The sequence below is a fragment of the Scyliorhinus torazame genome, chromosome 1 (genome assembly GCF_047496885.1).
Source record: "Scyliorhinus torazame isolate Kashiwa2021f chromosome 1, sScyTor2.1, whole genome shotgun sequence".
In the NCBI taxonomy this organism is placed as follows: domain Eukaryota; kingdom Metazoa; phylum Chordata; class Chondrichthyes; order Carcharhiniformes; family Scyliorhinidae; genus Scyliorhinus; species Scyliorhinus torazame.
The window spans coordinates 176728667-176800755 of NC_092707.1; the positions used below are offsets into that span (position 1 = coordinate 176728667).

Below are 72089 nucleotides of genomic sequence, written 5' to 3' on the forward strand. Positions count from 1 at the left end.
ACTAACATGGATTGACGATTGGCTGTCAGGCAGAAGGCAGAGAGTTGGGATAAAAGGTTCTTTTTCGGAATGGCAACCGGTGACGAGTGGTGTCCCGCAGGGTTCAGTGTTGGGGCCACAGCTGTTCTCTTTATATATTAACGATCTAGATGACGGGACTGAGGGCATTCTGGCTAAGTTTGCCGATGATACAAAGATAGGTGGAGGGGCAGGTAGTATGGAGGAGGTGGGGAGGCTGCAGAAAGATTTAGACAGTTTAGGAGAGTGGTCCAAGAAATGGCTGATGAAATTCAACGTGGGCAAGTGCGAGGTCTTGCACTTTGGAAAAAAGAATAGAGGCATGGACTATTTTCTAAACGGTGACAAAATTCATAATGCTGAAGTGCAAAGGGACTTGGGAGTCCTAGTCCAGGATTCTCTAAAGGTAAACTTGCAGGTTGAGTCCGTAATTAAGAAAGCAAATGCAATGTTGTCATTTATCTCAAGAGGCTTGGAATATAAAAGCAGGGATGTACTTCTGAAGCTTTATAAAGCATTAGTTAGGCCCCATTTAGAATACTGTGAGCAATTTTGGGCCCCACACCTCAGGAAGGACATACTGGCACTGGAGCGGGTCCAGCGGAGATTCACACAGATGATCCCAGGAATGGTAGGCCTAACATACGATGAACGTCTGAGGATCCTGGGATTATATTCATTGGAGTTTAGGAGGTTGAGGGGAGATCTCTTACAAGCTAATGAATGGCTTAGATAGGGTGGATGTAGGGAAGTTGTTTCCATTAGCAGGGGAGACTAGGACCTGGGGGGCACAGCCTTAGAATAAAAGGGAGTCACTTTAGAACAGAGATGAGGAGAAATTTCTTCAGCCAGAGAGTGGTGGGTCTGTGGAATTCATTGCCACAGAGGGCGGTGGAGGCCGGGACGTTGAGTGTCTTTAAGACAGAAGTTGATAAATTCTTGATTTCTCGAGGAATTAAGGGCTATGGAGAGAGAGCGGGTAAATGGAGTTGAAATCAGCCATGATTGAATGGTGGAGTGGACTCGATGGGCCGAATGGCCTTACTTCCGCTCCTATGTCTTATGGTCTTATGACAAGTTGGCAGTGGTACACAGACATTCCCTACAACTGAACAGTTATGTGACAGCCTCAGAGGGTGCCCACTCTGTATGCAGCTGCCATCACCTCCTACAGGTATTGGAACCAGCACCAACAGATACCACAGCACCGCAGTTGTCTGGCCTACCTCACAGGCCCCCTACATCAGTGGACATGCAGACTCCTCCAGAGGCCAACACAGCGAGCCCTGCACCCACCGATCACACTGACAGAATGCTCCAGGTCGTCCACACTGAGGACATAAGTCTATTAAAGACTATAACAGCTCCAACCGGCATAAGCACATGCTCAGCGTACATGAGCAAACTGAACACAAGGTTCCAGGATAATATTACCACCTAATCTAGAACTGATCTTTGAATCTGGAGCTCTGGCATCCCACTGCTGTCTTCCACCGTGAAGACTGAGTAAAGTAACTATTTAGTTCCTCTGCCATTTCTTTGTTTCCTATTATTACTTCTCTAGCCACAGTTTCCAGTGGTCCAATGTCTATTTTTGCCTCTCTCTTACCTTTTATATATTGCAAAAAACTCTTCCTATCTTCCTTTATATTACTAGCTAGCTTGCACTCATATTTCATCTTCTCCCCCCTTATTGCTTTTTTAGTTGGCCTCGGCTCGCTTTTAAAGGCTTTCCAAAACTCTGCCTTCCCACTAATTCACGCCACTTTGTATGCTTTTTCTTTTGCTTTAATGCTGTCCTTGACTTCTCTCATCAGCCATGGATGCCTTGTCCTCCCCTTAACATGTTTCCTCCTTCTTGGGATGAATTTCTGTTGTGCCTCCCCAATAACCCCCCAAGACTCCTGCCATTGCTGTTCCATTGTCTTCCCTGCTAGGCTCCTTTTCCAATCAACTCTGGCCAGTTCCTCCCTCATGTCTTTGTAGTTACCCTTATTTAATTGTAAGACCGTTACATCTGATTGCAGCTTCTCCCTCTCAAACTGCAGGGTAAATTCTATCATATTGTGGTCACTGCTCCCTAAGGGTTCCTTCACCTTAAGTTCCCTAATCAAGTCTGCCTCATTACACATCACCAAATCCAGAATTGCCTGTTCCCGAGTAGACTTTGTCAGATGTTGCTCCAAAACGCCATCTCTTAGACATTCCACAAATTTTTTTTTTTGGATCCACTACCAACCTGATTTTCCCAGTCCACCTGCATATTGAAGCCCCCCATGATTACTGTAATATTGCCTTTTTTACATGCCTTTCCTATCTCCTGATTTATTTTCTGCCCCACACACTGACTACTGCTAGGGGGCCTGTACATAACTCCCATCAGGGTCTTTTTACCTTTACGATTCATCAACTCTACCCACAGAGATTCTATGCCTTCTGATCCTATATTGCTCTTTGCTATCGATTTAACTTCATTCCTTACTAACGATGCAACCCCGCCCTCTTTGCCCATCTGCCTGTCCTTTCGATAGGACATATATGCTTGTATATTTAAATCCCAGCCCTGATCCCCTTGCAGCCACGTCTCTTGTGATGCCCATAACATCGTACCAGCCAATTTCAATGTGCGCAACAAGCTCATTTACCTTGTTCTGTATACGGCGCGCATTTAGATACAACACCCTCAATCCCGCATTGATCACTTCCCTTCTCACACTTTTCACCTTTTTTGCTCTGCCTGAGGGTGATGTTGTTCTCTTATTTTTGTTCTCTATTTCCCCTTCAGTTATTACACCTTCTAAGCTAACACTCTGGTTCCCATCCCCCTGCCATACTAGTTTAAATCCTCCCAAGTGACTCTAGCAAACCTCCCAGCCAGGATATCAGTGCCCCTCCAGTTTAGATGCAACCCATCCTTCTTGTACAGGTCCCACCTGCCCCGGAAGAGATCCCAATGATCCCAAAACCTGAAACCCTCCCTCCTACAGCACCATTTTAGCCACATGTTTAGCTGCACTACCTCCTATTTCTAACCTCACTGGCACGTGGCACAGGGAGTAATCCTGAAATTACAACCCTAAAGGTCCTGCTTTTTAGCTTACTGCCTAACTCCCTGAACTCATTCTGCAGGACCTCATCACTCTTCCTGACTATGTCATTAGTACCTATGTGTACTACGATCTCTGGCTGTTCACCTTCCCCCTTCAGGATGTCCTGTGTTCGTTCAAAGACTTTGTTGGTAAAGTTACACTTCTTTGTCATTGTGCATTGAGGAGTTAATGTGCAACAGAATATGGGATCAGGAATAGGTCAATCAGTCCCCTGATCCTGCTCCACCTAACAATTAGTTGATGATTCATAGGAGAACTGCAATCATCTACATTGCTCTAAATCTCAATGTCATAAAGAAAAATCTGCATCATAACCATCATTCCTGAAACAGAAGGTTCCTTCACTGCTGAAGTCCAACGCTGATTTTCTGTTTCTGTGAACGTATTTTTTTACATAATGGCATCAGTAGAAATCACAAATCGAAAGCCCTCGGTGCTGGGACTGAAATGCAAGAATGATCGGTAGTAAGGGGGGAAATATCTCCGGAGCAGGGTTAAGTTTCTGATAAAATGGGGGGGGGGGGGGGGGGGGATGAAGCACACAACATAATTATTTACATCACGCTGAAATCAGCAGGGTGTAACTTAACAGTGATATCATTTATGTTGAGAATATGAGATTCCCCCTCGCCGAGGAAGGCATTACCACTTTAAGGCTAATTTACGTCTGACGATCATAATTCGTTACAAACATTCAACGACGATAACAATCGCCGCCAGAATACTTGCGAGTATGGGGATGGGTGTTACACTCGGAGTTTGCAAATAAACAACGGAAATTCTACTCATTAAAACCGCAACATTTTCTGGAACAAGGGTAGCCTTTAGAGGGTAATAACCCGGCAGACGTTTCCGCATAAGCTCTCACAAGTTGCCGATCATGGGGTGGAGGAGTTTTGTCAGCTGTATTTGTGTAACTGGGATTTTATGGCCCGGGGTTGCTCCGGATCGCCGTTACCAGCCGGACTGGAAGAGTCTGGACAGCAGACCCCTGCCCTCCTGGTACGACGAGGGTAAATTTGGAATTTTCATCCACTGGGGTGTCTTTTCCGTGCCCAGCTTCGGCAACGAGTGGTTCTGGTGGAACTGGAGAGCCTTGCATCAACTCCAATATGTGGACTTTATGAAAAAGAACTACCCAGCGGGGTTCACCTACAGCGAGTTCGCCCCACAATTTACCGCAGAGTTCTTCGATCCGGATCAGTGGGCAGAGGTGCTCCGGAGATCCGGAGCCAGGTACAAATGCACAACTTCCCAAACCCGGGAAATGTTATAAATCTGGGCCAAAGTTAAGATTTACTGAGCGGTGTTGTAAATAGAGCCGATAGACATCAAAATTAGTCACAAATTTAAATCAAAAAGAGTGTCACTTTATTGACGGTGATGCTCGACATACTGTCAGTGTTTTAATTGTTCTGGATGAGGCTAATAGCCGCATAGACATTTTAATGCCGCTTTCAACACGGCTGCCAAACTGGTTGGTGGGGTATGTTCAGGTTTGATCACGTGATGCTCGGATCACATGACACTTCACAATGTATCCACATGATCACTTGACACAGACCAGGAGATATTACCCCTGCGGTTGATTATCTTTGCTCCTTTCCTGTCAGCTTCCCCTCACTGGTAATCCTCAGTGTGAATACTGAAGCACATTCCATGAATTATTTCTTCAGACTTGGATCACAGTGGTGACAGAAGTAAAAACTGGACATTTGAATTGTAAGCAGAAAATGTTTGATGCGACCATCAATTCACATGAGACGGAGAGTTGAAGCGAACAGTGGCTTTAATCAACTAGAACTGTGCCTGCCTGCGACTGCTCTGTACTGAGAGCCGCCTGCAGGGCAGCAGCTCTATATACCTCCCCCAAGGTGGCGGAGCCAGGGGCAGAGCCCACAAGGGCACCAACATGATACAATGCGGTGTAATACAATACAATGGTCCATAGGTGGAGCCCACAAGGGCAACAACATAATACAATGCAATACAGTGGTGAATGGCTGCCATAATACATTCGCCACATTCACCCCCTGTTAAAAAATTGAAGTCCAGCAGGGGTGAAGTGGCTCACAGGTTGAGTCTGTCTGGCGCCCTGATCGTGCGCTGCGATCGCCTGAGCTCTGGTTTCGCTGCGGGCACTGGTGTTGAACTCGACGGTGCGGGCACGGGTGTTGAACTCATCGATGCGGGCACGGGTGTGGACTCCGGGAGCGTGTCTTCTGGAGCTTCATCCCTGTCGGTCGGCGATGGGGAGAGGGGGTGTAGGGGGAGGGGCGGGGGTGCTGTTCGGTGTAGATTGGGGGGGTAGGTGATGGTCATAGGACATCCTGCGGGTGCCAGGTCCCGGACAGAGACTGTACCTTGTCGGCCGTCGTGGGGCGCTACGTAGGCATACTGGGGGTTGGCGTGAAAAAGCTGGACCCTCTCGACCAGGGGGTCGGACCTATGGCTCCTCACGTGTTTTCGGAGGAGTAAGGCCCGGTGTCATCAGCCAGGATGGAAGCGAGACCCCGGAGGTGGATTTCCTAAGGAAAACAAATAGGCGGTCATGGGGGGTCTCATTCGTGGCTGTGCAAAGAAGTGACCTAATGGAGTGGAGCGCGTCGGGGAGGACCTCCTGCCAGTGGGAAACTGGGAGACTCCTAGACCGTAGGGCCAGGAGTTCGGCCTTCCATACCGTCCAGTTCTCCCTCTCCACCTGTCCGTTTCCCCGGGGGCTGTAACTGGTAATCCTGCTTGAGTTGATGCCCTTATCGAGCAGGTACTGACGCAGTTCGTCGCTCATAAACGAGGAGCCCCGGTCACAGTGGATGTAAGTGGGGGAACCGAACAAGGTGAAGATACTATGTAGGGCCTTAATGACGATGGCCGCGGTCATATCGGGGCAAGGGATTGCAAAGGGGAAGCGAGAGTACTCATCAACAACGTTGAGAAAATAGGCGTTACGGTTGGTAGAGGGGAGGGGCCCTTTGAAGTCAATACTGAGGCGCTCGAAGGGCCGGGATGCCTTCATCAGGTGGGCCTTATCTGGTCGATAGAAATGCAGCTTACACTCCATGCAGATTTGGCAGTCCCTGGTCATGGCCCTGACTTCCTCTGTGAAGTAGGGCAGGTTGCGGGCCTTGATGTAGTGGAGAAGCCGGTTGACCCCCGGGTGGCAGAGGTCGTTGTGGATGGCCCGGAGTCGGTCATCTTGCGTGCTGGTGCATGTGCCGTGGGACAGGGCATCTGGGGGCTCATTGAGCTTCCCAGGACGATACACGATATCGTAATTATAGGTGGAGAGTTCGAGCCTCCACCTCAGATTTTATCATTCTTGATCTTGCCCCGCTGTGTGTTGTCGAACATGAAGGCTACAGACCGTTGGTCGGTGACGAGGGTGAACCTCCTACCAGCGAGGTAATGCCTCCAATGCCGTACAGCTTCCACAATGGCTTGAGCTTCTTTTTTGACAGGAGTGTCGAATCTCGGAGGCGTTGAGGGTATGGGAGAAAAAGGCTTCGGGCCTGCCTGCCTGGGAAAGGGTAGCGGTGAGACGACCTCTGACGCGTCGCTCTCTACCTGGAAGGGGGTGGACTTGTTCACCGCGCGCATCGTGGCTTTGGCAATATCTGCCTTGATGCGGCTGAAGGCCTGGCGGGCCTCAGCCGCCAGTGGGAAGATGGTAGCTTTGATCAGTGGGCGGGCTTTGTCCGCATAGTTGGGGACCTACTGGGCGTAATAGGAAAAGAACCCGAGGCATTTTTTCAGGGCCTTGGGGCAGTGGGGGAGGGGGAGTTGCAGGAGGGGGCGCATACGGTCGGGGTCAGGCCCTAGGACTCCGTTTTCCACACAACCGAGGATGGCTAGTCGGGTTGTGCGGAAAACGCATTTCTACTTGTTATAAGTGAGGTTGAGGGCTTGGGCGGTTTGGAGAAACTTCTGAAGGTTGGTGTCGTGGTCCTGCTGGTCGTGGCCACAGATGGTGACGTTGTCCAAGTACGGAAATATGGCCCACAGCCTGTACTAGTCCACCATTCGGTCCATCGTTCTTTGGAAGACCGAGACCCCGTTGGTGACACCGAAGGGGACCCGGAGGAAGTGGAAGAGGCAGCCGTCTGCCTCAGAGGCCGTGTAGTGGCGGTCCTCCGGGCGGATTGGAAGCTGGTGGTATGCGGACTTCAGATCTACCGTGGAGAACACCCGGTAGTTGCAATCTGATTAACCATGTCCGCTATGCGGGGAAGGGGGTACGCATCGACTTGCGTGTAACGATTTATGATCAGGCTGTAGTCTACAACCATCCGGTTCTTTTCCCCGGTCCTGACGACCACCACCTGAGCTCTCCAGGGGCTATTACTGGCCTCGATGATCCCTTCCTTCAAGAGCCGCTGGACCTCTGACTTGATAAAAGTCCTGTCCTGGATACTGTACCGCCTGCTCCTGGTGGCGACGGGTTTACAGTCGGCGGTGAGGTTCGCGAAGAGCGGGGGAGGGTCGACCTTCAGGGTCGCGAGGCTACATACGGTGACAGGGGTGAGGGGGGGTAGGGGCCCGTCGAACTTCAGGGTCAGGCTCCTGAGGTTGCACTGGAAGTCCAGTCCCAACAGGAGAGGGGCGCAGAGATCGGGGAGTACACATAGTTTACAATTTGCGTACTCGCCGCCCTGTATCGCGAGGTTCGCGACACAGTACCCCCGGATCTGCACTAAATGCAATCCGGAAGCGAAGGAGATTGTTTGAGATGCGGGGGAGATTTGGAGAGAACAGCGCCTTACCGTGCCTGGGTGTACAAAGCTATCCGTGCTCCCGAAGTCAAACAGGCAGGGCGTTTCGTGCCCATTGACCCGGACGGTCATCATGGAGTTCATGAGGTGCTTTGGGCGTGACTGGTCGAGGGTAACCTCGCCGAGTTGCGGATAGCCGACGTGGTGGGGTGGTCCCAAGGTGGCGGCCTCCGTCGGTCGCACGTGTCAGGCGGCAATGAAGATGGCGGCCAAGATGGCGGCCCCCATGAGTTGCACATGGCGGGCTGCGTAGGGGACGGCGGGCGGGCTGCGTAGGGGACGGCGGCCAAGATGGCGGCCCCCGTGAGTCGCACATGTGTAGAGTCGAAGATGGCTGCCCCCACGGACAACACGAGGCGGATGACGCGTCCGAAGGGGGCGGAGCCGGCAGGCACGCAGCCACGCTGCGGGGTCTGCGGGCCTGGGAGTCTGCGAGTCGGGCCTGTGATTTGGAGGACCTGGGCCTGGCCAGGCAAACTTTGGCAAAGTGTCCTTTCTTGCTGCAGTCGCTACAGGTCGCGTTCCGAGCCGGGCAACGCTGCCTGGGGTGCTGGTGCTGGCCATAGAAATAGCAGGATAGCCCCCCCCCCCCCCCCCCCCCCCCCCCCCCCCCCGGGTTGGGCAGAAAGCTGCACGGCACAGGCCTGGGGTACTCTCTGGTCGGGTGTCCACGAGCGGGTCGCGTGGTCGGAGGGGAAAGCGTTGAGGCTCTGGAACGCTACTTCTAGGGAGGTGGCTAGTTTTACCGTCTCTTCTAGGTCGAGGGCGTCCTTCCTGAGCAGGCGCTGAGTGACGTAGTTGGACCGGACTCCAGCCACATAGGCGTCCCGGATGGCGGGTTCCATGTGTTGTGAGGCCGTGACGGCCTCGTATTTGCAGCTTCGCGCGAGTACTTTCAGGTCACATAGGTACTCCTCCAGCGCTTCCCCGGGGCGTTGGCGGCGAGTGGTGAGGAGATGCCGCGCAAGCACTTCATTCACCAGCCTCACGTATTGCCGCTTCAGGATCGTGAGCGCGTCTGCGTATGTGGTCGCTTCCTCGATTTGCACGGAGATTCGATGGCTCACCCGGGCGTGAGCTTCTGTTCCTCGGTGACGGAGGGCGAGGGGGAGGCGGCAAGGTAGGCCTCAAAACAGCGGAGCCAGTGCAAAAAAATGCCTTTGGCTTCAGCGGCCTGTTGGTCGAGTTCCAGTCGGTCAGGTTTGAGGGCTGCTTCCATCACGATGTTGTAGCTGATTAAATTGATGCAACCATCATTTCAAACGAGACGGAGAGTTGAAGTAAACTGTGGCTTTAATCAGCTAGAACTGTGCCTGCATGCAACTGCTCTGCACTGAGAGCCGCCTGCAGGGCAGCAGCTCTATATACCTTCCCCAAGGGGGCGGAGCCAGGGGCAGAGCCTACAAGGGCACCAACATGATACAATGTGGTGTAATACAATACAATGGTCCATAGGTGGAGATCACAAGGGCAACAACATAGTACAATGCAATACAGTGGTGAATGGCTGCCATAATACATTCACCACAATGTTGAAAAGAGAAAAGCTGTTCTGGCAGAAATCAGTCAGCACTTCTGATCCCTGGTCCCAAAACAAATTTAATCTGAATTGAAATTCATCCAATCCCTCTGGTCAGTTCTCATTAACATAGAACTCCTAAAGTGCACTCGGAGGCCATTTGGCCGATCGGGTCTGCACTGAAAGAGCACCCTTGCTAGGCCCTCTCCCCTGCCCTATCCCCGCAACCCCACCTAACCTGCACATCGTTGGGCACTAAGGGGCCATTTAGCATGTCCAAACAACCTAACCACATCTTAGGAGTATCATTATTGGATTCAAGAGTATAATTTATCGATGGTGGAAGTGTGCAGTACAGGAAAGTACTTTTATAGAACCAAAGATTATTGCATCGGAATCTTTTGCAGAGTTTTCAAAATATAAATTAGAGTACCCAATTCTTTATTTCCAATAAGGGGCAATTTAGCGTAGGCAGTCCACGGACCAGGCACATTATGTTGGGTTGTGGGGGTGAGACCCATGCAGACATGGGGAGAATGTGCAAACACCACACGGACAGTGACTCGGGGCCGGGATCGAACGCGGGTCCTCGGTGTCGTGAGGGAGCAGTGCTAACCACCACGCCACCATGCTGCCTTGCGGAGTTAAGAGTACTTTTCTTTGTAATCAGTTGTATGTGTCCCATTATTTTTACAAGAACGTAAAATAAATAGGAGCAGGAGTAGGCCATTCAGCCCTTTGAACAATTATTGATCTCACTCTTGAACATACTCAACCACTGAGCCTCCATAGCTGTTAGGGAACATCGCAGCTATCCAGCTACCATGTATTTCATACCCCAAGAGTGACCAGACAACACAGAGTTCTCAGTTAAGATCATTATCCAAGCTATAGTAAGGAAGCCTGTCATCATCATGTGGCTCACAGGTTTCCCGAACAGAGGAATACAAGGGCTAAGATATTGCTAAGCTCAGTTACAGGTAATTTAGATATACAAATCATTCTGAAGTAATCAATACTTAATTACAACAAAGTGAATCCCTGACCTGTTATCAGTTAATTCTGGAGTCATGAGGTTCATTGTTCCTTGTGGAACAGGATACAACTGGGAGTTCCTGACTAACTATCAGCTAATTATGGAGTTTGCTGTTCTATCACCATTCCTCCTTGTCCATTGTTCTGTGTGTTCCTGCTGGCTGGAATTACTTTAACCCCATCAGTCCCCCATTTTGGCCCTTGGTTTTACCCAAACTGGCCAAGTTGGTGTTGAGAATAGTCAGTCTTCCTAAACTATCCTGCTGTAAAAATCAGCTTCCATTTTTTCTCCCTGTTTCCTGTTTGCGAGGCGCCATCAGTATTTATTGGGGCGCAATTAGGGGAGTGAATTTGGCAGCTCTACATTGGTGACAACACATCATGGTTACCCATAAAAGCATTAAGCCTGTGCCTGTGGTCATCCCTATTGTAAAAATCTCCAACCAGTTGGTCAGCCGATTCCCTTCGGATCCTGGCATAAAGATATCCTACCGGTGATGAATCCCAGATTGCCTTAATGGTAGATTAGATGGCTCGGTTCACTTCTATATGTCCTTTGTGGGTGTGCTCTTCAGATATGACATTTTAGAGCGATTTTAGGAGCTTACCTAGCTACCTTTTCTGGGGGTTTCATCGGTAAACAATGAGCCGTCTCACCCAGTGCCAAACAAGTAACCCAAGGTTTTCCCCAGCAGATGGAACTCACCCACAGTTAGACAATCCATTACTTGAAGACAAAAGATATGATTACTAATGCTGATCAGGTCCCCAAAGATGATTTCCCTTTTACACTGAGTAGTTTCTGCCTGTACAGCTTTAAATATCCCGGCAATGGCAGGATATAAATGCTATAATTCTTTCAGGGCTCAATGGTTCCACATACACAATGTAATGTTCTGATTCTGTGCAGCAACCTCCGGTACTGCCAGATGTTAGGCCTCCTTGGTGGGTCAGGTATCGTCGTGACCCTGTTCGGCAGACCCAGCCTCCCAACTCTACACGCAATGATTCAAAGTTTCTTTAAAAATACCAATGGCGTGATTTTCTTGTGGGACTGCCATTATAAAGTTGCTCAGTCTGCATGAACCTCACAGTGTCGGGTGACCACTCGCTTGTGTCAGTCTTGATGTACATTGAGGAAGTTTGGTTGGTATAGGGAAGTGACTGGTTCCTCACCGTCGGTTTTTAATATTGGACTTAACCTTTCCCGAGATTTAATGGGCGGAGTATCACATGCTCTCCCCTTTGCGGCTCAGCTCACATGATTATCCCTTTGACAATTTGGTTAAGCGTCTGCAGAAGCTCCTCACCTCTTGTAAATCTAAAGTGGTTAAAGTATATTCTGTCCCATAAGCCCCATATTGTAGCCCTTTCCAACTTCTGTGGATACCTAAGAGGAATAACTATTCAACTCGGCTAGCTGCACCGAATTGTAATAATTACTTTGTATGACTTGTGCCACCACGGTTGGAGGTGGCTACACTCACGACGACTTGGGGTACCTTTTGATTTTTCAAATTACTGATCTCGCTCCAAATCCGAATTGCCTATTGGTCCCTGACTTCCTTCCTGATCATGTGTCGCTGCTTGCTTAATTCTCTCATATATTCTCAGATCCTACCTCTGAGGAACCTCACATTGATCCCTCCGGAAATTACTCCTTCGGGCACATTAATGAGCTGCAAGAAGCTCATGCCATAATTCAAGTAAAAGTGGGTAAGGGGTCCTGGGATACAATAGATGGATAAAATGGAAAAATGAGGTTGCCCAAACTGTAAATGAAATACAGGCTTGTGTAAACGGTAGCACAGTGGTTAGCACTGTTGATTCACAGCGCCAGGACCCGAGTTTGATTCCCGGCTTAGGTCACTGTCTAAAGTTTCTTTTGAAGAAAAGATGAAATAAACATTAATGGAATCTGTCTTCCCAACAAGACTGTTGTTTAAATTTGGGACAATTCTGAGATGTGAAAAGTGCGCTGTAATTTAGCAAGTTAGATTTTAAAATAATAATGTCATAATGTCATTTAAGATAAAGAACAAGCAATCAAAACATGTTGCTGCCTGGAAGCAAATAGAAATGTTTTATTTCTGTTTGAGAATATTGTATTGGACTGCAAAATGTCTCCAGGACTTGTGACTGGGATAGGATAGGATGGTGACTCGTGGGATCCATCAAATTAGATATAATTAATTAATTAATTGAGGGTAGACGATAGAGACAGGAAATCAAAACCACAAATGGGAATTGGGATAGTGGGTGCTATTCAATAGAATATTTCAATCTGTCATTGGTGTATAATGTAGCAAAAGCAATTCAGGAAACCAGGGAAGGTTGGGCAACGAGCGACACCAAAACAGAGCACCAGATTTACACCCTTTGACACTCCTCCTTGCCCATTGTTCCTTGTGCTTCTGTTGCTCCAGCAGTTCCGTGCAGACTCTGTGCTGCAATGATTTTAACCCCTTCAATAGCCCTCTGGGGCAGTGAATTCCAAGATTCGTCACCCTTTGAGTGAAGAAATTCCTCGTCATCTCTGTGCGAAATGACCTCTTATTCTGACACAAGTGTGTCCTGGTTCTAGAACCCCCAGCTCCGGGAACTATCCTTTCTGCTTCTACCCTGTCGAGCCCTGTAAGAAATTTGTATATTTTGAATGAGTTTGCCTCTCATTCTTCCAAACTCCAGGGAATAAATGCCCAGTCTATTTAACCTTTGCTCATAGGACAATGTCTCAATTCCAGCAATTAATTTGGTGAAAGTTGCACTCCTTCTTTGGCAAGCATATCTTTCCTTTGGTAAGAAGAAGAAAACTGCACAAAATGCTCCAGTATGGCATCACCAAGACTGTATATAATTGCAATAAGACGGGTTTACTCCTATGCTCAAATCCCCTTGTAATAAAATTGTTAAAACCTATTGTAAGAGCTAAAGTCTGTCTGACTTGTATATAGAAGATCATCTCTCTTTATGTCTCCCCATGATAGCTTGAATGTAATGTTAATGTATCTGTAATGTTCTGACAGAAACATTATATTTGTGACACACTCACTGCAGGATTGATTTTTATAAGCAAATAACATTGCAGTCTTTGAGGTCAGAACTTACTGTCGTTATATCCCCGGACAGCATATTCCTTATTATGGTTATTTCTAAATCCGATTCAGTTCCCAAAATAGATCCAAAAATCACATTAAATCTGTTTGTTTGCTAGATGCCTCCTGCTGATTTGTTGCTCTGCATTGAAAATACTCTGAACTCCACCATGGATTCCAATGCATTACTCTAATTTATAATACCAGAACCGCTTTGGAAGTATTCCACTTTGTGTTTCTTGGTGGAGTGCAGCTTTGTGCTGCATTTGAGTGCTTAAATTGGAGTTTGGTGACTAATGGAGTTTGGTGACAATTTAGGGTTAGGATAAAGAAGAGTGGCAGCCTTAGCAAGTAGGGCCTGGTGAGTATTTCTCCTGTCTTTAATATTCTCTAAATAGAGGAAGTAAATGTAAAGGGTGTAATTTAAGGGTAATGCATTGCAGAGCAGCTTGGCCACGTGGAATGCTCCTCCTGTATGCTGTGGGACGTTAGGGACACTTCAAGTGTCCAGGCTGACCATCCACATGTCCTGGAATTGTCTCCAATTGCAGCTAGTTGAAATCTGCATTTTGGAGTTGGAACTGCGGCTGGAGTCACTGTGGAGCATTTGCAAGGATGAAATATTTGTGGGTAGCACATACAGTGAAGTGCTCTCATTGTAGGGAAAATGTGCACAGGCAGCAAGAAAATGGGTGACCACTAGACAGACCAAAATCATTAGTCAGGTCATGCAGGAGTCCCCTGGGTCCATGTCCCTTTCACTGCTGGGGGAGAGGGTTTCTCAGGGGAATGCAGCAAGAGTCAAGTCCGTGACATCACATGTCGCTCAGCTGCATAGGGGTGGGACAAAAAGGAGTGGGAGGGCAATAGTGATCGTAAAGGGCACAGATACGTTTCTGCGGCCGCAGGTGTGACAGCAGGATGCTATGTTGCTTCATTGGTGCCAGGGTCAAGGATGTCACTGAGTGACTACAGGACGTTCCAAAGGAGGAGAGTGAACAGCTAGAGGCTGTTGTCCATATCGGTACCAACATCACAGGTAAAAAGAGGGACCAGGGATGGGAAGCTAGGAAGTAAATTGAAAGCAGGACTTCAAAGGTCGTAACCTCAGGATTATTCCCAGTGCCATGTGCTAGTGAGAACAGGAATAGGAATACTCTGAGATTACGAGTATTCTCAGAGTATTCCTATTCTGAGGGATGGGTAATAAATGCCCAACAAACGACATGACACCCACACCCCATGAATAATGTTTTTAAAAGCAGGAGCACAGCTTAGTTTTACCAGACTGATTTCTGGGATGACTGGATATGATTAGAGATTAGGCCAACTAGGGAGTTTAAAAGAATGAGAGGGGATCTCATTAAAAGGTATCACATTCTGACGGGACCAGACGGATGATGTTTCATCTGGCTAGAACAAGGGGTCACCGTCTCAGGATATGGGGTAGGTCATTTAAGACTGAGTTGAGGAAAAACGTTTTCATTCAGAGATGGTAAACCTGTGGAATTCTCTTACAGAGAAGGCTGTGGAGGCCAATATCTGAATTTGTTTAAGTAGGAAATAGAGAAAAGCGTCAAGGGGTATGAGGAGAGTACGGGCGCATGTCATTTAGATCGAGGATTTGCCATGATCATATTGAATGTTTGACCAGGCTTGACCTGCTCCTGCTTCAAGCTTCTATTTTCATTGTTTGAAAGTCACTTGTGCGCACTGAGAAACTATATACTAATAATCTTTATTGTTGTCACAAGGAGGCTTATTGGTAAGAAGAAAAGCTTTACAATACTTGCCAAAAGCCAATTCAGAAAATCTCGATGGAAGAGCAAATGCAGTAGTTTTTGTTTGAATCTTTTGCTTCTTATAGAGCTGACCTGCAGCACGGTAGCATAGTGATTAGCCCAGTTGCTTCACAGCTCCAGGGTCCCAGGTTCGATTCCCGGCTTGGGTCACTTCCTGTGCTGAGTCGGCACGTTCGCCCGTGTCTGCGTGGGTTTCCTCCGGGTGCTCCGGTTTCCTCCCACAGTCCAAAGATTTGCGGGTTAGGTGGATTGGCCATGCTAAATTGCCCTGAGTGTCTAAAAAGATTAAGTGGAGTTACTGGGTTACGGGGATAGGTTGGAGGTGCGGGCTTCCGTGGGGTGCTCTTTCCAAGGGCCAGTGCAGACTCAATGGGCCGAATGGCCTCCTTCAGCACTGTAAAAATTCTATGATCTATGACCTTGCTTTGAAATGATCTAGAATATCCAGAAGTGTTGGGGCAGTGGTATTGATTCTCAAACGGCTTTCTTGTGGTTTGTGATTTCAGGTATGTGGTTCTGACAGCCAAACACCATGAAGGATTCACAAACTGGGGATCACCTGTGTCATGGAACTGGAACTCTGTTGACACGGGTCCTCATCGAGATTTGGTGGGTGACCTGGGAACCGCTGTTCGAAAACGGTTTGTATTTGATTCTATGTATTTGGGGAAATTGCAATGTATTTACAATCACATGATGCATCTTGACAACTAAACCCATGTTAAGCCCACAGAATACAGGCAGAGTGGTACCAAAATGTACCATTATGAATCAAGTCAGGATTTGTTCAATAATGCTTCACAATAGTTTAATTCCGAACCGGAAACGCATTGAGAATAATTCCAAATTTTCATCGACTTTCCCGTGTAGGGAATCCCTCCAACTATTCCACTGTCCTAAAGCAAGTTTTGTGATGATGTGATTTTGTTTTTATCTCTATATTTACAGAAATATTAAATAAAGTTAAAGCAATGTCTTCTAATCATTATTTTACTTTCTGTGACATTTTCTAAATTCGACAGGAATATCCCATAGTGATGGTGGGAATTAATAATAATAATAATAATCGCTTATTATCACAAGTAGGCTTCAATGAAGTTACTGTGAAAAGCCCCTAGTCACCACATTCCGACGCCTGTTCGGGGAGGCTGGTACGGGAATTGAACCCGCGCTGCTGGAATTGTTCTGCCAGCTGTTTAGCCCATTGTGCTATAAAGTTTGCCAAAAGTTGTAGCATTTCTGTTTTTCAGCTTTTGAAACTTCAGGTGGCAAATGTATGCGAAAATAAATGCTTATCATTTAGTTATGGGAAAAAGGAGAAGGCTGTGTTAGGAGGAACGTTTAGCTGAGGTTTCTATTCTCAACAAATGAGGATTATTTGGTGAGCCATTGAAATGCACTGCTACAGATGAATAGTGGCAAGTCCCAGAAAAAGCCCATTCACCTATCCTTCTCAATGTTTACCTCCTCCCTCAATAAAGTCTCGGCCAGTGCATTTGAGGCATTCATTCCCTCATATTGTTGTTTTGCACCTTTATTAGTTAAAATCTTGTGTATTCTCAAATGCTCTGTGACCTCCAGCTTTTCTTCATGAAGTGCCTTACCTATCTTGTAAAAAGAATAAGAATTTTGCACCTGAGGTTATTGTGTAAATAACTACAATAGTTATTTCACTTTAATCTTGCGCTGTTTGGTGTTTTATTTCTAATATCTGAATGTTGTGAAAGTGAACGGTCCATTTTGAAATTTAACATATCAAACATGTTCTTCTGTTGCAACAGGAATTTAACTTATGGAGTGTATCATTCCCTCTTTGAGTGGTTTCATCCTCTCTACTTGTATGACAAAAAGAACCATTTCAAGACACAGAAATTTGTTGTGGAGAAAACATTACCAGAGCTGTATGATTTGGTCACGAGGTAATGGAATATGCACTTCTACAATATTGTCTGTGAGCTCACCTCATTACTGAATCACAGTGACTGCGATTTTCCACTCCTCGTCAGTCTGGTGGGTTGGGTGACAGGAGTGGACAATTTTGCAAGAAGGCCAAAGTTGCATTTCATGACGACGTCAAACCAGGAAGCAATTGCCCCTTCCCCATCAGCAACGGGCCGCATTTACCTCACTGTAATAAATAAACATATTTATCAGGCCATAATGCCAGAATCGTCCCCTCCCCCCCCATAACAAAAAATCCAACCATTGCAGCATTATGGCAGAACTACGACGGGTCTCAGAAGGCTTGCACCTGGCGAGCTGTACTCCCAGGGGTGTTCGGAGGTGATTTCAGTGCTCGGGGGGAGAGAGTGCCAGGGTCGTGTCAGCTTGATGACTGGTGGGTATAAGGGGGTGCACCCAGGTGAATATTTTGTCCTGATTTGCCAGCCGTACACCTTTAAAATGGCCCCTGGATCATCGAGTGTCTGATTTGATGGCAGGCTGGGTGAATCCGGGGCCACCTGCCAGCGATACGTTGTGAAACCTCATGTGACTTTAAAAAAAAAAATTCTCCCAAGTGCTGCGCTAAATGGTGGAGAAAGCCACCATTTCCGTGGAGGCTTAGCGGCACTTTTCCTGCCAAACATCGGCCTTTGCTGATATTGGAGAAAATGTCGGTCAGTATATATGCACAGAGTGATGGCATTAACTTCAGACTCCACTCATTTCTCTGACTTTACCATTTAGACCGATCAAACCCTACAGTTCATTGGGAATATCGGTTTAAATGGTTTTGAAGGCAGGGATATGTCCGGTATGGGAGGAATTTTCAATCAGAATTAATTCTAAAATTGACAATTATCCACTCTACCATCTCAATTGAAAGGTCACTGTGTTGCCCCCAAGTAAGTAAACCTGCCTGGAAATGATGCAATATGATATTAGTGTGTGGAAGCATCAAATTCCTTTTTTTTCCAAATGGCTGAAGAACGCTGCTAAGATAACAGCAGAATCATTTCAGACTTGTAATGTGGTGTTTGAACAATAATGTTGCACAACATAATTTCCAAGCTCGTAGCTTAGGTAGTATAGTTTTTTTAATGTAATTCCTTCTTGTTAATTTTTAACATCATCCAGGATAGACACTAAAAGATGGCACTAATTTCCCAGTATCAATCATTTTGTTACAAGCCAGTAAACATTGTGTGTGTCTTTAAGGAAAGATATAAAAGTTGCATTTAAAGTTAGTTAAACTGCCTTCACAATGAATGATCAGAGGAGACTGCATTTGTTCTTGATAAATTGGTTCTGTTTATACCTGGTCAAGCTCTGAATAGCTGGGTGTTATAATCCCAGCTGATGTTACTACTGAACAAGTTAGATCCCAGGGTGGAACCGGACTTGAATGATCCTAACTTTTATATTTGTTTAAAAACATTGCGGGTAGATCCTGGACAAGGCCACAGGAGTTTGCTGATGAACTTTCAACAAAAGAATAAACATTTGTTAAACAAGAAAGGATCAACGATATTACACTACTCCTTCACCTGAACTATACCCTTACAGATTCATAAGGACAACATAAGTTACAATGTCTAACTTATACACCAATGTTCACAGAAATACAGTTTATGTAAACCAATAGATGACCTGTGACCGGACAAACCACACTCTGTAACCAAGTGACAGATGCCACCTAAAGTAAATTCTCGGGATTTCTCAATCCACCCCCAAATGCTTGTCACACTTTTTGCCAACTGGTTTCACAGAAACTCCATCTTGGGTTTCCAATCTCCACCTTTTGAAGAACTCACCTAGTAATTGCCTCCCAAACTATGCTTTCAGTTGGACATCTTCAAGGATCAACCTCCATGGTTTCAACCTTTCCTACTGATGTTCTCCTCCCCTGAATCGTCGTGTCCATTCACTCTTCACCTTCAATGCACACTCTAAGATACTCAGCTGTGCCAACAGAATTCAACTGCTTCACTCTCCCATAGTAACGTGTCACCGACCTTTGGTTGTCTCCTCAGATTCTTCTGGCTTCCTGCAAGCCCACTTTTTCTTGATTCTGCTCCCCGCAGTTTTCTCTCTTTAATTTGGAGCCTTTTCCAAGGCTCCTTGCTTCAATTTCACTGAACAGGGACCTTGTTCAGATTCCTGTTTTTGTTCCTTGATTTAAATGTCATCTTGGGCCATTCTCTTTATCCCATTTCTGGAACTTGCTCATATTCTTTTGGGAAATCTACTTCCTGCAGTCAGCTCCTTCTGGCACCTGCTTCCAACTCAACTAAAACTACTTTCTTGTTTCTCCCGTCTCTTTGGAACTTCTGTTTCGAGGCAACAGCACAGTTTTTCTCTACGTTTGTGTGTGTTCTAACTTCTCCAAACATAACATAGCCTGTCACTTCAAAGGCCATAAAATGTCATTAAAATACAGGCATATAAACCAACCCCTGGACTTCTAGGCAGCTCTTCAACTTGGAACCAAAAGTCAGGCTCCTTTTTTTTAACACAATTGCTGAATTAAAAATTAAACTTTGGTATAAGATATAGCTTTAAGTTTAACACCGGCAACACCAATATAACTTGCTTAAAATCATCTCTATTTCCTAACATGTGACTTTAGATTTTTTTTTTTGATCCCCAATAGGTATAAACCAGATATAATCTGGTCAGATGGAGACTGGGAAGCACCAGATACGTACTGGAATTCTACTGGATTTTTGGCCTGGCTTTACAATGATAGTCCTGTCAAAGTACTTCTTAACAATATTCACAAGATCATTGCAGAGGATTATAATTACCTCACTTTTAATTTGTTAACCTATTTGGGATGGGATCTGTTGAACTGTTCTTTTGTACCCTGCATATTCAGCATTACACCTAAAGGTTGTTCCACTTCCCGTGTGAAACAACGGCCCTTCCTCCCACTATCCACATGCTTTATTTGTGCCCTCATGTCATTGAATTTAGCTGGGTTAAAATTATGGGCGGGAGTTAACTAACTGGGAACAAAGTCCTATAGCGAGCACGTTTAGCCTCATGTTTCCTGGCACATGCAGCGCCGATAAACACAATGCTATAAAACTGCACCCGGGTTAGATGGGGGCCTCAGTGGTGAACGCGCGACTTTGGCTGCAAATAGCCCATTTTGTGCACTGAGGAGCTCCACTCGCCGGAACTCCTCAGTGTAGCAACAGATCAAAATGGCGTCCTGATCTCTGGAGCCCCCAAGGCGACCACACACCCCAATGCACTATGGGAGGATCCCCAGACCAACCAACACCCACACAAGGCACCCCGGCTCGATCGCCACTGAGCACAAAAATGCCATCTGGCATCCTAGTGGCACTGCCAGGGTGTCAGGCTGGCACTGCCAGGGTGCCCAGGTGGCACCACTCTGCCCAAAGGGCATGCACCAATCCCCTGGGAGACACACACGAGTGCTGTTCCGTCTAGTCCCCGTTTGGGGAGACCAGTACTGAACGGCACTTGCCCGAGTTCCCCGACGCAATGGGGATAGATCCCAATGCCTAGGGTACCTCGGGAAACTGCATATTAAAATGAGACTAGTTGTCTCGCTGTAATATGCAGAATTGCCAAAATGTGATCCTACCCACAATGGGATGGATTTACATCACAATCTCGAGATTGTATTAGATCTCGTGAGGCGAGGCGAGGCGAGACGGGTAGGTCCTGGGAGCAGGGTCTCCCGGCTTCTTTTGGCCACACTGCATCGCGATGCTTTTTGGGGCGCAACATGGGCATTCGATCACGCTCTACGTATTTGTCTTTTGGCCCTGTGTGTTCCTGACTGCAGCTCATGGCCACTGTCTCCCTCCCCCACACCCAGGGATGGTATAACCTCCACCTTCTATACATTTTGTAGAGTCATTGTGGTAGACAAGTATCCCATTCTGCCTACTGAATTGATGCTGCAATTCTGGATCATTGACAAATACCAGTTGTTGCGATCCCAGTTGATGTTATAACTGAACGGGAAGATCCCAGAATGGAACCCTGGCCCAAAAGACCGTAACATATTTTTTTTGAAAGGAAATGTGGAGGAACAGAGTCACAGTGACTATAACTAGAGTTGTATCCTTCCTTACGCAAAAACACTAAATTAAATCTGTACCTTATTTCTAATATTTAACAATACAAATAGAGATCACTTAACCCACAGCATAAGGTGACTGTCTCTTGTGATTGTCTCAGTGAACCGGGTTATGAACTGCTTGAATTTTCCAGAGTTTGTATTACGACGATAGAAATGTCCAGTTCTAAGTGCCCTTCCTATTTCTTTGGCTTGCCTCCATACTTATGCTCACCTGGTTGTGTATTACAACACCCTTTTTGTTAACTTGGGGTTTTCTCCACATTAGAAATGTTCACTTTGTAGCTTCCTACCATTAGCAGGATCCACTGTTTTTTCTTTCCAAGGTGTCCCTCTTATATTGAGACCACAGCTGTCTGCTTTTTGTCCACATCATCTGTTCTTTGAGTGCTGTGTAACCTCCTCTCTCTCTCTCTTCTCCTCTCAATCTCTCTCCTCTCCTCTCTCTCTCTCTTCTCTCTCTCTTCTCTTCTCTCCTTTCCTCTCTCTCTCTTTCACTCTTCTCCTCTCCTTTTTCTCTCTCTCTTCCCCCCCCTCCAAAGCGATGATGGTGCAAAGTGAAGGAGATGGTAATGGGAGAAGTAAAGAAACAAAGAAATGTGTCTGGAGGAGGTGTAGGTGGGAATGATAGAATCATTACTAACTGCAATGCTCCAATAATAATGGGCAGACATCATGATCAAAATTGTTGAACTCAATCTCGCAACCAACATCACGAAAGTAGAAAACCCCACAGGTTATCTGGTTATTATCACATTTCTGTTTTGGGATCTTGCTGTGCATAAATTCTCTGCCATGCTTCCTACATTTCAACAGTGACTACACTGTGTTGCATATAAAAGGCTTGGTGATGTCTTAAAGTTGTGAAAGACACTATACAAATGTCTGTTCCTTTATATCTCTGTGCTAGGATACTGTGGTAACCAATGATCGTTGGGGAGCTGGTTGTGCCTGTAAACATGGCGGGTTCTTCAACTGTGCAGACAAATACAGCCCGAGCAAGATGCCACACCACAAATGGGAGAAGTGCACCACAGTCGACACACACTCATGGGGATATCGCAGAAACATGCATTTGATTGAAGTGGTGGATGTGCAATCCATTATCCGTGTATGTACTCCTAATTAGTCAATAGTGAACAGCACCAGAATGATAAATTCAAGTGAAGGTGCCTTGGAGCTTGGTGCGTGCTTTGTGTGCTGACAAGTGAATCAGAGTTTATCTAAAGGTTGCTGAACCATTCCGAGCAGGAAGATTCCCAGGTTGATACACAGTCTATGCTGAGATATTACAATTGGCCTGAATCTCGTTGAATTTGGGAATGGTGCTTTTGATGACTAGTAAGCATCCTATGTTGAAAGTGCATGGATGTTGAGTGCAGCAATGATGCCTCTGTGGTAAATAGCCTATTGACATGGCATGGTAGGACAGTGGGTAGCACAGTTACTTCACAGCTCCAGGGTCCCAGGTTTCATTCCCGACCTGGGACACTTTCTGTGCGGCGTCTGCACGTTCACCCCATGTCTGCGTGGGTTTCCTTCGGGTGCTCCAGTTTCCTCTCACAGTCCAAAAGATGTGCAGGTTAAGTGGATTGGCCATGCTAAATTGCCCTTAGTGTCCAAACAGGTTAGGTGGGGGTTACTGGGTTACGAGGATAGGGTGGAGGTGTTGGTTTGGATAGGGTGCTCTTTCCAAGGGCTGGTGCAGACTCGATGGGCCGATTGGCCTCCTTCTGCACTGTAAATACTATGATTCTATGATGCTCCATATTACCACTAGCACATAGCTTTAAGGCTTTTGAAAGTTCCTATCGATCCAACTGATGCAAGGAGCTGAGATCTTAGAGGGGAGAAAATTAATGAGCTGTAATAATTAGCTGCAAAAAGTAATTCTGTATATTTAAATGAGGATTATTTGAATCGGGAAAAATATCGGCAAACCATTTATTTTTTATTTGTGGAGAGAAAGCTGTAAGAAATGAAAGAGCATTTTGGTCACTTGTGTTTTGACGTGATTTATATCAGTGACAACAAAATGTGGCAAATGTTTTTCCAATGTTAATCATAAGAAATTAGGGATATTTATTCAGTCAAAAATGAAAGGGTGTAGATAATGGTAACACAGTAAATTCTCTGTGTTGGATACTGTAAAACTGCCAAAAACATGTATGTTCCATTACTGTGATGAGGCCAAAATTTAAAACCGGACCACAGACAATATGGACCGTAGTTTATCTCATTGACTTTTCTTCCTTTGGTAGAATTTGATGGATGCCGTGTCTTTTGGAGGCAACTTGCTGCTTAATATTGGTCCAACCAAAGAAGGCACGATCCCTGTCATTTTCCAAGAAAGGTTGGAGGCCATGGGACAATGGTTAAATGTTAATGGTGAAGCAATATACGCATCAAAACCATGGCGAGTTCAGAAGGAGAACTCTACGAACATCTGGTAAAGTCTGTCAGGGTTAAATATAGCACAGCTGTTTCTCTTCACTTTATTGCACCATTCTTCATTGTTCCGTTTAGTTGAACGTCCTGCTTGAAAACAAAGCGCGAAACATAGAACAACTTTGATACTGCTGATATTCAGGGATGGTGATGGACAAAGAGTAGATACTAAGCAGAAGGGGGGGAAAGAGAAAAAGAGAGGCTCTGGGAGGGAAAGAAGTGAGGGGTCAGATGGCTGGGAGCTCCAGAGGCCAGGTGCACAGTGATTGAAGGAGCAGACATCAATGATGGAGTGGAGAGTGTGGGGAAACGGGGTGATTTCAGAGTGGCGGAGGGTGTAGCTGCCTCTGATCATTGTGGTAGGTTCATACCAAGAACAAGAACCATGGTCAACAAAAGTATAAAAGCAACAAATATTGGAAAAAGACACTTTCACAGCCCTCCCTTGCCCCCCAGCCCCATCCCCACACCAGCACCGTGGGTGTCGCTACACAACAGGAACTGCAGCAGTCCAAGAAGGCAACTTGCCACCACCTTCTCAAGGGCAAATAGGGATGGGAAATAAATGCTGACCTAGCCAGTGATGGCCACACCTTGTAAGTGGAAAAGAAAACTTACTCTTTAATGTCAATATCAAAATTCAGTTCTAATATTGTGTCTTAGTATAGCAATTGAATATCAATATTAGGATTTTAATGATCTTGTGGTCTTTCACACCAGGCAATGTAGTTACTAAACAGCCAGCAAGAGAGCTCGCATGCAGCTTTTCATACAAATGCTGTATGTGTAGTGTCATGTGAGAGTACCTTTAAGAAATGGGTGTTGTGTTTATAAAGTATCTGTAGTGGATGTACCTTTAAGAAATGGGTGTTTATCAGTGATGTCAGAGTGTGGGTGGAGCTGTGCTGTCTGTCCGCTTTACTTTCGCTTTAGGCTGTTTGCTACAGAGTGTGTTTAGTTTTGGAGAGGCTGCAGTCACAGCAAGATGTGTATGAATCTCTGCAAGCTTATGAATGTCCATTTGGTGATTTCAACGTGGTAACTATTCTCAGTAGTGAAGTTAAACCTGATGTCTTTATGTACAATGAGTTATTTTTGTCTTATGGATAAGGAAAGATTAAGAGTTACTTATTGCGTACTGTACTCTTTGTGGGATTTATTGGTGTTGATAAGATGTTTACTGTGGGTTTATAAAGTGTTAACTGGTTTCATAAATATACATTGTTTTAATTTAAAAGTACTTTAACTCTCTGTTCACTACACCTGTAAGGTAAGCCCGTGTGCTCCCCATACCACAATCTATTAAAAGTTGTGGGTCAGGTGAACTCCATGATACACTTTCGGGTTCTCTAAACCCTGGCCCATAACAGCAGAAGCAGGTTCTGTGATGCTACCTGTTTCCAAATGTTCAGCTCTTTTGAAGGGAATTTTCCAATAGTCATTCTTGCCATGGGCCAACAAAATAATAGCCGTGGCTTATTTTCTGAGTATTCAAAATGCCCTAAGGACAGGATTGAATTCTGTAGTTACTGTAGCTGCGTGCAATTGATAAATATTTTGTGAAGGTAATATTACTTCCTAGGATCCAGTGTCTAACTGTTGCATCAAATGTTGATGCAAATTTTAGAATTTCAACACTCATGTTCTTCATGAGATTAAAAATGTTCTGTGTTCATGTATGATGGGTATCTAAATCCTAAATCCAGTAGAGATTATGCTGAACAATGAATAATTTTCAATCACATTTCCCACAAGCCTTTGCTTTTAATTCAGTGTTTATCTGTGTGCTGTGTTCTTTCCTCCAGGTACACTAGTAAGGGATCCTCAGTTTATGCAGTGTTCATAAAGTGGCCCACTGATAATATCCTAAAGCTGGAATCTCCAAGGAGCTCACCAGACACCAAAGTAAGTGCCTAGAATTTGTTTCCTGCTGTGGCTGTTTCTTCGCCTTTATCTGACCTGTTCACAGTTGTCTCCTCTGGAACCTCGGGAGGAGCTGGACATACAAATTTATCCGACATCGCTGTTAATCCTCTGCAGACTGTGAAACTCCAGTATTGATTTTGTTTCTGGTAGTTATCAAGAAAGTTGCTAACTATGCAACAACGTTACTCTGGTTCTGCAATTATTGTCCTGTGGTTGAATAGAAAAAAAGCTGATATTCCTTCTTCATTTTATCTTTCTTTGTTTCTTTTTGTCTAGTTTAATCCATTTTTTTGGATTTTTTACATGCTCTACTTAACCTCGTCTGTTCCTTTGTCTCACTTTTACATTTTAATCTTTGAATATGTTCCTCTCTTGCCACTCGAAACATCCCTTATTCTCAAATTCTACTTTCCACAAACTAGATATCATCCAAGACTCTTCTCACCTAGTTCGCACCAAGTTTTCTTCACATATCTCCCACTTTGCTCGCTGATCCACATCACAACTTTGAACATTAAGCGACACGACAACTTTTGTTTTCAAATTCATCCATCTCCTCCCACTTCATAGCCCTCTTTAGATATCTGCACTTCTAGCCTTTGGAAAATCCCCAGTGTTAACTGCTCCATCGCTGGGAACTGTGTCTCGAGCGGCAAGGACCTAAACTCTGGTATTCCCTCCCTAATTGACCTCACTTCCTCTCTTTCCTCCTTAAGATGCTACTTAAAAACTTATCTCTTTAACCTAGCTTTTGATTTCTACCCTAATGTTATGTGGCTCAATGAGATTTTGCTTTCTAACGCTTCTGTGAAGCATTTTTGGACCTTTTGTATGACATTAAATGTGCAGCATAAATACCAGTTGCTGCTGTCTCCAGTTGTCTACTGTTCTGTTAATGACTTTTGGAATTTGCACATTTGTTATAACCGGCTTATAATAATTTGTAATTTACTTTAGGAAATTTATATAATAATTTTTTCTTTGCTTACATTATTAAGGGCACTCCACCCTGAAATCATCCCCACACTCGTTTTCCACTCTAATATCGCTTTCTCTTCTGTTCTCCTCCCCTTCCCCCAATATCCCTTCCTTGGATTGAACCAGTAATTGCAAAGTAATCATTTAGTCATTCTGCCACTTCCCTGTCCTTGGTCACTCTCACCCTGCTGCTGATGAGTGATCCGATATCTCTTTCTGAGATGATTGGAGTGATTGAATGGTCATACTGCTCCCAAAAAGCAGCTTGCGCGGCAAGAAGCTGGGAGATCCCACTCCCAGGATCTACCTGGCTCGCAACGCCTCACTTGATCTAACGCGATCTTGCGAGACGTTGCAATGTAAATCCCACCCATTGAGGGTTTTGGGGAAATTCTGCATATTAAAGACAGCTAGTCTCACTTTAACATGCAGTTTCCCGAGGTATCTGAGGAGTTGGGATCTATCCCCTTCGCCTCGGAGACCTCGGGCGAATGCCGATCAGTCCAAGTCTCCTAAAACAGGGACCAGACAGAACAGCACTTGGGGTCTCCTAGGGATTGCAGTCTCCCAGATGCATGTCCTTTGGGAAGGGTGATACCCTGGCGGTGCAACCTGGGCACCCCGGCAGTGCCATGTGTGTGCCAGCCTGGCACTGGCAGGGTGCCCAGGTGGCATTGCAAGCTGGCAGGGGAACTGCCAGGGTGTCAAGATGTCATTGTTTTGTGCTTGGCCTTGCGTGGGTGTTGTGGGGGAGTGAGGGAGTGGGGGACCCAACCATAGTGCATTGGGGCTGGGGGGCTGGTGTTAGGGATCACTTCAGGGCTCCAGAACTCACGGTACACTGAGAAGGGATATGTGTGGTCTCGGCCCACTGAGGCCCCCTATTTAACTCGGGTGTCATTTTATAGCATTGTGCTTCTGGGCGCTGTGAGCGCCGGAAAACATGCGGCTAAATGCGCTCGCTGTGGGACTTGGTTGCCAATTGGTTAAATCCCTCCCTGTATCTAGTTATAAATTCATCAAAACTCAAGTCCAGAAAGCGATGTAAAAAGCTGCATGAAACTTGGATGGCTTCATCAGCCATCGTCATCAACCACCATAATATTGCACTGAGAAATATGGAGCACAGGTTCGAAGGAATATTGCAAATGCTGGATTTCCTTGTGGGAAATATGAAATGAATGAAAATGAAAATCGCTTCTTGTCACAAGTGGGCTTCAAATGAAGTTACTGTGAAAAGCCCCTCGTCGCCACATTCCGGCGCCTGTTCGGGGAGGCTGGTATGGGAATTGAACCGTTCTGCTGGCCTGCCTTGGTCTGTTTTCAAAGTCAGTGATTTAGCCCTGTGCTAAACCTGCCCCTAATAGGGAAGAGACTGACAAAATTTTCCTTAGGAAATTAAATAATTTGTGTCGACTGTGTTAAAGTGGGTTAAATCCAGTCCGGGGAAGAAATGATCTTTATGTGTTGAATGTTCTTGTGTTCCCTCTCTAGGTGACGATGTTGGGAATTTCCGAGCCTCTGAAATGGAGGAATTATCCTGGACAGGGCATCTTCATCGCCTTGTCCTCTATTTCTCCGTTTACTCTCCCATCGGAAAATGCTTGGACAGTGAAGCTCGAAAGAGTTTCATAATCAGGGGAAGCAGCTTGGCCCTTTGAAGCAGCTCTCTGGGTTTAAAGAGGTTTTTCAGGGGCTTTGCTGTTATTTGGCCAAACTATTGGCTTCAAAAGTTTTGATGTAACTCAATATGATTCCATTTGTTCTATTATGATTATAGATGAATGTGATTTTTTTTCATATTTTGTTAACTTGATCATAAGTTTGCTTCAATGCTCCCTTTTGAAATGTCAGGCTTAGGATTTCACAGTGCCAAGAACAAAGTGCCAAGAACAAAGAACAAAGGCCATCGAAGCCCATCCAAGAGGATGGGTAAAGATGGTGGTGATAGGCTATAGTGCAGATTGTAGCTTATGTTGCCCGACAAACCATTGCAGGGCTTGGTAGCGGAATTTGACACTCGGTTTTGGGGCTGTTATTTGGTGTTCAGGGGCCCTTTTTTTTATTCTCACTTACTCATTTATTAAATCATGCAGAAACACAGAAAACCTACCTACTGTATTTGTGTCAATTTTTAGAAAAGGTTTTCCTTTACATGGATAAGGTAGCATAAATACCAAAGACAGTGGGGTGATCTTCCAGCCTTGTTAAACTCGGGCTCAAGCGTAACGAGGCCGGTGAAAAGCGGGAGGCCAAAAATGAGATCCGTACCGGGAGCCAAACAGTTTGCGATGCAACCGGCCTGCTCCCGTAGCATGGCGGGAAACCAATTATCACCACTTAAGCCCCATTTCTATACAATCAACGAGAGCGACCCCATAACCACCAGCCTCCCGTCATTCATCGGCCTCCCCCCGCAAATGCTCACGCTGGCGCCGATTAGTACTCCTTTTTCAAAATGTGGACCTGGCAGAAGGACTTCCGTGGGGAGCTGAGGTGAGTAGAAATCTTTGCTCACAGGCAAAAAGCCCGGGTGTTCTGGGCTTGCCACCCCAGTGCTCGGTGGGGGTGGGGGACCCTCCTCAGGGGTGGGCCGCCATGGATGAATGGGGGGGAATCACTCACAGCACCACCATGCCAATCCCTGGATCCCAACCCCATTCCGTGGGCAACCCTTGTCCCTGCACATCTGCCCCACCGATCACCCTTAACCCCCTGAGGACTCTGGCTGCCCGGCCGAAGGCTATCGCTAATAGGGAATTGGCAATCGTGGTTAAGTGAGCACTTCACACGTGCCAAGTGCATTCCCATGGGTAGGCGGGCCATGTAGCATGTGGGAGTCATTGCCCAACATTCCAATCGCACCTTGATGCCTGGACATTGTGCCTGAACATTGCGGAAGGCAACACCACACCATCCGAACATCCAGGGGATGGGACACAGCTCCGGGACATGACCACGGCCGGAGAGGTGAGTGGGTGCCACAGGAGGGGGGTTGCCTGGAGAGATGGGCAAAGTGTCCGGGAGTCAGCCCGCATTGCGGGAGAAAGTGACAGAGGCATCATAACGGGTGTGCAAACGTTTTTTAATGTGCTGTACAATACCCCATTCCCGATAGTGCCAAGCTCTGCAGGAGAATGGACATGTGGTCAGTGGGAGGGATGTGTCAGCCAGTAAGGTAATCACTACTCGCGTTTGACAGGCCCTCCGGGTGGATGCCGGTGGTTCCTCACCTCTGTGGCGTCCGCCAGCCTCCGCGTTGGTGACCGCCTTGTCCTCGGCCATCCCAATCACTTCCAGGACCCCTTCCTCAAAGGAGGTGAGGATTCTCAAGTCCAGCACCCCTCCGCCAGTCTGGGCCCTCTCCCACCAATTGTGGGATAGCTTTTCCTGAGGAGATACAGAGAGAGCATTGTTAGCCATACGCATGGTTCACTGTGATGGGAGAGGGGTGTGTGAAGGTGGGGTTGAGAGGGAAGGGGGAGGGAGAGTTGTGGGGTGGATGCTCCCTTGGGGGCGGGGGTGGTGGTGGTGTCTTCTCACTCGTGCTGCCCAATGTAGGTCGTTGACCTTCTTCCTGCACTGAAGGCCAGTCCTCTTGGTCATCCTGTTGGAGCTGGCTGCTGCCGCCACATCATCCCAGGCAACACTGGCTGCCTTGTGGTTCACCCACCGGGACCCCCAGGGGACCAGGACATCCCTCCTGGTCTCCACTGCATCCAGAAGCCTCTCCAGGTCAGCGTCCCAGAATCTTGGGGCAGGTCTCCTCGGCGCCACTATTGTGAGCTGGCTGGGGTTGGCTGAGCAAGTGCAGTTTAAGTGCTGCTCGACCTTGTTAGCGGGGGATCTGGAGCGCGATCCCGGCGAATCGGCTGACGAGGTGTTATTCGCGGCGAGAAGCAAACTGTGCAAACTGTTATGTGAAGAGCTGAGAAGAGTGTATTTAAAATTGTCCCAGCTCCCTATATGTTACTATAGATATTTGGAATGGGGATATTTGAGCTCATACAAAAGCACAAATAGGACAATTATTCTACCTCTCCAGTAATCAACATCCGCCATTAAACTTAAAGCCGCACACTGGAAAAGTGTTAATTTCCTAGACATACAGACCGGGATTATCTGTTCCCTGCTGCTAAAATCGGGAATCTCGTTCCGGGGGGGAATCCTCTCGTAGGGCAAAATGGGGATTAGCGCCGGGCGGCAAACCGGTCATGATTCTCTGTGCCCTGCCGGCCATAGCAGGTTTCCGACCTCCCAGCCAGGCTTCCTGCCCCGACTCGGCGGGACCATGTTTCACATGCCATTGCCAGGCGGGACACATCATTCATTGCCAGCTGGGATGTTCTTGTCATGATATCCATATTAACATATCATGGTGCAATCACACACACACACTGATGGACAGGTAGACGGACCGATCAACACACACGCAACATCACAGCCAATCACCAGTGAGAGCACACGCACTATAAAACAGGGAACACCACAGTTCCCACTCATTCCACCAGGAGATAGCTCAGAGCACAGAGCTCACAGCATGCCACTCAGACATACACCATGTGCTGAGTGCCTCTCTAAGATAGTGCTAGGGCTGAGTCGACAGGTTAACTGGTGAAGTACGAACCACAGCCAGAAGTTAACAGTAGTTATTGTACAGAATAATAAAACAGAGTTGTACCATCTACAACCGTGTTGGTTCGTTTGTATATCGGAACACCCAACACAAAAGTTCTGACCCCCCATCCCCACCCCCCAAGCTGCGAGACCCGCTAGCGTGAATTGGGACAAGTGTTGAGGAGCATGGACCTGGCGGCTTACAGTCTGAAGGATGGAGAGTGGTAAGTACTTTCCCAAAAATTGGCAGCAGGGTGCCAAGGGGGTCTTTCTTGGGGAGGTGGGGGCCAGGGGGCTTGTACTGGGCCGATGAGGCTCAGGTTGGGGGGTCTTACTTGGGATGTGGCTCCTTTGACTGTTCTCTGTCTGCATCCTGTAAATGAATTTTCAAAATCCATTAAACAGTCTAAAAGTAAACGTTAAAGTTTTCTCAGAATAAAGTGAAAATATGCTCACCTGTACTCCTTAAACCATTTAGACAGTCACTCATTATCTAATAAATACACATCTCTAATAATAAAGTGAAAGTGTTTTTATCTGCATCCCGAAACCCGGGGAAGGTCTGTCAGTACGCCAAATTTAAAAGTCTGTGAGATTAAGGTAAAATTAATCCCTTTTAATGTGGTGGAAACCTTTGAAGTGGTTTTCACAGTCAATTTCATTGCCTTTTGAAGTATTGAAGTCCAGGTGCATGATTAGGATGCTAAATGCTTTGAACTGGATTGTTTACATTGAATTTCACACTCCATTGCTTGCTAAAAGCATCGTGATTGATAGCTGACTCGGGTAGAATCAGAATATGTTTACAGCTCTGCAGGGATCCATTCAGTCAGGGTAGCAGCTATTTCTCTAGCCGCAATATATTTTATGATTCTTGCTCCTTGTTCTCGAGAGCTTCATAGAAAGTGAAGGGGCTGTTCTTTCCTTCTAATTGAGACTGGAGCGCCCTTTTAAAATGGTGCTCCAATCGCAGAGGTGCGGGACCTGTTCGTGAGATTGGGTCCTGCCCCTCTCCATTGCAGCGCAGACCCTGGTGCGCCTGGAATGGAACGAAGAAGCAGATTTCCAAAACATACTTTTTTCCAAGTGCAATGGCACCTAGCGCCAGTGTGGACCAGTCCCGATTCTCCACTGGTTGGAGCACTTGGACTCTGGAACGGAGAATCCCGGCCACAGTATTTAAATTGGCAGAAGAAACAACTGACATAACTAGCAACAAAAGATTTTTTTTCAAAATAGCTGACACCCCCTTCTGGGCACAAAAAACCCAAGACCCAAAGACATCTTCTGCTGACCGGTGAGGCCACAGCGAATGTGTTATCATCGCGTGCACAAAGCTGGCAGATTTCAGCCAGTAGTTGCTACCCTTTTTACTGCATTAAGGTGAGGAGGAGAGGCAGTAAGGTTCCTCAGACATGAGTCTAATTGTTTTGACAAAGCTGGTCAACCCACCATTGCAAAATAGGTTAACAGCAAGCCCACTGTTAATTGCCACACACCCTACAATGACCCTATGAATAAATATAGTGGTTAAGGATCATTTTGAAAAGTTGAGTGGATGTCAGTTCACTGAGCCAACACAATATAACATCAGCTTTTAAAAGAAGCAAAATGTAAAATCCTCTTCACTCCCACACACCGTATCAGGTCAATTCTTTCATTGATGTTTCTGGGAGCTTGCTGTGTGATTGCATTTTCTACATTACAACAATGATTACACTTCAAAAATAATTAATTGTCGTAGAACTTATGGTGACATTATATAAGTTATATAACTGATAGTCTTTCTTACCTCCTTTCTTGCTATAAATCAGTATGCCTTTCATCAGTGTATCTTTCAGGCAGTCTTTCAGGCAGATCACGTGTATCTTTCAGGCAGTCTTTTCTGTATCTATTCTGAAGATGCTAAGTCATGCTTTGGTGTGCCATCGAATTGGCTATTATGTGTGTAAGATCCAGATGAATGTTTCTCGATAGCAGCAATGCTGGTAAATTCCATCTTGTCCTTACCCAGCGTTCACACCCTAGTAACAGGGGCTACAGGATAGTGACTGACCTTTCAGCTCAAGGACACTGCTCTCAGTTTTTAATGGGAGACACGAACAATGTGTGTGATCCTAATGATGTGTTATGCAGGTCGGTTCGGTGTGGACTGCACTTGATGCAGTGATGCAAGAAACAGACCTCTAACACTGTAGAAGATCCAACACGGTTTTATTGAACGATAGAACTAACATACATCTTTAACTGTGGGTCGACACTATACTGAACTGACTGGAGACCTTGGGCGTCATTCTCCGACCCCCCAGCGGGTCGGAGAATGGCCGTTGGCCGCCGTGAATCCCGCCCCCGCTGGTTGCCGACGTCTCCGGTACCGGATATTCGGCGGGGGCGAGAATCGGGCCGTGCCGGTTGGCGGGCCCCCCCGCTGGATTCTCCGGCCCGGATGGGCCGAAGTCCTGCCGATAAATTGCCTGTCCCGCCGGCGTAAATTAGAGTACCTATTTACCGGCGGGACAAGGCGGAGTGGGCGGGCTCTGGGGTCCTGGGGGGGGGGGGCGCGGGGCGATCTGGCCCCGGGGGGGTGCCCACACGGTGGCCTGGCCCGCGATCGGGGCCCACCGATCCGCGGGCGGGCCTGTGCCGTGGGGGCACTCTTTCCCTTCCGCCTCCGCAACAGTCTCCACCATGGCGGAGGCAGAAGAGACTCTCCCCACTGCGCATGCGCGGGAAACTGTCAGCGGCCGTTGACGCTCCCGCGCATGCGCCGCTCCGACATGTCATTTCCGCGCCAGCTGGCGGGGCAACAATGGCCGTTTCCGCCAGCTGGCGGGGCAGAAATCCCTCCGGCGTCGGCCTAGCCCCTCAATGTTGGGGCTCGGCCCCCAAAGATGCGGAGCATTCCGCACCTTTGGGGCGGCGCGATGCCCGTCTGATTGGCGCCGTTTTGGGCGCCAGTCAGCGGACATCGCGCCGCTTGGGGAGAATTTCGCCCCTTGTACTAGCCTGACCAGACTTACTAGCTACCGCACGGTGTTTGCACTGTGCTAGCTCGTGGACTCTGACTGTCTGTGGCTGGGTCCAGAGAGAGCGGGAAACCTAGTGCCCTCTGGCTTTATAGTGGGTGGTGTCCTGTCTGGTGATTGGCTGCACTGTGCTGTGTGCTTACTGGTCATCCTGTGTGTCAATCACTGCCTGTCTGCACTTCATTATATACATGCGTGGATATTATGACACCTAACAGTGGGTCACAAATTAGCACTGTTCAGGTGGGTAGATGCCCGACCAATTTTAACAGTAGGTCTTCATTTACTGCCTGGTCGGTGGGTGGGAGTGGGAATTTTGTGGCAGGAGGCCACAGCTGAGGGCCTGTGGGAACTGTTTCCAGTAGCCCCTTGGGTTGGGGGGGGAAAAACAGCTTTGTAGATGATCAGATTGTGGTTGAAGCTGGGGAGGCCCAAGGTTCCATGGATAGCCTGGGGGAAGCACCTCCTCCACCTGTCCTAGCAAAAGGTATTAAAGTCAGAAAATTGTTAAAACTTACTGTGGCCTCTTCCAGCCAGTTGGTGCCTCTCATCGCAACTCTGCAGCTGGAGCTGGAATGGGAGACTCGTTTTGACGCAAAGTCAACATTGCGTCATGGGACCAATAATGTCATTGGGCGTGATTATTGAATATTATGTCAGCCCTGCCTTTCTTTAGCACACTGTTCATAGATCATAGAATTTACAGTGCAGAAGGAGGCTAAGCCCATCGAGTCTGCGCCGGCCCTTGAAAAGGGCACCTTACTTAAACCCACACCTCCACTCCATCCCCGTAACCCAGTAACCCCACCTAACCTTTTGGACCCTGAGGGCAATTTATCATGGCCAATCCACCTAACCTGCACATCTTTGGAATGTTTGAGGAAACCGAGCACCCAGTGGAAACCCACGTAGACATGGGGAGAGATTGCAAACTCCACACGGACAGTCACCCGAGGCTGGAATTGAACCTGGGACACTGAGAGGCAGCAGTGCTAACAACTGTGCTACCAGCTGCCCACTTTGTTTCAAACATTTTTGCCCGGGACACATTTTTACCAACCGGCCATTCTTCGTGACCCATGCTGCCCAAACTTCACAACCCACTATTTTCACTTACCTTTAATGTGACAGGTGAGCCTGCTTGGTCCTCACGATCTCACTTGCTTTGTCATTCAATGTTATATTTCTGCGAAGGACTTCTGCTGATGATATAAGTTCTCACTCCATCCGTTGAAAAAAAAATCAAGAGGTTTGTTCTCAAACTCACCCTGCTTAGTGTTTAAATGCCTTTTAAGTTTTGAGGGATTTAATCTTTAATTTGTCAGTTCTTCCCTCCATATAACACACATGGGGTTTTCATCCTGATTTGCAGTGGCACAATTAATAAACCCATATCTCAAGAAAACTTCTTTATACTGTTCCTGATTTCAATTTCTTAATGGTTGTTCACCAGAGGCCTTGGAGCTCACACCAGCACTGCTGACATCTACAAAATGGAGGAATCTTTCTCGCTCATGTGGCGGCATTGTAGGGGGTGCATGGCCTGCTCCCTGCTGTGGCTTCTGGAGAGAAGACTCCATAGATTTTTAAAAATAATCTGTTCCTGGGTCAGCATACTGACATCAGGAGAAGGTGGTCTGCCTCGCTGAGCTCCAGGCCGCCACACTGTTGAGGGTCCATGCATGTGCAGGCATTCTGAAAGCCACTCGCGGCTGTTCGGCACTTCTTACCACGATCGGGAACACCACAACCGATGGCCCAATGACCCAACACTCACCCTCGGGTCGCAACCCTTCGTTTGAAAATGACTGCTTTAGAAGAACCCTCATGTTGAATTTCATGATATAAAAATCATGGCTGGAAAGCTGACAGGTTGGACCTGCCACCCCACCTGTGCTCAGTGGGGGGGGGGGGGGGGGGTTGAGGGCAAGTTTGTCTGCCAACCCTACTTTGAATAAGAAACTTCAGATGTTGATGTTAACAAAACAATTGAACCGTGAATTTTGAAACTCTATTTCATATTACATCATATTAAAGGGCAGCACGGTAGCATTGTGGATAGCACAATTGCTTCACAGCTCCAGGGTCCCAGGTTCGATTCCGGCTTGGGTCACTGTCTGTGCAGAGTCTGCACATCCTCCCCGTGTGTGCGTGGGTTTCCTCCGGGTGCTCCGGTTTCCTCCCACAGTCCAAAGATGTGCAGGTTAGGTGGATTGGCCATGATAAATTGCCCTTAGTGTCCAAAATTGCCCTTGGTGTTGGGTGGGGTTACTGGGTTACGGGGATAGGGTGAAGGTGTTGACCTTGGGTAGGGTGCTCTTTCCAAGAGCCGGTGCAGACTCGATGGGCCGAATGGCCTCCTTCTGCACTGTAAATTCTATGATAAAATTCTATGATAAAATTCTATGATATTACATCACTTGTAATTATAAAAAGCACATTGATGTATTTCTATCACCAACTTCTTTTTGAAATCTCCCCCTAAACCTAAGGGTCAAAAAGACTCTATATGGTGCTAGGATTCACTCCGAGACTCCTTATACAGACTTTGGTGGGTTCTATTCAGGGTCAAACTAATATTTCAAGTTATTCCTGGTATAACCTATATCTACAAAGAAGATTTTATCTACTTACCACTCAGTAGCTTCGATCCTGGGTCCTGCTTTGTTGAGGTAATGGTATAGTAGACTTTCTCTATTTTGTAATAAGCACTATTTCAGGTTGGGGTAAATGTTTAGTTTACTTTATATTTTTCAAAAGATAAAATTACTGTTTTACAACAAGTAAAATGACAATCTCGCTTCCTCTTTGTGTGTTCAGTAGTCGCTGTCTCTGTTCGGCTTCTGAGTCCAGCTGTTCTCATGTGCCGAAGATGGTGCATAGCTCACACACTGGCAACCAGCGAATCAAGGCTTCTTTTTTGTTTAAAAAAATAAATTTAGAGTACCCAATTCGTTTTTTCTAATTTAGAGGCAATTTAGCGTGGCCAATCCACCTAGCCTGCACATCTTTGGGTTACGGGGGTGAAACCCACACAAACACGGGGAGAATATTCAAACTCAACACGGACCGTGACCCAGAGCCGGGATCGAACCTGGGACTTCAGCGCCGTGAGGCAGCAATGCTAACCACTGCGCCACCGTGCTGCCCCGATTAAAGGTTTTTATACTTTTTAATTACCCTTCTAGATGCCGTGGTGTCAACATAAGCGTGCTGTAGTGTTAACGTGAGGGCGCTGTGGTGTTAACATGGCCTTGGCTTGTCAGACTTTTAACTAAAAGATACATCTGGTTGCCGTGGTGTTAACATGAGCTTGGCTTGTCTGAACATCGGAAAGGAGGCTTGGCTGAACATTGGCAGGGAAGCTTCCTGCTAATAATAATAATCGCTTATTGTCACAAGTAGGCTTCAATGAAGTTACTGTGAAAAGCCCCTAGTCGTCACATTCCGGCGCCTGTTCGGGGAGGTCGGTACGGGAATTGAACCCGCGCTGCTGGTCTTGTTCTGCATTACAAGCCTGCTGTTTAGCCCGCTGTGCTAAACCAGCCCCTAAACTGATCACTGTGCTGTATTTTAGTCTTAATCCTTTATCATTTTTAAGCATTTTATTGCATTTGCGTTTATGGGATCTTTTTCTATTCCTCTTACTTCACTTTTCTCATGTTCCTTTGGGTTATCATCAGATCCATGTTTTAAATGACATTCTTCCCATTATCTTTCACACTGAAGAAGTAAGATCAAGGATTGAACATCTTTGATTAAAACAGAAAATGCGGAGAATGATGAGCAGATCTGACAGCACCTGTGGAGATAGGAGAAACAGAATCTAATCAGTTCTGATGAAAGGTCACAGGCCTCGAATTTTGTTGTAAAATACAGTTTGTATAATCAACACAAAAAATCACTATTTTCCAGCCACAGTTTATGAATTGAGACAGAAATGCAGAGCGTTTGTGATGTGTGTTACTGTGTTAGTCATGGAGAGCTGGGACCATTGTTCTAGCCAATTATAAAACTAAGGCTATGGACGGGGCTTTAAACGAACAGTGGGGGGGGGGGGGCGTTGTGGAAGGGGTATTTAGAAATGCAAAGAGAAAGGCTGAGATAATATGGATAAAGACAAGCACAGTGGGACAGGGAGGGATGGAATAGAGCCTAGCAAAAGTTGTACGTTGGCAAATAAGGTCTTTGTAGGCCCAGTAATACTAAAAGGAATAAAATGGGAGGTATAAACATAAATGGAAAACGAAGCAACAGGTTATTAAATGAATATATGGGTTCAACGATAAGGAAAATTAGGAGAAAAGTTAAAAGGAAAAATTACTTAGGAGAGGTTACTGATAGAGGTGTCAAGTTTCAAAACGGAGGTATAAAAGCCAACATAAGTGTACTTTAGCTGAATGCTCATAATATTCGGAATAAAGTAAATGAGTTGATGGTGCAAATCATCGTGAATGACAATGTTTTAGTAGCCATTACTGAAACATGATTAAAGGATGGTCATGACTGGGAGTTAAACATCCAAGGGTATCAAACTATTCGGAAGGACAGAGTGGATGGTAAGGAAGGTGGTGTAGCTCTGTTATTTAAGGATGACATCCAGGCAGTAGTGAGGGACGACATCGGTGCTAGGGAGGATAAGGTTTACTCCATTTGGGTGGAAATCAGGAATAGTAAGGCAAAAAAGTCACTGATAGGAGTCGTCTATAGGCCACCAAATAGTAACATTATGGTGGGGCGGGCAATAAACAAAGGCAGCCTTGAGGAGGAGTTTATAGAATGTATCCATGATAGCTTCCTAGAACAGTATGTAATGGAACCTACAAGGGAACAAGCGATCCTAGATCTGGTCCTGTGTAATGAGATAAGATTGATTAATGATCTCATAGTTAGGGATCCTCTCTGAAGGAGTGATCACAATATGGTTGAATTTGAAATAGAGATGGAGGGTGAGAAGGTAAAATATAGGACAGATGCCAGAAGTAGGTTCTTTACTCAGAGAGTAGTAAGGGCGTGGAATGCCCTGCCTGCAACAGTAGTGGACTCGCCAACACTAAGGGCATTCAAATGGTCATTGGATAGACATATGGACGATAAGGGAATAGTGTAGTTGGGCTTTAGAGTGGTTTCACAGGTCGGCGCAACATCGAGGGCCGAAGGGCCTGTACTGCGCTCTATGTTCTATGTTCTAATCAACATTAGTGTTTTGTGCTTAAACAAAGAAGATTACAATGGGATGAGAGAAGAGCTGGCTAAGGTAGACTGGGAGAAAAGACTTCATGGTGAAACAGTTGAGGAACAGTGGAGAACCTTCCAAGCGATTTTTTACAGTGCTCAGCAAATGTTTATACCAACAAAAAGGAATGACAGTAGAAAGAGCGAAAATCGACCGTGGATACTAAGGAAATAAGGGAGAGTATCAAATTGAAGGAAAAAGCATGCAAAGTGGCAAAGATTAGTGGGAGACTAGAGGATTGGGGAGGGGGCAACAGAAAGTTACTAAAAAAGCTATAAAGAAGAGTAAGATAGATTATGAGAGTAAACTTGCTCAGAATATAAAAACAGATAGTAAAAGTTTCTACAAATATATAAAACAAAAAAGAATGGCTAAGGTAAATATTGGTCCTTTAAAGGATGAGAAGGGAGATTTAATAATGGGAGATGAGGAAATGGCTGAGGAACTGAAGTGGTTATTTGGGTTGGTCTTCACAGTGGAAGACACAAATAACATGCCAGTGACTGATAGAAATGAGGCTATGGCAGGTGAGGACCTTGAGACAATTGTTATCACTAAGGAGGTAGTGATGGGCAAGCTAATGGGGCTAAAGGTAGACAAGTCTCCTGGCTCTGATAGAATGCATCCCAGGGTACTAAAAGAGATGGCTAGAGGAATTGAAAATGCACTTGTGATAATTTACCAAAATTCACTAGACTCTGGGGTGGTCCCGGCAGATTGGAAATTAGCAAACGTGACACCACTGTTTAAAAAAGGAAGTAGGCAGAAAAGTACTAATTCAGTGGAATTGTTTGAGGACCTTACTAGTGCGGTAGACAACGGGAGCCAATGTATGTGGTATATCTGGATTTTGGAACATCATTTCCCACATCTACATCATGTATAGCCATTTTAGTACTACCCAACTTATCTCCACAAACTTGCCCATGAGATATTAATAACTCTTTCAGGTCAGTTCATTTTTCCTCTGGAAGGTAATTCAACAATTTAGCGCAATTTTTAAGAACATCCTCGTTATCCAATTTAATTTGAGGAATGTCAAATTCAGAGTCATCTGGATTTGGTTTGTCACTTTGAGTTAAACTTACTAAAACCTCCGCCTTTTGCTCTCCTTCCCTTTCAAAGTACCTTTTAAGCATATTCACATGACACACTCGGTGAGTTTTCCTTCTATCTGGTGTTCTTACCTCATAATTCACCTCAGTTAATTTCCTTTCAATATGATAAGGTCCACAAAACCTTGCTTTTAAAGGTTCACCTACCACTGGTAACAATATTAAAACTTTATCTCGACTTGCAACACTATGAACTTTTGCTTTCTTGTCCGCTACCCGTTTCATCACATGTTGTGTGCAACTTTTAAATGTTGTCTAACCAATTCTCCTGCTCTATTTAATCGTTCCCTAAAATTTGACACGTAATCCAATAATGTAAGTTCCGACTGCTCACTCACCAATTTCTCCTTAATCAATTTAAGTGGTCCTTTTACCTCATAACCAAAAATTAGTTCAAAAGGACTGAATTTGGTTGACTCATTAGATGCATCCCTAATTGCAAACAGTACAAATGGAATTCCTTTATCCCAATCCTCTGGATAATCTTGACAAAAAGCCCTCAACATTGTCTTTAATGTCTGATGGCACCTTTCTAATGCTCCCTGTTATTCTGGATGGTACGCAGTTGATTAAAATTGTTTTACTCCTAAGCTATCCATAACTTCTTTGAATAACCTTGAGGTAAAATTTGATCCTTGATCCGATTGTATTTCTGTGGGTAGTCCATATCTAGTAAAGAATTTAAGTAACTCCTCCACAATCTTTTTAGCTGTAATATTGCATACTGGAATGGTCTCTGGAAACCTAGTACGTACATCCATTATAGTCAAAAGATACTGATTCCCACTTTTCATTTTAGGAAACGGTCCTACACAATCAATTAAGACCCTTGTAAAAAGTTCCTCAAATGTTGGAATGGGTATTAAGGGCGCTGGTTTTATCACCGCTTGAGCTTTGCCTATCACTTGACGTGTGACATGATCGACAAAATTTAACTACACCTTTATGTAGCGAAGGCCAATAAAAATGTTTTTGTATTTTAGCTTGAGTTTTCCTTACTTCCAAATGACCTCCCACTGGTACCTCATGTGCTACGCACAACATCTCCTTTCTATACTCTACAGGCAATACCACTTGATGAACTTCTGCCCACTTTTCATCCGCCTGCATATGTAAAGGTCTCCATTTTCTCATCAGGGCATCATTTTTAAGGTAATAACATTCTGGTATACACTCAGATTCCTCTTCCGTGTATGCTTTCTGATACATCCGTTTTATTTCTATATCTTTCTGTCGTAACTCTGCAAATTTTCCTGAACTAAAAATATCCGCCTCATCCTCCACCTGTTCTTGTCCTTTTCCAACCATCTGATCAAAAATCGTTTCTAATAATTGAACTTCAACTTTTATCTTCATTCTTTGACTTCTCCTCTTGTCTTAAACTGCGAGTCTGCGACCTTGTTATGACACAATCTGGAAAATCCCAGGATATTCGTCCTTCAACACTTCAGTTGTTTGATTTTCCACTGGCTTATCAACTACAGTAGGCATCACCCCCACCTGCGATCCAGCTATATCATTACCCAAGATAAACTGTATTCCTGGACAAGATAATTTCTCTATTACTCCTACTACCACTTCACCACGCTTCACTGGACTTTCCAACCTTACCTTTATATAATGGAACACTACTCTTCTCACCCTGAATTCCACATATTACAACCTTTTCTGGCAATATTCCTCCCAAACTTCATAACTCCTCATCTCTTACCATCAAAGATTGACTAGCTCCCGTATCTCTTAAAATTCTGACTTCTTTACCTACTCCTCCCGGTACACATGAGCAAGATTTACCCACACAAGTAAATTCTTTAAAGGGACCTGGCACCTGCTTATCAATCACCTCTTGATCAGGCTGTACAATCTTTTGCACCGCCTTCACTTCACTTGGGCTTTCCTTTACCACATTAATAAACCCCACTGTCTTACCCTGTTTTACCACATCAGCCTTCCCAGTGCTTTTCTTCAACCACCAACACTGTCACTTCACATGGCCTAGTTTATTACAGTGAAAACATTTGAAACTTTTCATTTCTCTTCCACCCTCCTGGATTTCTTTTTTAATCTGAGGTACACTCTCCTTATTATCTCCCATCAGATCTCTTTTACCTCTACCACTTGAGTATTTCTCTTTTCCCCAGTTTCTATCCCTCACATGCTGAAACTGATGTTGGAAACCAAGCTTTGATTTATGAACTAATTCATAATCATCTGCCATTTCTGCTGCTAACCTCACAGTTTTAACTCTCTGCTCTTCCACATGAGTTCTCACTCCATCAGGAATTGAATTTTTAAATTCCTCCAAAAGTATAATTTCTCTGAGAGCTTCATACGTTTGGTCTATTTTCAAAGCCCTTATCCACCTATCAAAGTTACTCTGTTTGATCCTTTCAAACTCCATGTATGTTTGACCAGGTTCTTTCTTCAAATTTCTAAACCTTTGTCTGTAGGCTTCAGACACTAGTTCATATGCACCTAAGATGGATTTTTTCACCTCCTCATACGTCCCAGATAACTGCTCTGGTAGTGATGCAAACGCTTCACTAGCCCTACCTACCAGCTTTGTCTGAATCAGTAATACCCATATGTCCGGTGGCCATTTCATTTGTTTAGCCACCTTCTCAAATGAAATGAAAAAGGCCTCTACCTCCTTCTCATCAAACCTTGGCAATGCTTGGACATATTTAAATAGATCCCCACCAAGCCTTCGACTATGACGCTCTTTCTCTTTATCCTCATCACTATCCTCGAACTGTATGTTTCCCTTTACATCTGCCATTTTTAACTGACTGACATGTTTCATGTCCATTTAAATTCAAATTCTCTCTCTTTTTCCCTTTCCTCCCTTTCTCTTTCTTTGTTTCTTTTTTCTCTCTCCTTTTCTTTTGCCCTGATCTGTATCTCCCTTCCTCTCTCTCTTTTCCTTTTTGTTCTGCTAGGGCTATTCTTTCTTTTTCTCTCATTTCGTATTCAAGCTGCTTTAATTGTTCTTCGTGTTCAAGTTGCTTGATTTGTAACTGAATTTTTGCCATTTCTAATGCGTCAGACTGTAATTCAGGCAATTTTAAATGCTCAGCTAGTGCCATAAGTACCTCTTTATTTCGTGTGTTGTCAGATAACGCTAACTGCAATGTTTTTGCCAAATTGGCCTTTTCTTAGTCTCTGTTCGTAAGGTACTGCGTGTGACCTTCTCCACCCCAAAAAACTTCCGAGCCTTTGAAAGAGCCATTGTCCACAACACACTCCCTACTTAAACTGATATACCAGACCTGAAAAGCAAGCAAAATTATCTCACCCCTCACTGTCTTCAAGTTCACTAAGCCAATCCAATCATGAAAGATCGACTTTTATCCAGGATGAGCCCCCCAATTTATTACAGGCCAGGGTTTAGAGAACCCCAAAGTGCATCATGGAGTTCACGTGACCCACAACCTTTAATAGATTTTGGTTATGGGGAGCACAAGAGCCCACTCTACAGGTGTGATGCAACAGAGATCTAAAGTACGTTTAAAACAAAATGAATCCAGTTAACATTTTATAAACACACAGTAAACATCTTAGCAACTATCAACTCAAATACGTCCCCCAAAGAATATAGTACTCTATAAGTTGCCCTTAATCTTTCCTAGCAACATCCATAAGACAAATACCCTACAATGACAGCAGGTTAGCAGGTTTAAATTCTCTACTGAGAGTAGTTATCACTTTTAAATTAGCAAATGCTCCGAAGACATTCTTTTCATACAGAGACAGATCAAAATTACACCTTGTTTGGCTGGTTGCAGCTCCAACTCTGAAAACTAAACGAAACACACACTGTAGCTGCCAGCTCAAAAACAAAAGTAAAAACAGTCAGACAGCCCAGCTCCACCCACACTCTGACATCATTTCAGCTATTTGATAAACATCCATTTCTTAAAGGTACACCCACTACAGCTATTTGATAAACACCCATTTCTTAAAGTTACTCTCACATGACATGGCCCTGATGAACTGCATCCCAGAGTGCTAAAAGAGATGGCTAGCGAAATTGCAAATGCACTAGTGCTAATTTACCAAAATTCACTAGACTCTGGGGTGGTCCCGGCGGATTGGAAATTAGAAAACATGTCACCACTGTTTAAAAAAGGAGGTAGGCAGAAAGCAGGTAGGCCAGTGAGCTTAACTTCGGTAGTAGGGAAGATGCTGGAATCTATCATCAAGGAAGAAATAGCGAGGCACCTGAATGGAAATTGGCCCATTGGACAGACGCAGCGTGGGTTCATAAAGGGCAGGTTGTGCCAAACTAATTTAGTGGAATTTTTTGAGGACATTACCAGTGCGGTAGACAACGGGGAGCTAATGATGTGGTATATCTGGATTTCCAGAAAGGTTGTGACAAGGTGCCACACAAAAGATTACTGCATAAGATAAAGATGCATGGCATTAAGGGTAATTAATAGAAAGCAAAGAGTGGGGATTAATGGGTGTTTCTCTGGTTGGCAATCGGTAGCTAGTGGTGTCCCTCAGGGATCAGTGTTGGGCCCACAATTATTCACAATTTACATAGATGATTTGGAGTTGGGGACCAAGTGCAATGTGTCCAAGTTTGCAGATGATGCTAAGATGAGTGGTAACGCAAAAAGTGAGAGGATACTGGAAGTCTACAGAGGGATTTGGATAGTTTAAGTGAATGGGCTAGAGTCTGACAGATGGAATACAATGTTGACAAATGTGAGGTTATCCATTTTGGTATAACAGCAAAAGGGATTATTATTTAAATGATAAAATATTAAAACATGCTGTTGTGTAGAGGGACCTGGGTGTCCTTGTGCACGAGTCACAAAAGGTTGGTTTTCAGGTGCAACAGGTGATTAAGAAGGCAAATGGAGTTTTCTCCTTCATTGCTAGAGGGATGGAGTTTAAGACTAGGGAGGTTATGCTGCAACTGTATAAGATGTTAGTGAGGCCATATCTGGAGTATTGTATTCAGTTTTAGTCTCCTTACCTGAGACAGGACGTACTGGCACTGGAGGGTGTGCAGAGGAGATTCACTAGATTAATCCAAGAGTTGAGGGGGTTGGATTACAAGGAGAGGTTGAGTAGACTGGGACTGTACTTGTTGGAATTTAAAAGGATACGGGGGGATCTTATAGAAACATATTAAATTATGAAGGGAATAGATAGGATAGATGTGGGCAGGCTTTTTCCACTGGCAGGTGAAAGCAGGTGGCATAGCCTCAAAATAAAGTGAAGTAGATTTAGCACTGAGCTTAGGACGAACATCTTCACCCAAAGGGTTGTGAATCTATGGAATTACTTGCCCAGTGAAGCAGTTGAGGCTCATCCATTAAATGTTTTCAAGATAAAGATAGATAGTTTTTTGAAGAATAAAGGAATAAAGCGTTATGGTGTTCGGAAGGAAAAGTGGAGCTGAGTCCACAAAAGATCAGCCATGATCTCATTGAATGGTGGAGCAAGCTCAAAGAGCCAGATAGCCTACTCCTGTTCCTAGTTCTTATGTTCTTATGTACTGGAGGAGGAGGCTTCACACATATCCCCATCCTCAATGATGAAGAACCATAGTACATTACTGCAAAAAACAAGGATGAAGCATTTACAGCGACCTTCGGCTAGAAGTGCCAAGTGGATAATTTATCATGGCCTCCTCCGGAGGTCTCCAGCATCACAGATTCCAGTCTCCAGTCAATTTGATTCCCTCCACTTGATATCAATAAATGGCTGAAGGTGCTGGATACTGCAAAGGCTCTGAGCCCTGACAATATTCCAACAATAGTATTGAAAACTTGTATTCTAGACCTAGCCAGACTTCCAACCAAGCTGTTCTAGTGCAGCTACAACATTGCCATCTATCTGGCAATGTGAAAAATTGCCCAGGTATACCATGTAAGCCCAGTCCACAAAAGGCAGGACAAATCCAACTCTACTCTCGATCATAACCAAAGTGATGGAAGGTGTCATCACCAATGCTATCAAGTGACACTTACTGCTCACTGATTCTCAGTGTGGGTTCCGCCAGGACTACTACTCTCCTGATATCATTACAGCCTTGGTAGAACAAGGCCAAAAGAGCTGAACTCCAGAGGTAAGATGAGAGTGACTGCTCTTGATATTAAGACAGCATTTGACCGAGCATGGCATCAAGGAGCCCTAACAAAATTGGAATCAATGGGAATCAGGGGGAAAACTCTCCACTGGTTGGAGTCATACCTAGCACAAGGAAATTTGGTTGTCAAAGGTCAATCATGTCAATTTCTGGGCATGACTGCAGGAGTTCCTCAGGGTAGTTTCCTAGGCCCAACCATCATCAGCAGCTACTTCATCAATGACCTTCCCCCTTCATAGTGTCAGAAGTAGAGCAATTTGCTGATTATTGCATAAGGTTCAGCACCTTTCATGATTCCCCAGGTACTGGAACAGACCATGTCCATATGAACCAAGATCCAGACAATAGTCAGGCTTAGGTTGACAAGTGGCAAGTCACATTCATGGCGCACAAGTGAATGATCATCCCCAACAAGACTAAAACTAACCATCTCCCTTGGCATTCAATGTCATTACCATCATTGAATCACCCTCTATCTGTATTCTGAGGGTTACCATTGATCAGAAACTGAATTGTACCAGCCATATAAACATGTTGGTGACAGGAGCAGGTCAGAGGCTGGGCATTCTGTGGAGAGCAACTCACCTCCTGACTCCCCAAAGTCTGTCCACCATCTACAAGGCGCAATTCAGGAGTGTGGTAGATTATTCCCACTTGCCTGGATGAGTGCAGTTCCAACAGCACTCACTCAACAAACCTGATATCATCCAGGACAAAGCAGCCCAATTGATTGGTATCCCATCCACCACCTTCAACATTCACTTCCCCCACCACAGTGGCAGTAGTGTGTATCATCTACAAAATACCATCTACAAAATGCACCGCAGAAACTCACCAAGGCTCCTTCAACAGATTCTTCCAAACCCATAACCTGTACCGCCGAGAAGAACAAGAGCAGCAGATGCATTGGAACGCCACCACCTGCAAGTTCTCCTCCAAGCCATGCACCAAGCAGACTTGGAGCTATATTGCTGTACCTTTGTTGTCCCTGGGTCAAAATCCTGGACCTCCCTCCCTAACAACAATGTGGGTGTACCTACACCACATGGACTGCAGCAGTTGAAGAAAGCAGCTCACCACCACCTTCTCAATGGAAAATTAGGGATAAGCAATAAGTGGTGGCCTAGTCAATGATACCTACATCCCATGAACGAATTTTTAAAAAAATTCCAGATAGTGATTGAACTGATTTGCGCATCCAATATTTTGGGCATTTCCTACGTGCACAAGGCCAAGGGGAGGAGGCTGTGAAGAGTGCAATTTTGGTGGTATGTAACAACTCTTGAGCCCCATCCTCACCAAAGAGACTGGAAGTAACAGTCTAGGCTGTTCAACCTGGTGGGTCGCCCTGCCTCCCTGAAAGGAGAAGTGACTGCACTCAAAAGCCCCTTGCACAAGGTTTGCTTGTGGATGTTAAACCCTGGATATTAGGGATCCAGGCTGTGATGCCGAGGACAGCCCGGTTCTGTGTTAATTTGAAACTAAACGTATTTGCTGAATTCGAAACTTCCATCCAATTAAACCCATCGCCAGATTGTACAAAAATCCACAGAGGCAAAATATTGCAGACATTTGTCATCGAGATATACAACGAAAGAGCTAGAATTCAATATTTCGGGGTTAATTTTAAGTACTTGCTGCAATTGACAATATCTGGATTTTCTGAGTTAATTATTTTAATACAACATGTTCTAGTTAAGGTTGAAAACCTGCCTAGAGTGGCACGGTAACACAGTAGTTAGCATTGTTGCTTCACAGCGCCAGGGTCCCAGGTTCGATTTCCGCTTGGGTCACTGTCTGTGTGGAGTCTGCACGTTCTCCCTGTGTCTGCGTGGGTTTCCTGCGTCCGGGTGCTCCGGTTTCCACCCACAAGTCCCGAAAAAGACGTGCTGTTAGGTGAATTAGACATTCTGAATTCTCCCTCAGAGTCCCCGAACAGGCACCGGAATGTGGCGACTACGAGCTTTTCACAGTAACTTCATTGCAGTGTTAATGTAAGCCTACTTGTGACAATAAAGATCATTGTTGTTAAACTGACTTATACCCAATGGCTTATTGGAGACAGAACATGGTACAGCAGAGAAAGTAAATTAGATACAACACATATCAACGCTGCAAATTCCTTACTTCAGTGGCACTGTGGTGTGTAATGTTCTGCTTAAATTTTATTACATTGGTCGATCAGCATAAAAGTTGATTGAAACTAGATAGTTTAAATGAGTTTGAGGCATAACTTCCTCGACCAGCTCCCTCTGGAGTGATAAAGGTGACAGAGACAGAATATGTTGGGCACACTCAGCAGGTCAGCCAACACCTGTGGGGCGAACAGACAAATTAACACTTTGCATATCATATTCAGAACTTCGCCAGACCCTTCTGTTCTAACAAAAGATCTGTGCTGAAAATATAAACCAATCTGTTCTGTCCAATGCTGCCCAAGTGTTTCCAGCAATTAATTTTTACTTTTGTTTCAGATTTCCAGCATCTTCAGAATTTTACTTTTGCCTTGTATAATTAAAATTGCAGCCCCCCCAAAAAATGTTCCAGCACCACCAACTCTCCCAAACAATTAAATCGCTATTGTCTCCTCTGACTCAAGTTTGTGGGCAGGACTCAGTTTACTGGTGAACGCTGGTGCATTCTCTACTTCCTGAAATTGAAACATTCCTAAGGAAGTGGTAACCCAAATTACTTGAATACAAGGTTTAATTTCCTCAATTTATCAAAAGAAACATTTTTTAAAATTCTCTGCTATGGAATGAAAGAATTCTTATTCCATTCAATCGATTTTTCATGAAATATGCAATTTACACTACTAGGTTCAGATCAGAATATGAGACAGTTAGGATGGCAATGCTTCATTACTTCGACACATATATATATGCATATGTTTATGGGTGGCAACAGAGCCTGATTATCATCACTCCAGCATTGGCGACCATGCCTTCAGCAGTCTATGCCCACACTTCATTCGGGAATTCCTTCACTAACCCTCTAGGCCTCTCTATCTCTTTCTCTTTGATTAAATCACCCCTTATAACGCACCACTTTTACCAGTTTCTTTGGTCCTTTGTCCTAATATCTCTTTATGTCGCTCGACTTCAAGCTTTGTCAGTGAATGTGAAGCATCCTGGGATATTTATCTCTGCTGTATAAAAAAATGCAAGCTACTGTATACAGTGAAAAACAAAATTTAATCATTTTATTTTCATGAATGCAACCAGAGGGAAAGGTCACTGTCATCATCTTTACAGATGGGCAAGCGTCTTATTAGAATATAATATTTGTTGGTAATTCAGTGGCCTCAACACATTCACATAGCTTTGGACAATACCTCAAAAAAGAATGGGCTGTGCGTAGCCATGTTACTTTCAAAAATAACTTGGCACAATAGAAACGGCACAGATCAAGTTCAGGCCCCGCAGTGAGACCTTCTCCACTGTCAACCACGGGGGTTGGGGGGGGTGGGTGCTTCTCAATGATGACAATTTTAAATGTACTCACTATCATCACATAAATAAATCCAATTCTGAAGGAGAGTTAGGAGATGGCAACATATTGGTTTCTTCTTCTAGGTTTGCCAGTAGAGTAATGCTATCATTGCCGTCGGGCAATTTCTACATACTTTACCACACCTTAGTCAAGTATGGCTGAGTCAGTCAAAGTGAATGGATATACATTTACCTAAATAGATAAAAAGTGTACTACATGGTAAAGCATAGTGGCCTTGCAAATACATCCCTACAATTTTACAATATAATTCCGTTCCCCCAGCCACACATACAAAATAAGTAGTTGAACACAAATACCATGGCTATTGGTAGGAAAGAACATGCAGACATTCAAACCACTGTCAGATGCTCTTGACCTTTTGCCTAAATTAAGCTTCCTTTTCAGAGACAACATTGTTTTGTTTTTGTATTTTCTAATGATGACAGATATCTAAACCAAGGAATAGAATAAAGATCAACCAGTTGCAGGCAAAACCAAGCATGGGTAAATCTAGAGGCAATATGGAAACCAAGGTCTCTTTCATCCCATTACATTACCTTAACACCAATCTCAGTAAAAAAATGTCTTATCTATTGTTGGAACTTTTAATTTTTCACTTTGTTTATCATTATGGCATTCAGGGCCATTACCAATTTAGTCCAATATATTATGGATCTTCAACTATTGATTGCTCCATCAATCTTCCCAAACTCATTTCATATCAGAACCTCGCAACAGATGTGACTTTCATAGTATCGGACTAATCTGGCTTCCTAAACCAAAACCCAGAATTAAAAAACACAGCACGTTAACTTACCCTACTAACCAATCACCTACCATGCCCTTTAACCTATGTTTGGTTAAAGAAAGTCAATGGTATCAACATTTGAAGCTATCTTGTCTACTTCCTGAAAAATACCTGCCAACTAGTGGGTCGCCAGATTACAGACACCCTCTTTCACTTACGGATCACTATTGAGCACTAAATAGAGAAACCACTTTGCAATGAAGAAGTAAATCTGAAGATGCTAGAAATCATGGGATGTTCAACAAGAATAATGGCACGGTATTGCCACTAAGAACAAGCGTGGTCAGTATGGGGGGGTCACATATTCATGGCGTAGCAGTGACTCCATTAGGTGCAGGCTGTCATGATATTCAGGTAAACATCATGGTGCAAACATACATACATACCAATGGACAGATCAACGGACCAATCAATACACACACAACACCACAGCCAATCACAGGCAAGAGCATACACACTAAAAAACGGGGAATACGACACTACCCGTTCATTCCAGCAGGAGACAGCTCAGGGCACAGAGCTCACAGCAAGCCACTCAGACATCCACCATGTGCTGAGTGCCACTCCAAGATAGTATTAGGGATAGGTCCACAGATTCAAGGGTAATGAACGAACCACAGTAACCAGTCTACCATTGTAAATATTGTTAGTAATAAAACTGAGTTGTACCATCCGCAACCGTGTTGGTTCGTCTGTGTAGCAGAGCACCCAACACGACACAGGCCATACCTATACGTCGTGGCAAGATAAACTGGAAGCTTCTTAATAATGTTTTGGTCCAGAAATCCTAATACCCTGGAACATGAACTGTGTGTTTGCTTGTGGTGTACGACAGAGTAAGGAATATCAGTTAAACTACCAAGTAATGAACCACACTTACAGTTCAGTGGCTTTGGCGTATAGGCTTCAGTGATTCATAGGGAATTTGAGCAACAGAATAGAAATAAATGCTTACACATAAAATTAATCCAAGGTGAGAAAATAAAACAGAATCAAAGAAATGTAACAAAGTAGGGAGAAAAGAAAAGGAGGAATAACTAGGAAGAGAGATAGCAAAAAAAAGGTATGTCTCACATTCTAGTACAAAATTGGTTATGTCATTATTTATTCCTGGCCAATATACAGCCTGTCTCACTCGGCGTTTGTACTTTTCAATTCCTAAATGACCTTCTTGAACCTTCTGGAGTAACATGGGTCTTAGTGTCATAGGAATAACAATACGATCGAGACGAAGTAGAAACCCATCTACAACAGTGAGGTCAGATTGAATGTTTCTGAATTTAGAACAATGTCCTTTCAGCCAACCATTTTTCATATGGCTAATGACTCTTTGCAACATTTCATCTTTTTGAGTCTCCTCTCTGATGAGCTTGACTTTTTCATCAGAAACAGGAAGAGTTTCAGCTAAAAATTGAACTTGAGCTTCAATTAATTGAACTATCTCAGGTTGTTGTTCATCTGTGTCTGTAGCACGAGACAATGCATCGACACTCACTCTACTCACTCTTCCAACTTCTCCCATCGGGCAGGAGATACAAAAGTCTGAGAACACGCACGAACAGACTCAAAAACAGCTTCCTCCCCACTGTTACCAGACTCCTAAACAACCCTCTTATGGACTGACCTGATTAACACTGCACCCCTGTATGCTTCACCCGTTGCCAATGTTATCTAGTTACATTGTGTACCTTGGGTTGCCCTATTATGTATTTTCTTTTATTACCTTTTCTTTTCATGTACTTAATGATCAGTTGAGCTGCTCGCAGAAAAATACTTTTCATTGTACCTTGGTACACATGACAATAAACAAATCCAATAAGATCTTTACCTGGAGTGTAGACCAGTTGAAAGTCGTACCTTCATGGTTTAATGAGAATTTGTTGCAGTCTTGGAGTCATATCATTCAAATCTTTCTGAATGGTGTGAACTAATGGTCGGTGATTTGTTTCGACTGTGAACATTGAAAGTCCATAGACGTTAGACGTAGTCATGGAATTTTTGTATTCCGTAAGCAAGCCTAAACACTCTTACTCGATCTGAGCATAGCATTGCTCTGTGGTGGTCATAGATCTAGATGCATATGAAATTGGCGTCCAAAAAGTATCATCATTCCTTTGAAGTAGGACAGCCCCAATTCCATTTTGACTTGCATCTGTGGAAATCTTAGTTTCCCGCCCAGGGTCAAAGAAGGAAAGGACAGGTGCGGTAGTCAATGCTGACTTGAGATGTAGCCATTCTTTGCTGTGCTCTGCAGTCCATCAGAATAATGTGTTCTTCTTAATGAGGTTATGCAAAGCTGTTGTTCATGAAGCTAGGTTGGGGATAAATTTTCCTTGGAAATTTACTGCACCAAGGAATCTCAAAACTACTTTTTGTCTTCTGGGACTGTTATCTTCTGAAGGGCAGCAATTTTATCATTGTCTGGTTGCACACCATGTTCTGAGATTTGACCACCCAGAAATGTTAACGTTCAGATACCAAAGTTGCACTTAGATTGATTTAGCTTCAATCTGAATTTGTGTATTCTCTGCAACACTTACACGTGTCTTGCATTATGTACTTCACAAGTAGATGAACATATTATAATGTCATCAACATACACCCAAACTCTATCTATGCCTTCTGTTATCTGTTCCATGGCACGATGAAGATGCTGAGATTATGCCAAATGGCATTCTGTTAAAACAGTAACGACCAAACGGTGTGTTGAATGTACACAATTGTTTGCTTATGTCATCCAGTTGCATTTGCCAAAAACCTCTGGAAGCTTCTAGTTTAGAGAATATCTTGGCATTAGCCATCTCACTTGTAATCTCTTCACATTTTGGTATAGGATAGTGTTCACGTCTGATGTTCTTATTCAGATCGTTCGGATCAATACACATCCTTAACACACCATCGAGCTGACCCAATCTATCGGTTCTGTGATTTTGAAAATGATTCCAAGGTGCTGCATATGTTCCAGTTCTTGCTTGAGATGGTCACGTAATGGAGCATGAACTCTTCTTGGAGGGTGTACCACTGGTTTGGCATTCGCTTTCAGTTGAATCTTGTATTGAAAAGGAAGAGTACCCATACCTTCAAATACCAGAGGAAATTTAGTGAGGGATGCTTTCAATATCTTCCTGCACTGGTGGAAGAGGTTTGCTGGTGCTGTAGATTCGTTTCACAAAATGGAAATCCTAACAGGCTTGTGCACCTAGTAGTGAAGATCTATTGGCTTCAACAATCTCAAACCGCAAGGATATCACCGTGTCGTTGTTGTCACTAAGAGGTGGCATGACCTTAACGAAAGTGGGGGGTTTGGTGAAGTCCGAAAATAGGGGATCTGAATGTGTATACCGGAGTGCGGTAGGCTTTCCTCCGCCATTTCCTAAGTCTTAGTGTCTGAACGACACTGCAGAGTATTGCAATTACTAATAGTGCAACTGCAACGTAGGAAAGGGAATACCAAGTAATTAACTTGTCACACCAGGTTGGTGTATCGGTTGCTATCTCTGGGTAAAGTGTGTGGCAGGGATGGGAAACATTTACGGCCTGTGTGGTAGGGGTCAGGGGGATCGTGTCCGCGTGCAACTGTAGGGATCCCGTGAAGATCCAAATGTAGACCATGATGGCTGTCTTCATGCTCTCTTCTTTCTTCCTTAGTCTTCCTCAGGCTTCTGTGGTTCTGGATTTCTGTGGACACAAGCATAATACCTGTTATTATTTTGTTTAAGATCTCGTATGTCTGTCTGTCCTTTTATGCCAATTACCCATTATAATTGGTCACCATCTGTGACTTCCTCATTTTGTTTTTTTAAACCAAATATTTGTGACAAGACATCCAAGAAGAAAATACTGACACAGCGCGAGCAGTCTCGCAGCCTGTGTGGACGATACAGTGAATGTACCATCCCAGTGTTTGAGGATGTAAATAGCATATGGAAAGCAACCTAAGGGTCGCTGTAAAACAAACAAAAGAGTTTTGAACTAAAAGTTCCAAATGGGGTGCGTATGGGCCGCGGCGGGTAAGAATGGGTGGAATCCCCGGGTAGGACGGTGCCCAGTGCTGTATGTGCATTACCCGAACGTAACTGACCAGATGGGGGTCCTCAGGCAGGGTGGGGATTAGTGCCGTTACTCCACTGCCTGAGTGACCGGGCAAGAATGGTAAGAATTTGTGATCGTCGTGGGGGTTGCCTTTTGTGGCTACCTTCAAAACAGAAGAGTAGTTATGATCGGTTATCTGCTGACAAACTAGTTCCTTTAACTGCCAGTGGGCGTTAAAAGAGTGGTGGCGTGGGGCCATGAAAACGTTAAGTGGACCAACAACATTCAACATTTACAGTAACAAACATTTAACGTAACACACAAGTATTACAAAAATTGTGCAAGTTCCATCAGAAAGGACATCGTAAATCTCCATCGGTTCCTTTTTTACCATCATCTGGACACCTCATTGTTCAGTCGCGAACAGATTCGCAAAGGGGTTCATTTGGTGGGAGTCAGATTCTAAGTCATCATCTTCTCCCGGTTGTCATACTCGTGACTGGAGTAGCTGTGCCAAAGCTGCTTGGGGCGAATTGGGGTCCATCTCATCATTCCGGATGAGTCTGAACGAATTATCTCGGTGCCAGTGTTTTGTGTCGAGGTTGGAGCTGCAAGGGGGCAATCCATAATCGTCGGGCGGTGGGTCCGGATCAGGGGTTTTAATGTACGCGATCTCAAAGGGGTCGCTGGAATCGTGTTTGGAGTCGCTGGGAGTGGGGCCTGGTGCAGGGGTGTAATCGTGGTGTGGTGTGCTGGGGCTGTCGCTATCGCTATCACTGCCGCTGTCGCTGAGGAAGGTTGGAGGAAGGGAGAGGCGGAGTCGTGCCTCTGGGGGTGGAGTCAAAGTAGTGTCTGAGGATGGGCTGGACAGGTTGGGGGAGTGTAGGAATAGGTCGTTCATGGGTGGGGCGTGTTCATCTGCTGTTGCAAGTGAGATGTGGCATGAATGGTTGTTCTGCGAGCCACAGACCTTAGGCTGGTTTATGTGGAACCACGCAGACTTGCCATTAGGATAGGTGATTTTGTATACAGAGGGGCTGACTTTATCCGAGATGGAGTACGGTCCTGCAAATTTGAGGGAAAGGAATGAACTGGGGTTGTATAGGGATAGCATGACTTGCTGCCCTACTACAAATTCTGTGGCGTGTACTGTCTTATCAAAGCAAATTTTGCTTTGCTTCTTGCGTGTCCCAAGTCTAACAGCTGCTGCAAGCTGGGCTGCTTTTACATTCTCTATAATCTGTTGAACTGCTTTCTCATGGGTAAGGGTGGTGACTGTGGGGCTGGCCAAATTCAGTCCTAACAAATATTCATGGGTCGTCCGGTCATGAGGATATGGGGGGTGTATCCTGTCGACGTGGATACTGTGTTTCTTATGAACATCAGTGCAAATGGGAGAACTGTGTCCCAGGTGCTATTGTGTTGTTGTACCATTTTTCTGAGGGTTGTTTTTAAAGTCCTATTCATTCTTTCTACTATGCCACTTGACTGGGGGTGGTATGCAATGTGGAATTTTTGTTTGATTCCGAAAATTGTAAGGACGCTTTTCATCACTTGTCCTGTAAAATGGGAGCCTTGGTTGAACTCTATGCTGAGTGGAAGTCCCCATCTTGTAAAGATGTGCTGAGTGAGGATCTTGGCTGTTGCTTTAGCCATGTTTGTTCTGGATGGAAAAGCTTCCACCCATTTTGTGAAGGTGTCGATGACCACCAACACATACTTGAAACCATTCCTGCAGAGAAGTAGGGGTAGAGGTCCTATGTTTCAAGTTTGCAAGTTTGTCCCGGGGCCATTAACGGGGTGGGTGGGGCTAAGATGACATTTTCTTGCATATCTGTCCGGATTGTTTTGGCACAGATTAAACAGTTCTCAATGTAGTGCGTTACATTGGCTTTTAAATCGGACCACTAGCAGAGAGGTCTGAGGTGGGCTAGGGTAGCTTCTATGCCTTGATGTCCATGGTTGTTATGGAATTGGCAAATAACCTGATTCCTGTCCTGGCTGGGGACTGCATAAATTCCTTCTTTTAAAATCACACCGTCATGTGTTGTTAACGCGTTCTTGTATTTATCATGGGGGCTGGGAGGTTGCCTTTTAAAACTTCCCTGAGCTGTGCATCTTCTTTTTGGGCCTTTGCTAAATCCTGAATGTTGATCTGTGAGACCTGAACCGCGTGTACTGGGGAGCTCTTGGTGGGGTTCCAAAAGTGACCGTGTCTGGAACCTGCCTTTGCTAGGGCATCTGCCTTAACATTACCGGGGGGGGGAAGAACGATGGTGGCTACGAACTTTAATAATGCTATATTTCCGATCTCTTGCTGTCTTTAGGATATGCTGGAGTAATGGGGCTGAGGGTAGGGGTAGGAATTTGGTCAAACTGTTACAGACCTATAAACTGTCGGAATATATGTTTGCTGGGGTCGGGAACGAGTCGGGGTGCTGTACAATATACGCTACGGCTGCTAGTTCTGCTGCCTGTGAGCCTAAATGTCCTGGCAATTTTAACGATATTTGTTCTAGCGCGCGTCCCTGCGCGTCCTCTACATAAATACCACAACCGGTAATCCTTTTTCCATTTAAAACTGTGGAGGAGCCATCCACATAAATCCTAAGGGATGCACCAATGTCTGTGGGCTGGGGTCTCTGGGGTGTCGTTCCTGGTTTTGGGGGAGCTGACTTTGAACAAAGGGGCCTGTGTTGTGTTTTGTGGTCATTATTTCACACTCATGTGGGGTGCCTGCATAGTGTAAATTATCGGCGAGGAAAGTGTGGGTTTTTGTCCTCTTCACTGTAATGTCCCGTCCCTGTAAGAGGAGGATCCATCAGGCTGCGCGCATTTGGCTGACTGTGCCGTACTTAGGTTTACCATCAAGTAGGAGTTGTGTTGGGGTGTGCTCGGCAAAGTATTGTACTGCCCTAAAAACTGCGAGCAAGTGCCTTTCGCAGGCAGAAAATCCTTGCTCCACTGGATCAAGTACTCGTGAGGCATATGCCACGGGGCCTAATCGATCATGTCTTTCTTGGAGGACGAAAGGGTTCGGAGGTGGTTGCAACTTCAATTGCGTACGGGGAGAGTGGATCTGGGACCTGTAACGCAGGGGCTGTGCTGAGGGCTCGTTTTAATGCATCCACGGCATCCATTTGCTGTGGAAGCCATTCCCAAGGTGCTTGCTTCTTGAGAAGGTCGGACGGGGGGCTGCCTTTGTGGCAAAATCGTCGATGTGATTCCTACAGTAGCCAGCCAGTCCTAGAAATGACCGGAGGGCTGTGACATTATGGGGCAGGGGTAATTTGATGATCAAGTCGATTCGTTTCTGCTCGATCTCGCGTTTGCCATGTGTGATCACTGTTCCTAAGTAAATCACTTTTTCCTGTAAAATCTGGGTCTTTTTGGGGTTCATTTTACAGCAAATTTGTTGAAGGAGTCCTAATAGTTTGCCAGCTGTCGGTGGAAAATGGAAGGGGAGTTGTGGAAGCCTTGTGCAAGGCACGTCCACGTATATTGCGGTCCCTGGCACGCTTTATCCAATGGAATGGACCAAAAGCCGTTGCTAATGTCCAAAACCGAAAGAAACTTTGACTGTAGTCCCCGTTTGAGCATTGTCTCGGGACTCGTGGCTACTGGGGTTACTTTGTTTAGTTCCCGGTAATCAATAGTCGCCATGATCCATCGGGTTTCCTGACGGGCCAAATTGGGGCACTGTTCGTGGAGGCTACTGATCGGAGTACGCCTTGGTCAAGCAAATGCTGTATCACCTTTGCGATTTCTCCCTCTGCTTCTTGGGGAAAACCGTACTGCTTTTGGGGTCTGGAGTCGGGACCTGTAATGTTCACCAAGCCAGCGATCTAGCCACAGTCGTGTTTGTGCTGTGCAAATGCTGTTTTGTGTCGCTGCAGGACTTCCCTAACTTCTTTATTCTGACTAATGGCTCGGGGGTCGAACCAAAAGTCTCCTACTGCGCTAATTCTATTTTCATAGTCTCCAACTGTGAGCATGGCGGGGGCTCGTGCTGCCTTTGCCATTCTCCACACACATTTGTTTACTGGATCGAATGATAGATTGTGGGAGCTCATAATATCGATACCTAAAATATGTTCGGCTGTCTGGGATAGATCAACTAGAACTACGGGGTGTTTAGTTTTAATGTTCCCTATCTGAATCGCGACAGGGGCTGTGATGTGTCCCTGCTGTAAGTGCCCTGTAAAACCGCTGAGAGTAATGGTGTCTGTGGTGGGCCATGTGTCTCGCTGAAACATTGTGAAGGAGTTTAGCGTGGTGCAGGACCCTCCTGTGTCCCAAAGAAATTCTACGGGGCATCCCCGGACTGTGCCTGCCACTACCGGCCTTCCGGATTTGTCCCAAAGGGTGTCGCAGACCCAAGTTGGGGAGTCTGAAGGTGCCTGTCTGCTGGTTTCGCTGCAGCTTCTGGGGCGCATTGCACTCTCGTGCGTAGTGTCCTAATTAGCCGCAATTATAACACTCCTGGGATTTAGTTTGCTGTGGGCTGTTTCTTCCCTCGTTTACCCATGCGGGGTACTGATGTGTCCTAACTGGATGCATGTCTGCCTGCTCTTCCTCTGCTCTACCATAAGCTGATTTACCTTGAACGGACTGTTCCCAAGCACGGGACAATCTCTTTAAAACCCATTTCTCATTGTGGGCCTCGTCTGAGGGGTCGTAATTTGCGCAAGTTCTCTCTGTCCTGCTTCTGTTGCATGAGAGACTAGGATGCGGGTCCATTTGGCCATATTATCTGGGTTCAAATGGGCGCGGGCTAACTCTCCAAACACCGCTGTAAAATGAATCCACAAGCGTTCAGCAAACGCTGTGGGGTGCTCTGTCTTTTTCTGCCTACATTTGTTTAGGCCTTCTACGGGGTCTCCTTTGTTGTAGCCGATCGCATCAAGGATCGCTGTATGCATTTCTTGGAGGGTGCCTCCTCCTACATTTTGTGGGTCGGGAAGGGATACCACGACAGAGGGGTCGAGGCTCAGAACTGTGAGCTTCACTTGCTCCTTTTCACCGAGGCCGTACATGGTCGCCTGTTGTTTTACCCTTGCAAAGTAATGGTGGGGGTCCGATGTGGGTCGGAACGGTGTAATCTTGTCGCACGCGTCCCTTAATTGAGTGACGGTTAACGGGGTGGTGTATAGAAAATCTGGGTCTCCTTCTGTTGTGGCCCTGCGCTGTGTGGTGACAGGGTTCATAGGATTGTGTTCTGCCTGTGCAGTCGGGGGTGGGGGTGCTTTTCTCTTTTGTGGTTTGTCCTGTGTACATGTTCCATGTACATATCTATGGGCAGTCTCATTTAACTCCTGCCAGTCGGGGCCATTTTCTTGGTCTAATTGTGGTCCAAACGTGTTCTGGAACCCATTTTGGACAGAAAGCAGCGATTGCAGTTCCGCAATTTGCTTCCGGCATTTTGCGTGATCTACCGAGCTCTGCCTTTGTTCCGTCGTGGAAGTGTGGAGTGCTCGTGGGGCTGCTTTTAAATCGTTACACTGTTTCTGTAACTGCTCAACTTGGTGTTCCGTTTCCTCTCTTACCAACACCGTGTGTTGCGTGTCTTGGGAGGCCTTGTCGTATTGCGACTGGAAGCTGCTTAAATGGGCGAGACAAGATTGGTGTCTGGAGTAAAGCCCGTCTTACGTGAATCAGAGTCGGCGTTTGGTTGCTCCCCATCTGGAGTCTGGTCTGTTTTAACTGAGTCAGTGTTGGTTTGTTGATGCTCCCCGTCCGGAGACTTAGCAGGTTCACTGGAGTCAGCTGAGATTTCTTGAAGCTGCACGTCTGGCTTTAGAGTGGTTTCACAGGTCGGCACAACATCGAGGGCCGAAGGGCCTGTACTGCGCTGTAATGTTCTATGTTCTATGGAGTCGGAACATGCAGGAATGCATTGACCTGTGGAGAGGTTCGAGCGAATGAGGGTGGAAGTATCGTGGTGTCACCGGAGTCACCAGTGGTCTCACAGTGATCGCCGAGTGCCTCTGTACACACTAACTGAGGTCTGTCACTTTGCACATCTTGCATGGGAAGTGGGATGCTGTCGTCACTCGTCTCACATACTGTGGGTAGAGCCTCAGTAGCTGCTTGTCGTTCACTTGGGTTGGGTAAATTGTCAGAGTCTTCATCTGGTGGCGCAAACAATGTGGGTGAATTGTCATTGTCTTGCCGTTGTCCTTCATTTGGGCTTGGACTGTCATCGTTGCTTTGTTCTTCACTGTAGCATGATAGACCGTCATGGTCGTCCTGCTGTGCACTGGAGCGTGGTAGACTGTCATAGTCTTCTTGCTGTTTACTTGAGCATGGCAGATTTGCATCGTCTGCCGCTAGTTGGTCAGAGGAGGTTGCTAGACCCTCATGGTCTTGTTCCTGCAAGGACTGCGCGTCGGAGTTTTGCGTTGCTTCTATCGTGGAGGCTGTCCACGAGCTCGCCGCGGAGGCTTGTGACACTGGAATCACATCTTGTGTGTGCAAGGACTGCACTCTGGAGTCTTGCGTTTCTTATATCGTGGAGTCTGGCCACGAGATCGCTGTGGAGGCTTGTGACACTGGAGTCACTTCTTGTTTGTGCAAGGACTGCGGTGTGTAGTCTTGCATGTCTTCTTTCGTAGAGACGGGAACCCTGAGCAGTGTGTGGACCACGCTCTGTGTGGCAGCAGGCCGCTCTTTGTGGGCTTGTACCGCTCTCTGTCTCTTGGTTTCAGGCCGCAGCATAATCCTGCACTCACGATTCGGGATGTCATATCTGCTGGGCTGAAGATCCTCAAATCCGAAGAACTCGTCGTCAGGGTCGTCAATGTGCAACATGTCTAGTTGCGGTTCAGATTTGGTACTGGAGTAGCCTCCCAAGGTGAAAGGTTCGTCTGAGTCGTTGTCTTCTAGGACCATATCATCACTGTTTGCGTCAGAGCTGGCATTGGGCCCGCGAGGTCCAGAGAAAATGTAAAGGTCGGTTACGAAGTATTCAAGGTCGGAATCATTGGTTTGGGCGTAGGTAACTGCTTGTTGCAGGGTTCTTCGGAGGTTAATTTCATTTTCTGGTTCAATTTGAGGCATTGTGCTTGTCATTCCAGGTGAAAGAAGGTTGTTTTACGGCTTTAAAATATGTTTTCTTTGTTTTGGGACGTTTCCCCTTTAAATGGGCGTGGTCTGGGGCCTCTGATGTCATGACGCATGTGACAACATATGTTGGAAGCGTTTGTCGCTGTTCCTGTACCGATGGCCGTTTTTGTGATTGCGCATGCGCGGCGTCTCGTGCATACTGTTTTTGAAAACTCACCACTATTCTTAGAAGTCCCCCGATACCAAAAAGGGCCGACATTCTAAATGGTGATCAGGGATTCTCACTCCCCGACTCCGATGCAAGCTTCAGTGGGTGCTATTCAGGTCAAACTATATTTCCAAGTTATCCCCTGGTATCACCCATACCTTCACCGAAGATTTCATCTACTTACCACTTAGTAGCATCGATCCTGGGTCCCGCATGGCTAAGTAAGTAAAGTAGACTAATAACCACTGTTTCAGGTTAAAACTTTTAAGTTATTTTATTATTATATATTTTTTTTCTCTTTTTAAAAGATGCAATCACTGTCTTTACAGAAAGGAAAAAGATCTTGCTTCTGGATCCTTCTGGTTGGTTGAAGGGACCTTCAGGCCCAACTTGACAATCAATCTTCTTTAAAGTCTCGTCTTCTTTAGATGTATCAGCTATTTTAGCTCGGCTGCTTTGCTCTGACTCTTTCCCATGACCGAGTCTGCTTCTCCCTCTCTCTCTCTCTCTGAGCTCTGGTTGTCGTTCTGAATCTGATAGTTCCTGCCCTGGTCTCGAGGTTTATATTTGCTTTCTAACAATTAAGTTTTTTGATGTTATTGTAAAGTAACTCTTATTTTCTTTGATTGTAAAAAGGAACTTTGATCTAAACCTTTTAATCCAACTAAGTATACATTTTGACATGACTTCATCTCATAGATCTGATTACATTGTTTCCTTTGTGATGTTCAAAATGCTTTGTTTTCAAGAGGTGTTACTTTTAATTCCTGTCATTTCTATAGTTTTATTTTCCAATTGTGTCCTCAGCTCAATTTTGACTTTGATTTTGGCTTTGAATTATGTTTCTCGTAGACTGATAGCCTCCAGTTTTCTTTAATTTACCTGGTATTAGCAAATTTTCACACTTCGAATTATCACAAAATTCAACTGAACCTCATCCATTCTTTTCCAGATTCTTACTAAGATAGTTACTTTCAATGAAGGTGTGAGCCATTGTCTTTGGCTTCATTCAAAATCCTGTTTGTCTTGTTTGCTTGACCAAGGATATCTGCATTTTACAATCCTTCCCTGGTAGCTGCTGTTAACCCTTTGTGGGATCTTTCCCTACATTCTCTCATGTTTCTCTCAGGCCAGATATTGCCAGACTTCCATGTTTCAAATGACACATCTTTTCATATTATCAATTACAATACGCAAACGGACCTTCCCGTTCTGTGCGCTTCTCGCGCAACTGCGCAAGTGCAGTCCCTTTAGAAAGATGGCTGCCGATCAAATCTGTTCTCTACTCCGGGATCTTGGTCTCGTGGTGAGTACTGGTGCTTCTCTTACCTTTTCTTGCTGGTTGGAGTGTGTTTTCCTCACAATATTTGCCGAATTTGTCCAGGACTGCCTGGAAGTCGCTCCTGTTTTGCCCCTTGGAGAACTTGAATTTTTAAAAGATTTCTTCTGCTCTGGCACCAGCGATGGTGAGGAGAAGCTATGTCTTTTCAGCATTGGCCACGTCTTCTAGTTCGGCTGCTACCAGGAAGATTTCAAACATTTGCCGGAATACCCGCCAGTTTTCGCGGAGATCGCCGTGGCACTGGAGCTGCTGCGGAACCCGGATCTCGAACATCTTGCCTGGGTATTGTTGCTGGTTGTCACTGTATGCTGAGGTATGGCTATCTGGATTGAAACAGTTCAGTCCTGGTACCATGATTTGTTATGTTGTAGGTGTAACATAAGCGGCTTCCTTGTGGTGCACTTGACAAAGGAAGGTTCAGACGTGGAGATAACTTCAACACGTTTATTAAACTATTTGCACTTCCATTACTCGGGTTCGACACTACTGCTAATCCTACTATAGCTACCCAGACTGACTAACCAATTGCTGCAATCCACGTGGTGGGTGTGATATTGAATCAACCCTGTGTCTCTACTCACTGACTGTCTCCACTGGAAAGAGTCAGATCATGTGTGTGGTGTCCTTTATATATGGGTTGGTGTAATGCCCTCCTGTGGTGGTGTCACCTCTGTGTGTATCATGAATGTCCATTGGTCGTGTCCTATCTAATTGATCTATTAGTTGAATGTGTGTGTGTGATGTTTCTGGTGCTCCCTCTGGTGTCTTGCTAGCCTACATGCATTTACATTGATGCACATCACCACAGGAACAATGGCCGTTGTTCGGATCTGAGGTTGTTGGGTTCGAAGTGGTACAGGAGAACAGCTAAGGTCGTCCGTCTGGTAGCGAGCGTTGACCTTGGCCTTACTTGCTTCTGGTGCAGCTGGTGGACGGGTCTCTCTGCTTTGAGAGCCAAATCCAAGAGAGCGATTCTCGTGGGGGTTCCTTCTTATACCCGGAGGGGCTTCGCGCACTTTTAGGCGGGCCTTAAACTTGGCCCCAATTAATTGGGCCGCTTCTCGATCACTGGTATTGATCTTGACCAATAAAGGGGTGGGTGCCCTGATGGCTGGGTGTGTCTTTGGTGGCCGTTGGCCTTGCTTTGTTTGTGATTTCGGTTGGAGAACTGGCGCCAGGATGTCTGAAACAGTATCGGTTGCTTGAGTGTCTTTCCTTTGTTCCCGGAGATGGGCCATCAGTATGTTAATTGACCTCTAGTTTCAATTCCGTCTGGGAGCTGTTTCTCCAATATGCATACAGGCTCTGTGCCTGCTTGTTTTCCTAACATTGTCCAGAGTTCCCTACATTTATGTTCTATGTTCTTTGCGAGCGTCCATTTTGTATTCTGGAAGTGGCCATCCCAGATGGCTACAGTAGTGCTAACTAAATTAATAAACGTGAGCTCAACAGCCAATTTGACTTTATAAGATTCACTTATACCAGCCTCCCCGCACAGGCGCCGGGATGTGGCGACTAGGGGCTTTTCACAGTAACTTCATTTGAAGCCTACTTGTGACAATAAGCAATTTTCATTTTCATTATAGAATCAGAGAATAGCACAGAACAGAAAGCTATTAGGTTTATGGCAGCTCTTTTGAAGAGCAAACAAATTAGTCCAATTTACCTGCTCTTTTCCCATATTCAATTTTATATTTTTTAAGCATTCCTCTATTTCCCTATTTCAAGCTACAGATTAATTAGTAGACACCTCTCCAGCCTGTGCATTCCAGATCCTACTAACTACTTGTTAGTCTGTGAGGCAACCTCAAATTTGGGGAAATGAAACAGACTCGTCATTAGTTACAGATTTGTATGTTTGTATCAAATTGCAAAGTACTTTTAAAAACCCTAATAAAAACTGGGAAGGATAGATTTCCTTTATTGGTAAAACTTTCCTCATTTTAGCAGGGAACATTCTCCACACCTCGCAGGAATCCCTAATACTATTTATCTTGAGTAGCCATGTTGTTGATATGTAGATGGTGTTCATAAACTCTGTCAACATGTTCACAGACTCTATTAAAAAACAGGTTGGTGTACCTGAGCATCGACTGTCTCACATGTGCTCCTTGAATCTGACTGCTTTCCAGGATCTAATATTTTGGTAATGTAATAGCACTCTCATGTGACCATTTTTATATGTATATATTTATAATCAAACCAGAATAAACGAGTTTTGGAAACTTTGGACTCCATGTGCTGCACACAGTCTCTTTTCTGTCATGCAAAGAGGGGGGCAATGAGGTGGGATTGTGAATGCGCCTAGCCAAACAAATTTGGATGAAAGCGGCTCCAAGTCTAGGGGCGCACGATGGCACGGTGGTTAGCTCTGCTGCCTCACGGCGCCGAGGTCCCAGGTTCGATCCAGGCTCTGGGTCACTGTCCGTGTGGAGTTTGCACATTCTCCCCGTGTTTGCTTGGGTTTCACCCTGGTGGCATTGCCAGGGTACCCAAGAGGCACTGTCAGGGTGGCAGTGCCAAGATGCCAGGCTGGCACCCAGGGGCCTCTGATCACCTGGGAGACCCCCAGGTGCTATTTTGTGTGGTCTCCATTTGTGGGGACCAGTACTGAACAGCGCCCGGCTGGGGTATCCTCAGTGAGGCCAGCAGATGCCAAGCGACTGTTAGATCTGGCGCATGTATGGCTAAATGGGTTCTTAAACTCCCTTAGCCATGCACAACTAGGTCCAGCCCATTGTGGGCGGGATCCAGATCTGGTTTGGTTAGATCTCACGAGGTAAAACTGCCATCAGGACGCCCGTGGAGGCCTCTCCCGGGATCTACCAGCCACGTCTCACCCCGGGTCTGGCGCGACGCAACTGTTAGATTGCATACACTGACTTTGATAACTTCATTCCTTCGCAGGTTTTCAAAAATGCAGATGAGTTACAGCAAAACAGGAAGCATGGGACTACGGTATAACAGTAGTTTATTGTTTAACTGAAATGAACAAAATAACTTCTCTTACCAGGTGTCCAACTGGTCATCCAGATGAAACATGTGATTTCTTTGCTCACAGGCCAAAATGAACTCAGAACCTTCAAAAACAAAACCAACAGGGAGAGTGTCCAAAGTTCAATGACCTCCCAATTTTCCCAAAAGCATGTTCCTACACCACAGGGTGGAATTCTCCATAGCCCGACGCTGAAATTGGGATTGGCAATCGGAGAATGGCTACCGACGCAGGATTCGGGGCAGCCGCCGGTTTGACACCGGTTCACGATGCTCTGACCCCTCCAAATCAGCATCATCGGGACGTGCGTCGCACGCAGTCGCAACACCGTTGGCAAGTCATCAGCCGGCCCACCCACGATGCTCTACCCCCGATGGGCCGAGTACCAGATGGCGCGGGTCTAGTGTGGTCCCAGCGGTCGGGGGTAGGCTGACATGCCAGTTGCGGACATTGTCCAGTGCCGCCACACTCAGCCAGGATCTGTGCAGCTAGGGCTGGGGGGAGAGCTGGGGGTGGCCCGGGGGTGGGCGGGTATGCGATCCAGCATGGCCGGCACCATGTTTTTCGGCGCGACCGTGCAGCTTGTCAGCCCTGCGCATGTGCGGCCCAGGCAATTCTCCAGCCATTTACCGTGCGATCCGCGGGTATTTAAGGCGGGCCGGTGCTAGCCTTTCCTTCCCACCCACACCGTTCCTTCCCACCCAGATTGGTATCATCAGTAAACTTTAATGCATTACTCTCTGACTCTTCATCAAAGTCATTAAGATAGATTGTAAACAGCGGGGACCCCAGCACTAATCCTTGCAGCATTCCACTATTCACTGCCTGCCAACTTGAAAAAACCCTATTTAACCCACTCTCTGCTTTATGTCTGTTAAGCAATCCTCTATCCATGTAAAAAAATCACTCAAAACTCCATGAGTCCATAACTTGCCTTTTAACCATTTGTGTGCCACTATATCGAATGCCTTTTGGAAATCCAGGTATACCATAAATATTGTTTTCTATTTTGCTACCCTATTAGTTACATCCTTAGAAAAAATCATTATTAAACAAGGTTTCTTTTTAGAAAAATCATATTAACTTGATCTAATCGTACTGACTTGTTCCAATCATACTTTACTTTTCAAAATGCATTGATAAGATTTTCTTGATAATAGATTCCAGCATTTTCCCAACAACAAATGTTAAGCTAACTGACCTGTATTTCATTATTTTTTTCCCTCCCTTCTTTCTGGAAAAACGTTGCAACATTTGGCTACTTACCGCTGAGTGGGACTGTTCTAAATCTAAGGAATTTTGGAAAATCATAGCCAGCACATCTATTATATCTGCCAAAGCTGTCTTACGCAGAATCGCGGGGCAGAAACTTATAGCCAAGTTCCGCACACATGAGTACGGCCTCAACCGGGACCTTGGATTCATGTCGCATTACATTCACCCCCCCACTACCTGGCCTGGGTTTGCAAAATCCTACTAACTGTCCTGCCTTGAGACAATTCACACCTCTTTAACCTGTGATTGTCCCTCTCTCCAGTTGCTCCGTCTGGACCAGTAAAGAGTTAATTACCTGCAAAGACTCGCATTTAAAGTGCCGTCTTGCATCATTGACTGTGTCTATATATATGTTTCTGGAACCCACCTCTTCATTCACCTGAGGAAGGAGCTGTGCTCCGAAAACTAGTGTTTCTAAACAAACCTGTTGGACTTTAACCTGTCCCCCCCAAACCCACAGCAGGCAACTCTGGCCCAGTTGCAAGGACTCACAAAATGCCAGCTTGACACATTGGTAGCACCAACCTGGCAGCACCCCTTCCGGTTGGCAGGGCCACCTGGGCATATTGGCATTGTCAGACTAGCACCCAGGTGGCACTGCCAGGGTGTCAGGCTGGCACTGTCAGGAGTACCCAGGTGGCGCCAGCAGTGCCAGGGCACCACCCATCCAAAGGGCATGCAGCTAGGGGCCTCCAATCCCCTTGGAGACACCCACGAGTGCTGTTCCATCTGATCCCTGTTTCTGGGGACCAGTACCAAACAGCACTCGGCCAAGGTCCACAAGGCAAAGGGAATGAATCCCAAAGCCTTAGTTACCTTGGGAATCTGCACATTAGAGTAAGGCTTACTGCCTCGCTCTAATATGCAGATTTGTCAAAATCTATCCTGCCCATTGTGGGCGGGATTCCCCTTGCAATGCAATCTCGCAAGGCATTGTGAACCGGGTAGATCCCAGGAGTGGGGTCTCCCGGCTTTCAATGGCCACGCTGCGCCACGGCGAGCTGCCTTTCCGGCGCAGCGTGGCTGGAAGATCACACCCCAGAAGTCTTAAAGATGGCTACCAATAGTCACCTGACCGTTTTCACTACAATGTAGTCAAGCATCCAGAAAGCTCCAAGTGGATTGCAGATAACATATCCAAACATGTGAAGACATTTGAAATTCAAGTTTGCATTTCCACCAGGGTAAGTAGAAACACATTGTGACTTCCCTGTAAGCAATAATAATAATCACTTATTGTCACATGTAGGCTCCAATGAAGTTACTGTGAAAAGCCCCTAAGTCACCACATTCCGGCACCTGTTAAGGGAGGCCGGTATAGGAATTGAACCCGCGCTGCTGGCCTTGTTCTGCATTACAAGTCAGCTGTTTAACCCACTGTGCTAAACCAGCCCCAAGTGTGAATAGCTCTGTTACACTTCTCAAACCTCGAAGAATGGGAACCATTGAAATTAATGAATGAGACCCTTAAAAGGCTAATTACCTTGGTTTAAAAAATAGAATGAATGGGCCTATGCCCTGCAAACTGACCCAATATGGAACATGGAAGGATGGTTTGACAGTTTGGGATTGCAGCAATTTTAAGATTTGGGACTGTAGGATCCAGGCAAAAGACCACCAGGAAACAATATTGGATATGGAACAAAAAGATTTAATATACAATGACAAGTTACATTCACCGCTCCCCGAAGGGTCTCCCGCACCAATCCACACCTGGGTCCGGATATTTTATGCCCACAGAGCTTCCTGGTATATTGTTTAGCTTCACCTCCTCATTGGGGAAAATTGTATTCAGGTGAGGCCATGGGGAACGGAATGGTCCAGACCCTGTGACCTCCATGCAGGAACCATGTAAAGTTTGACTGCAAACTGCCATCTGGTGTGCAGAACCTTCTTGAATAGCAGAAGACACATTGAAACAGAAACTGCTTCTCAACAGAGAGAGACTGAGGAAGGTTTGCAGAAACAGCTGTTGGACAGCTGTACTAAATCAGGCCCCAAGCCCCACCACCTGAACAACCATATAAGCGAAAATCGGAACACTCACTCACTCCCAGAACCTGTTCTGCTTGTTGAGTCCAGTTGCAAGGGCAAACTTCAACTCTTTGACTACAGAAGCCATCGCAGCTACGAAACGAAATGCCAAGATTCAACCCCTGCACTTCGGAAAGAAGGAATATAATAGTGATATCGCTCAGAGAGTAACCTGAAATCTTACCTTTAGTGTATTTTTATCTTTAACTAATTTTAATATGTATATTTGTATTTTAGTTAATAACTTCATCATGCTTACGTAAGTGACTTTAAGCAGTTGTTTTGGAATAAAATAACCGTTACTTTGTCTGCTGGGTTATTTTTAAATTGAACCATTCGTAAATTAAAAGAGGGCTACATACACACACTCGCACGCTCGTAGCTCACGGACCACTTTCAGGAAATACCTTTTATGTCGTTGTAACACCCAGCCTATATGAAGTTGAAAGTCCATAATTAATACATTTTCTGTGTTTGAATTTCCAATCATTTTGTCTTTAATGCTCTGCCCAACACATTTAGGGACCCTATAAGCTACTCCCACCAGTGTTTTCTGACTCTTGTTATTTGTAATTTCCACCCATACTGATATGATCTTCTGGATCCTTTCTCATTAATGTCCTTATGTCATCTTTTACAATCGGGGCTACCCTCCACTTTTGTCATTCTGGAATATTTCTTTCCCAATCTTGACCACCTTGTAACCATATCACATAAATGGCGATTAGATCTAAATCTCAGTTTGTACACTAGTTCATCCACCTTATTGCAGCTGCTTCACGCATTCAGATAAAATAACTTTTAATTTCAATTTTTTGGGGTGGGGGCGGCACAGTGGCGCAGTGGTTAGCACTGCTGCCTCACGGCGCTGAGGACCCGGATTCGATCCCGGCCCCGGGTCACTGTCCGTGTGGAGTTTGCACATTCTCCCCTATCTGCATGGGTCTCACCCCCACAAGACAAAAAGATATGCAGGGTAGGTGGATTGGCCACGCTAAATTGCCACTTAATTGGGAAAAAAAGAATTGGGTAACTCAAAATTTATTTTTAACAATTCATTTTTTTAAACTTCTGTTCCCTGCAGTGACCTTCTTTGCCAACATACAACTTTTGTTAGGCTCTATCCCTTCCCTTCCTGTCCCACTCTACTCGTCTTTATTCACATTATCTCAGCATTTCTCTTTGCATTTCTAAATACCCCTTCACGCAAACACCACCCTCCCACAATGACCCCCCCCCCACCCCGTTCAGTTAAATCCCCATTCATAGCCTTAGTTATACAATTGGCCAGAGCACTAGTCCCAGCTCTCCCTGACTAACACCTTGGGCTGGATCTCTGCCGGCGGGATGCTCCATTTTGCCGACAGCCCGGGGGTTCCCTGACGGCGTGGTGCTGCCCCACAATGGGAAACCCCATTGACCGGCCGGCGTAATGGAGCATCCCGCCGGCGGGGTGAAATAAAAATGTGGCGCGGCGGGGTTGTGTTCCAATGGTATATAGTGACGCATATCACAGACTCTCTGCATATCTGTCTCAATACATGAACTGTGGCTGGAAAATAGTGACTTTGTGTTGATCTTTAAATCTTAAAGATACTAACTGTATTTTACAACAAATTTCTAATAAGTTGTTCAGCCTTTACTTAAATTTGACTGCAACGTTTGAGAAATTAATTTGTACATCAAGTTAACTTATTTTTTCAAATGTGTAAACATTGATGTTGTTCCGGGAGTAGATGAGCTTTTGTTGTTGCTCAACAGTGCCACCTGCAGAGCTTTGTCACTTTCGATTTAAAAAAAAATTCAATTTATAAATGTTACTCTTCATGGTGGAAATTTGAAGTGGAATCAACAAATGCTGAAGACACATAGAACATGGAACATGGAACATGGAACATAGAAAATACAGCACAGAACAGACCCTTCAGCCCACGATGTTGTGCCGAACCTTTGTCCTAGATTAATCATAGATTATCA

General features: G+C 45.4%; 1 protein-coding gene across 1 annotated transcript; it reads left to right on the forward strand.

Annotated features, from left to right (window-relative positions):
* Positions 1–3868: 3868 nt before the first annotated feature.
* Positions 3869–28873, forward strand: LOC140417694 (tissue alpha-L-fucosidase-like). The gene is made up of 8 exons (XM_072501226.1): positions 3869–4364; positions 15855–15989; positions 17130–17267; positions 19943–20048; positions 22320–22520; positions 23671–23858; positions 25663–25762; positions 28256–28873. The coding sequence occupies exons 1-8, from the start codon at positions 4009–4011 to the stop codon at positions 28394–28396; spliced, it is 1365 nt and encodes a 454-aa protein (XP_072357327.1). The 5' UTR covers positions 3869–4008; the 3' UTR covers positions 28397–28873.
* Positions 28874–72089: the final 43216 nt, after the last annotated feature.

Excerpts from the sequence above, each read along its gene's own strand:
- LOC140417694 (XM_072501226.1), top strand. The coding sequence starts at position 4,009 with ATGGGGTGGAGGAGTTTTGTCAGCTGTATTTGTGTAACTGGGATTTTA. Across the intron at positions 20,049-22,319 it reads ACAATGATAGTCCTGTCAAA|GATACTGTGGTAACCAATGA; the intron begins GTACTTCTTAAC and ends TCTCTGTGCTAG. Across the intron at positions 22,521-23,670 it reads ATGTGCAATCCATTATCCGT|AATTTGATGGATGCCGTGTC; the intron begins GTATGTACTCCT and ends TTCCTTTGGTAG.